Source organism: Plecotus auritus (genome assembly GCF_963455305.1).
Source record: "Plecotus auritus genome assembly, chromosome: 1".
NCBI classification, from domain to species: domain Eukaryota; kingdom Metazoa; phylum Chordata; class Mammalia; order Chiroptera; family Vespertilionidae; genus Plecotus; species Plecotus auritus.
This window is the reverse complement of record NC_137770.1, coordinates 161,257,811-161,329,899: the sequence shown is the minus strand read 5'-3', so window position 1 is coordinate 161,329,899 and position 72,089 is coordinate 161,257,811. Positions and strand designations below refer to the sequence as shown.

Below are 72,089 nucleotides of genomic sequence, written 5' to 3'. Positions count from 1 at the left end.
AATAGCATTATTTCTTTATCAAAAATCAATGGTGCTATCAAGAAATAAGGACAATTATTCAACAATTTCAATTTTTCTAAATGAAAACACTGCCAAGGAGCTAAAGACACAATTTTATTCAGATCAAGTAGAGTAAGCGGCCATAAAATTATTATTTATGTGCAACTTAATATCTGATGGGCATTTCTCAAACAAGCTGTTTCAATCCTGATAGTTCTTTATTTTCTTTAACATAGTTGTTTTGGATTGCTAATTTGAAATAGGTGTGATCATGAGAATAACCAAAAGTAGATCAATGTGACCAAAAGTTGACAAAGTGTTTCACACCCTTGAGTGATACCATGTTGAGAATGGGAGAGAAGTGTTGCAAAATGAGAGTAATGCAATCTATAATAATCCTATCTAAAAAAGAGAAAATATGCTAATTAATTGCCACTCCCTCACAAAGATGGCTGCCCACAGCCACTAAGGAGGGAATATGCTAATTGACTGCCATGACCTCAAAGATGGCAGTGCCTACAGCCACAAGATGGCAGCGCTCAGTCCACTTAGGCCTGCCAGGATGGCAGGCGCACAGCACGGCCAGGCCCGCCCCCAGGCGGGTCCGGCCACTCTGTGCTCCTGCTTCTGGAGTCCCCCATTTCCTTCAGCCCCCCAGCCACCATGGCTGGCCCAAGGCACAGGCAAGCCTCAGATGGTGGCTGCCCAGCTGCCCAGGACCACCCAAGGCTCAGGTAACCAGGGCCAGCCAAGGCTTGTGCTGCCAGCAGAGGTGTGATGGGACATCTCCTTCCCCTGATCACCAGGTCTCCTCCTGCCCCTGAGGGCTCCCAGACTGTGAGAGGGGCCAGGCTGGGCTGAGGGACCCCCCTCCACTGCATGAATTTTCATGCACCAGGCCTCTAGTAAAAGCATACTATGCTAATTAGACCAGACGTCCTTCCAGATGAAGCCGGGACTGTAAGGGAAGCACGGGTCCCCGGTGCCACAGGGAAGCTGATGCTGGCAGCTGGGTGAAGGAAGGCCTACTCTTGCACAAATTTTGTGCATTGGGCCTCTAGTGTTATAATATTTATATTCTTGCAGTAAAACCAGCAACAGACCTATCTCAAGAGAGTTATCACCCCAATTCTAATTTCTTCACATCAAGAACAAATTGAATCTCTTTGGTATCCAAAGTCTCATAGATAAATAAAGCTTCTTCTAGATTCTTAGGCTCTTTTGCATGAGTCCCCAAGAAATGTTTAGCTCATTCATATTCTATTCTAAAATAGAAAAGCAGATTTATAAGAGGCAAAAACTTAGGAAAACCATAAATGAGAAAACAAAAAAAAAATTATGTACCTTAAAATGTGAAATCTATTCATTTCTATTTATAAAAAATAAAAGCATTTTAAAATTTTTTGTTTATCTATTTTAGAAAGAGGGGGAAGAGAGAAACATCAGTTTGTTGTCCCACTTATTGGTGTATTTATGTATTGGTTGATTCATTTTTTCTTATTTAATCCTCACCTGAGAACATGCTTAGAGAGAGGAAGGGATAAAGAAAGAATCATCAATGTGTGAAAGAAACATAAATCGGTTGCCCTTCTTATGTGCCCTGACCAAGAATTGAACCAGCAACCTTTGGTGCACAGGATTATGCTCAACCAACTGAGCCACTCCAGCCTGGGCATTGGTTGACTATCATATGTGCCCTGACAGGGATCGAACCCATAAGCTTGGCTTATCTGGACAATGCTCTAATCAACTGAACTACCCAACCAAGGCATATAAAAACATTTAAAAGCATTGTTCCCAAAGATAGCACTACTGTACTTTCCAAATGTTTTATTTTTAATGTCAAAATTTATCACATAGGTAAAAAAGCTAATTTAAAAAATTAAAGCATACTTTGTACTAATCTGCTTTTTTAAATTTATTTCAGAGATGAAGGGAAAGGGAGAGAGAAATGGAAACATCAATGATGAGAGAGATTCATTGATCATCTGCCTCCTGCATAGCCCACACTGGCGATGGAGCCCGCAACCCACACCCGGGCATTAAATTGAACTGTGACCTTGTAGTTCACAAGTCAATGCTCAACCACTGAGCCATGCTGGTTGGGCACTTATCTGCTTTATTAAAAAGGACTATGAACATAGAAACCTATTTCTCTATTCAGAATATACGTTTTTTTAAAAAGTAAATTTTCTCATGTTGCCTCTTGATTTCACCAATTTATCTAGAACAGCTAGAAAAGAGCTATCACTCCAAGTTTTCACTTGATAATATACTCATTTGTGAACTTTTGACAACTATAATAGCATTATTACAGCTGATCCTTGATTTTCATACATTACTTTTTTACAACCCACCTTAAATTTGTCACTTTAATGCTTCAATTGTCTTTCCAAAAGTGAGTTTGGATTGTGTTTATTAGGTCATAAGATAACAGCATTACTAATGGTTCATTTTTGCCAGTGTCACGTTTGTCTATATAATGTTTTTGCCAACATTTGAGTATTTAGTCATATTTTGCCATTATAAAAGTGGGTGGTAAATATAAAAATGCATTTACCAACACCAAGAAGCATAGATCACATAAACCTAATGCAGTGACTACATTGGAGCTAAAATGCTCTTAACTAGTAATCATTTTCACTTAATAATAATGGAAGCTTGCCATCTAGTGGAAAGAGTAACTACTGCCTCCCCAAACTATCATTTTAGAATGAAAAAAACAACAATATTTGCCATTCTGTGTTCTTAGTTTTCAGAAATGTACTAAAGCAAAAGAAGAGTGTTTCTGGTGCCCTGGGAGTACTGAAGCATAGATAATTTACTCAGAATAACCTGATAGTAAGGGAAAGAGAATTAAGAAGCTGGGAAGTCAGGGACTTCTGAAACACCTTTTAAACTTTTCCATTATATAGATGTCCCATAACCTTAACTACTCCAGAGCATTTCTTCTACTACCTTGGTTTAATCAAAACCTGGCCACCCTGGGGAGCCTGCTTTCTCTAAGCCTCCAAATGGCTATTATTTATTCACTCTCATCCCAGATACTTCAGGGTAAAAGGTGAGCACTTTGGTCCCATCAACACTTTCGGACCATTGCTGCACTCCCTTTCTATCAAGCTCTATTCTATTTGACTACAGCCTTACCCATCGGCCTTCATTGTGCTACCTAAGTCCTCATTCACTAAAGACTTCTCTCTCTCTCTCGGTTCAGTCTTCTTCTCCATTCCAAGACCTACCTTCATGCACACCCAAATGGACACATATCCAAACTCTGAGCTAGCTCCACAACTATGTATCTCTCCCAACCTCTAATCTTCACTAAACCACCTCAAATTCAACAGGTATGAAATTGATCTCATGATCTACATCCTTCCCAGCCTTAGGCCATCTCCAGTTTTTATTTAGTAAATGACATAAGTAGAGTTGCACAAGGCAGAAATCTAAAATATTGTATTTTTAGATTCAATGATCTGTTCTCTCAACCAAAGCATCACAAAGGCATTTGATTTCATTAGAACAGTATCTCTTGACCCAGCCATGTTTCTTAATTTCTCCATTTCACCACACTAACCCGAGCATCTATTATACTGTGGTTAGATGACCACAGTACCTACGAACTGATCTCACTGAATCTACTCTTACATATTCTTTTACCCTAATCTGTATTGGACCCTGGAGTCAAAATGAGCTTTCTTTTGCTTATTCAGTATTGTAAGCATATGCACACTGATAGGCACAAGCAAATAACAGCACATGTTGAATATATGTCAGAATGAGAAAACAATAAAGACTCAATAATCAGTATAACCCATTCTACTAACTTATGGTTTTGCAAATAAAGAATAATTGAATATTTATAATCACTGATATAAACTGTTCTTAGTCTATGGCCAAAATAAAATAAAGACCCAGTCTATGACCTCAGGTTCTCTAACAACATATTTAAATCATGGCTGCCCCCTGGCCAGTGTAGTAAGTGGTTTGGCCTGTGCACCAAAAGGTTGTGGGTTCAATTCCTGGTCAAGGCTGGTCAAGGGCACATACCTGGGTTCCATATGATCAAAAACAATAGCTACCAACCAAGAATTCTCTATGCAGTAAAACATGTGCGAAGAGTAGAAGAAACAAAAACATTTTAAACGGAGAATCATTACCTAGCAGTTCTCACTGATGAAAATTCTAAATGTTGTGCGCTACCAATAGAAGAAAAATTGTCTCATATGGAAGTTCTGAGATGTAAGAAGAAAATAGAAGAAGGAAAGAGTTAACTTTTTAGGTAAATTTAAATGAACACTGATTCATCATGAAGAGTTTTAAACATGTCTAGTTTTTAAAAAAAATACAAGACAGAATTAGCCCTGGCTGGTGTGGTTCAGTTGGTTGAAGCATTGTCCTGTATTCCAAAAGGTTGCAAATTCAATTCTAAAGTCAGGGCAGCAATGGGAGGTAATCAATCAATGTTCTCTCACACATTCATATTTCTATCATCTATCTATCCATCTATCTATCTGTCTATCTATCTATCTATCTATCTATCTATCTATCTATCTATCTTTCTATCTCTCTTCTCCTTCCCCTCGTTCTAAAATCAATAAGTATATCCTTGGGTGAGGATTAAATATATATAAATAAATAAAATTTAAAACGGCAGAATTCAAATACGATGCAATAATACACATAAGTTTGGAGAAGAGTAAAGGGAGTTAAAGTATTTAAAATTCATTGTATTGTCATTATCATGAACAGAGAGGAAAAAGTAGCAATGTATATAACAAACCAATACAACAACGAAAATATCATAACCAAGTTCAGTTAACTGAGAAATGCAAGGTTGCTTTAAAAAGAGCAACTAATATAATTCATATTAACAAATTTTTCAATGTATTTTAGAGAGATAAGAAGGAGGGATAAAAAGAGAGAAAGAGTAAGAAATATATATTTGTTTTCCACTTATTTATGCATTCACTGGTTGATTCTTGCTGTTCCCTGACCAGGGATCAAACCCACAACCCTGGTGTATAAGAATGACACTCTAACCAACTGAGATACCTGGCCAAGGCCCACATTAACAAAAATTTTTTAAAAATTAAATAGCTGCAAAACAAGCATTGAGTAAAATTCAACATTCATTCATGATAAGAGTCAAATAACTAGTATTAGAAGGGAACTTCCTTAGTATAATTGTAGCAGACGGACCTCATAATATTGGCCTTTTGGTATTCTCACCTTTTATAAATTCTTTCCCTTGAGTGTGGACAGGTACTGTTACTTGCCTCTAGCCATTAGAATATGACAAACATAAAGGAATTTTGCAAATGTAATTAATTCAGTTCAGTTTCAGTTCATTAAAAGGGAGATTATTCTGATGAGCCTGATTTAGTCAGGTGACTACTTTTTTTTTGTCTAAAGTTTTACATATGTCTTTTTTTTCCCCACTTCACCCCTTCTTCCCCAGTCATTCCCACCCTTGGTAAGCCCCAACCACCCTAGTGTCTCTGTCCATTGGTTATGCTAATATGCATGCATACAAGTCCTTTGGTTGCTTTCTAACACCCCTCCCCACCTACTTCCCTACCATTTGTCTCTGGATCTATTCATGTTCATCAAATTATGTTGATCATTATATGCCACAAATGAGTGAGATCATGGAATATTTATCTTTCTCCAAATGGCTTATTTTGATCAGCATAATGCTCTCCAGTTCCATCCATGCTGTTGCATATGGTAAAAGTTCCTTCTTTTTTATAGCAGTTTAGTATTCCATTGTGTAGATGTACCACGGTTTTTTAATCCACTCATTAGCTGATGGGCACTTGGGTTGTTTCCAAATCTTAGCTATGGTAAATTGTGCTGCTATGAACATAGGGGTGCATATATCCTTGCTGATTGGTATTTCTGGTTTCTTGGGATATATTCCTAGAAGTGGGATTACTGGGTCAAATGGGAGCTCCATTTTTAACTTTTTGAGGAAACTCCATACTATCTTGCACAGTGGCTGCAGCAGTCTGCATTTCCACTAGCAGTGCACGAGGGTTCTTTTTTCTCCACATCCTTGATAGCACTTGTTTGTTGATTTGTTGCTGATAGCCATTCTGACAGGTGTGAGATCATATCCCATTGTTGTTTTGATTTGCATCTCTCAGATGATTAGTGACTTTGATCATGATTTCATATGTCTTTCCGCCTTCTGTATGTCCTCTTTTAAAAAGTGTCTATTTAGGTCCTTTGCCCATTTTTTGATTGTATTGTTTATCTTCCTTTTGTTAAGTTGTATGAGTTCTCCATAAATTTTGGAGATTAAACCTTATCTAAAATATCATATGTTCTCCCATGCAGTGGGTTTTCTTGTTGTTTCGTTGATGGTTTCTTTTGCTTTGCAGAAGCTTCTTTATTTTGATGTAGTCCCATTTGTTTATTTTATCCTTAGTCTCTATTGCCCTAGGAGCTGTGTCTATAAAGATATTGCTATGACATATGTCTGCTATTTTGGTGCCTGAGGAGTCTTGTAGGATTTTAATGGTTTCCAGTCTTATATTTAAGTCCTTCAGCCATTTTGAGTTTGTTTTTGTGCACGGTTTAATTTGGTGATCTAGTTTCCTTTTTTTGCATGTATCTGATGGAATTTCATAGCACCATTTATTGAAGAGACTGTCTTGACTCCATTGTATGCTCTTGCCTCCTTTGTCAAATATTAATTGAGCATCATGGCTTGGGTCTATTTCAGGGTTGTCTGTTCTGTTCCATTGGTCTGTATATCTGTTCTTCTGCCAGTACCAGGTAGTACCAGTGGCTTTATAATATAACTTGATATCTGGTATTGGGATCCCTCCAACTTTGTTCTTCTTTCTCAGGATTGCTGTAGCTATTCGGGGTCTTTTTATATTACAGATAATTTTTTTGAGAGTTTATTCTAGATCTTTAAAGCATTCCGTGGTATTTTAATGGAGATTGCATTGAATCTGTAGATTGCTTTGTGTAGTATGGACATTTTAATGATGTTGATTCTACCAATCCATGAACATGGTATGTTCTTCCATTTGTTTATGTCTTCATCTATCTCTGTTTTCAATGTCCTGTAGTTTTCTGAGTACAGATCTTTCACCTTCTTTGTTAAATTTGTTCCGAAGTATCTTAATTTTTTTTTGTGCAATGGTAAATGGGATTTTTTTTTTTTTCGTTTCTCTTTCTGTGAGTTCATTATTGGCATATAAGAAGGTCATAAATTTCTGGGTGTTAATTTTGTATCCTGCTACATTGCCAAATTCATTTATTGGATATAGTAGTTTTTTGATGGAGTCTTTGGGGTTTTCTATGCATAGTATCATGTCATCTGAAAATAAGGACAGTGTTACTTCTTCTTTTCCAATTTGGATGCCTTTTCTTTCTTCTTCTTATCTAATCGCTATGGCTAGCACTTCTAGTACTATATAGAACAGGAGTGGTGAAAGTGGGAATCCCTGTCTTGTTCCTGTTTGCAGAAGAAATGAGTTTAGCTTTTGCCCATTGATTATGATGTTGGCTCTAGGTTTGTCATATAAGGCTCTTATTATGTTGAGGTATGATCCCTGTATTCCCACTTTGCTGAGAGTTTTGTTTTTTTTTAACTTTTAATAACTATGATTTTGTTTTATTGAAAAAAACATTTTCTATTAATTCTACAGAAAATTTTACTAAAAATTAAATATTAGTCCAAATCCTGCTATATTTCATATGCATTTGAAAATATGCAAATCAATATTTTAACTGGGAGAGAATTATACTTGCTTCTACATATATTAATTCAGGCAACATAAAATGCAGGGTTAGCTTTTAATTTTGGTGCAAAATATATTTATTGTTTTTCAGAGAAACTTTTAAGATAGCTTTATCATCATAGAATGTAAGTATACATATAAGTGGAATCAAATTTTTAATAATTAGGTATAAGACTCTTACAAGCACAAACAGTATTTTTGCAAAATACAGAAAAAGTATCTACTCCAGGTAGACAAAATGCCATGGAATCATAGCTTAGCAGGTGGAAGTAATTTTGTACAAATTGGAAAAAGGCTCTCTAAGTGGATGCATCCCATTGCCAGAGTATACAATTCATACCATGGAGCAAAGACTTTACTGTGTATTCTATTGGCTTGTCAGCTAGATACTCTTTTTGTACAGCAGAAAATATGTACAACCATACATCGTAGTACTTCTAAGGATAACTAATAAACCTTATTTAAAAATTGAATGAAAAGCAATTTGTATTCTCTATATGGTTATGCAAATTTGGATCACTTAACTAAATCAGCTATATGAAAACTTTTTTCCACAGTTAAAGGAGCTCCTTTATTCATGGTTGGATTGTTGGAGTCTTTTTTTTTAAGTTTTATTTTATTGTTTAATGTATTACATATAGTATTACATATGTCTTCTTTTTCCCCCCATGGCCTACCCCTGGCCACCTCCACCCACCGGCACATGCCCTCTTCAGTGGGAAGGCAGGGGAGAGTTGGGGGTGGGGGTAGAAATCACCCAAAGGACCTGTACGCATGCATACAAGCACAACCAATGGACACAGACACTAGTGGGATGAGGGCATATGAAACCTATTTCATCTCATGACACTCATAAACTAATTACTAAAATTCTGCATCACACCAAGAAATATATTTTTTGCCTATCTAACAAAAAATAGGTATAATTTTTATTCATTCACACTGCACAGCTATTGTGTTGGCTGTTGTCATTTTTTTTAATTTTATTTTTTTAATTGTTTGAAGTATTACAAATAGTAGTACATATGTCTCCTCTTTTTTTCCCCACTGACCTCCCCCTGGGCTCCCCTACCCCCCAGTACATGCCTTTACCTGCCCCGCCCCCCCCACCCGCAGTGACTTGTATCCATTGGTCATGCTTATATGCATGCATACAAGTCTTTCGGTTGCTCTCCCACAGCCCCACCCCCCACAACCTCCCCTTCCTTCCCACCATAGTTTGACAGTCTGTTCAATGCATCTTTGCCTCTGTATCTATTTTTTCACCATATCTTTCCTTTAAAAAATCTTTCCTCTGCAGACTAGAAATAAACATATAATAACAAAAAATGTTTCAGTCTCAATTTCAATGTCCAACAGTTCTGAGTCCCCCTTTTAATGTCAAACAGTTCCTTAAGTGTACATGTCAGCAATGATATCTGGATGGTGGGCACATGGTGGCAATGCAGGTCCGACCCTCTCTGGTTTGGTCCTAGGCAACCTGCTGTGATGCACAGCTGCTGACTGCTAGCTTGGCAAGGTGTCCTCAGCACCTTCCATCTCTGGACTATTTCTCCTCTTGTCTTCGTGGTTGGAGCAGAACTGCCAATTCCTCTCTGTTGCAGGAATCCACATGGTCTTGGAGTTGTTTTCTGAAAATATATAAACATATTCTCGACCAAAAGTTAATAAAGGAATCTTTTCTATATAATTGATTTGGGATCCTTTTTATTTTTGCCCAAACGATTTCCCTTTGTCTTATTTAGACTCCATGTGTGTTTTTCATGGGTGTCTTGCTGTTAGCATTACAAATGAAAATTAATTTTGTAAAGTAAACATTTCCTAGATGTAATTTACTTATAGGATATTTTTCCTTACATGATATTACCCTACTATCCACCCTTTTTTTGATTAATGGAGGCTTTTGTGAATTTTATAATGCAGTCTTGATAACTTTAAATTTTAATATTTTGCACAAAAATATGAATGCTTTAGGTTCTTTGCATGTTCAGGAATTTTACAATGAGATGAGCTACCCATAGAAATTGTAGTTACCACTTTAGGAAAAGCTTTTTGTCCAGTACAATTAAATTTTCTTGAATATTCACTTATTTCAATTAGCCTATTTAAATTAATCTGAAGACTTGATTATTATTTTACTATCAAATTTAATACTCTACCAACAATCTTAGTTTACCCTATAAATATTAGTTGAAAGGACTATTTGCATTCTTGAGTAGGCCCTGAGCATTCCTGGTGCTAGGCTGGATTTAGATATAGGGCAGCTGCTGTTGTCCAAGTCTCTGTCTGTTACCTGGGTCCCAATCTGAGCTGGGCCAAGTCACTGTCTGTCACCCGTGTCCCGATCTGAGCTGGGCATGGGAAGCAAAGCAGCCATGGGGGCAGGAAACCTCCCTCAGATGGGGTGAGGGTTCAGGCCCCTGCAAGGTTGGGGGGGTGAGGGTCTATGCCCCACCTCTTTTGACCCCCAAGTTCTCTCCTGATGGCCCCTCTGCGACTGTGCCTGTCTTAGGTCATTCCTCCCCTGAGGAATCTTACCGGTCCCTGGCTAACCAGTCATCCTCCGGGGCCAAGCAGGGTGATGTGAGGTTCAGTTCTGTCTCCTTGGTAGCCTATGCCCCCCGTGGCCTCCACGCCCAGCACCTGCCTTGGGATCCCCTGGCCTGCTGGCTGGGCCCCAGCACTGATCACTTATCTCAGGGAACTCAGGTTCCATCAAGTAGCATGGACCAACAAGGTAACACTAAGACAGGAAGACAATGAAAGTTCTCAGAAAGAAACTCAAAATAGCGGACGATTTTTCTATGAATGAGAAAGAAATCAAAACAGCAGTCATGAAGAAACTCAGTGAGATACAGAACACTCAAAAAGCAGTCCAATGAGCTCAGAAATAAAATTAATGAACAAAAGCAGCACTTTAACCAAAGAAATGAAAACTATACCAAGAAACAAACAAATTCTGGAGCTAAAGAACTCAATAAATGAGATGAAGAATCCTATCTAATAAAAGAGTAATGTGCAAGTTAACCATCAGTCCACTGCACCCAGTAGCCATGTCTACCAACCACACCCACCAGCCAATCAGGAGCGAGTATGCAAATTAACACAACCAAGATGGCTGCAGCCACAGAGAGAGCAGGAGGGTGGCTTGGGTTTCCCTGCCCATAGAGGAAGCCAAGCTTTCCACACACCCTGGCCGGCCCACTCCAGGCTACAAAGTTTCAATTATAGAAGGTAAATAAATCCCAACAGAAATTGCTGCCCCATGGAGTGAGCAGAAGGCTTACTTCTGCTCCAGGCTACAAAGTTTCAATTGTAGAAGATAAATAAATCCCAGATACTAGGGCCTCTGCTTGGGTCACCGAGGGCATGGCCAGCCTGCAAACCACCACAGACCCCTCGCCCATGATACCCCATGCACCAAGGGAATCCCCACCCTAATCTGGGACACCCTTCAGGGCAAACCAGCTGGCCCCCACCCGTGCACCAGGCCTCTATCCTATCTAATAAAAGAGTAATATGCAGATTGACCATCACTCGAACACACAAGATGGCTGCACCTATGTAGTCAAACATCCTGCCTGCATGTGGACACAAGATGGCCACCACAAGATGGCCAGCAGGGGAGGGCAGTTGAGAGGGAACAGGCCCGCAAGGGAGAACAGTTTGGGGCAATCAAGCCTGCAGGGGAGGGCAGTTTGGGGCCATCAATCCTGCAGGGGAGTGCAGTTAGGGGTGACCAGGCCTGCAGGGGAGGGCAGTTAGGGGCAAGCAGGCTGGCAGGGGAGCAGTTAGGCATCAATCAGGCTGGCTCGGGAGTGGTTAGGGTGTGATCATACTGGCAGGAAAAAGCGGTTAGGGGCAATCAGGAAGGCAGGCAGGAGCGTAGTTGGGAGCCTGCAGACATGGATTGTAAGAGCGATGTCCAACTGCCCATTTAGGCCCAATCCCACCAGGATCAGGCCTAAACCAGTAGTCGGACATTCCTCATGGGGTCCCAGATTGAAGAGGGTACAGGCTGGGCTGAAGGACACCCTCCCACCCGGTGCATGAATTTTGTGCGCCAGGCCTCTAGTAGATATGTAATTAGAGGCAATATCAAGACTGCCTATCACTGCCATCTTGGTCATCAGTCATTCAAGGGCTGGCAAGATATGCAGACATAAGGGAACTTCATTTAAAAATGCAAATATAAAACAATCTATATTTAAAAACGGTTAATATGCAAAGGCTCCCCTGGGAAGTTCCACTGGGAGACCAGGAGTTTGATCACTAGCTATGAAGGGTCAGTAACCACCAGCGGCATGGAACAAAGGAAGGCCCTGGCCAGCAGCTGGCAGCTGGTAAAGGGAGGCCCAGGCCGCACCTGGCAGCACAATATTCCTGATTGCCAGCCAAGCCTAGGGACCCTACCCATGCATGCATGAATTTCATGCACACGGCCTCTAGTGAAGTATAAATTAAAGTATTTCTTTAATTTAACTTTTTAGAAAATGTACAACTGCTCAGCAAGACATTTTATAAAAACTGAAATAAAAGGCAGTAAGTAAAATAGCAATTAAGAATGTTCTCTCACAAAAAAAGATAACAAAACTTTTCACTTAAAATGAGAAATTAATCCTTTTGGTAGTATAAGTTTATTGAATTCATAAAAATGATTCTCAAAGTAGGAATCAGTGAGTATTCTTTACATACAAAACTGTTTAGGATTTTCAACACAAGTGTCCCCCAGAAGGGCCTCTTATTAGGAGTGCTTAGTGGTCTGTCTTGCTGTTTCTGAAACAAGGAGAAGTTCGGTGCTGATTTCTCTTAGCTGCTTCTTAGAACTGTGAAGATTGTAAACAACAAATGCTTAGTATTGTATTTTCCCCTAAGAGACTTGCATTCATTAAGTAGCCACAAGTAGTAAAGGGAATTTCCAATAACATCGCATTTTAGCAATGAAAATGTATCAAAGCAGATTTACTATATTCAAGTATAGGTTCTAAATTATTCTTAAAAAGTACTCATGTTTCTAAGAAGTTGGGGGTGGGGTTCCTAACTGAGGAGTACTCCAAAGTGGGGAGGCTATCAGTGATGTAACTGGTTCTCAGGTAATACTCCCTGCCTTCTGGGAGGGCTGTACTTACAAGACCCCCTTCCACAGGGCCTCCATGCTTGCCCCACCTTGCCCATCACCACACTGTCATCTCTGTGCATGCAAGGTGCTCTTTAGCTAATCTCTTCCCCTTCCTTTCTCCATTCCTCCCCTCCCCTCTGTTCCATGTCTGCATGCCTCTGGTACTATTTTGTTCATCCGTTTATCTTGTTCCTTAGATTGCACACATTATTAAGTAGGTTCTATGATATTTGTCTTTCTCTGACTTGCTTATTTTGCTTAGCAAAAAATCTTTCTTTTATTAGTACTCACACATTCTGATAACTCAAAGAATAATAAAGTCAATTTAAGTTCTTAAAATTGGACAATATAACTTAATTGTATAATTTTTAATCCTGACTTTTATTTTTTCCCTAGCAGTCTTGTTTTTCATCATCTGATCTTAAAATTAAAATGATCCTCTCGTTAGAATCATTCTGTAAGATCAACTCAGTAATGGTAAGGATGGAAACTAAAATACTGAAAGGAGAAACGTGCCATCTTCCTTCCTGAAATCTACAGAACAAGCTGCTATTAAGAGAAGAAGGGGAAACACATACATTGCCTGTATCCAAAGTGTAATTTGCAGTAAAATGGAATAAAGCATATTAAAGGCCAATAAACTAACCTGGAAAGATTGCCTGACTTGTTCTAATCTGTATGCTAAATAAGGATTTGCACATTCTCCAATCCTCTCTAGACGCTCTTCTTCTTCCTGGTGTTTTGCCCTACTGATTTCCATTTCTCTTCTGACTCTTATTGCTTCTTGTTTCCACCACGCTACTCTAGCCGTCATTTTGTCACAATTCTTTTGAAGTTCTTGGAATTCTATCTCCTGCTGAACTGTATTTTCTTCCGGACAATTGGTACATTGTGAAGATGCTAAAAGCTCATCAGTCTGCATGAATAAAAGAATATAGTTTGGTTATGAAGGTGTGGACACCTGAGTGAGATTTTTTAAATTTAAATTCCTTATAGTTTAACAGCATGAATTTTTGAAACAAATACAATTGCAATAAAATGTTATCTGCACTGTGGTAGAGTCTTAAAATGTGGAACCATGAGTTACTCAGAATCAAGGCCAAAGTTAAAATGACCAGGAATCCCAAAAATATATTCACTGTCCTTGTCTTTGCCACACAACGACTGCACTTGATTTTAGACTCTTTTTTTTTTCTATGACTTTTTTATGTCTCTCCTTCACAAAGTGACTGTAAATTGCCGCTTAATAGAAAGTCCCATTTCTCTTCTCCCATCTTTACAATTCATAATCTTTAAGAAAGTTTTAGAGATATCAAATTGAGGTATTCAGAACTGAGTCACCAAGTGTTTCCCAAAATAGCACTTTCAAAATGAGAATATTAATGAATCTTTTATATTTGGATTCTAATGTCATAAGTCTTTTACTGAACTACAAATTTTTGATGCTAATTTGAATTGCATTCCAAGATGAAATGATTCCATGGTTTACTGAAAAATTGCATCTCTCCCTGTAAAACTTTAGCAAGATGAGCCTTACAGTTTTCAGAATCAACAAAACGGGGGCAGGGGCTTGATTCAATAGTGCTATCTTGAAATTCTTTGTTACATCCCACAACATAAGGGAGCATACTAAACAAAAACAACAACATCATCATCAACAGCAAACTTGCTGGAATGTCAGTAATAATGACTTGGGAAGAACTACTTCCCTTCAGATACAATGATTGTTTGGTAAGACAAGGTGAGTGATGCTGAGTTTTTGAAGCACTTCTCCAGATTCTTTGGCACTTGTCCATGAATAGGTGCTGGCCTCAGTGCTAACTGGGTTCTGCTTAATAGGATATGGTGACTGCTGTTTGACTGCTATTTCTGGGTGCCATCTGACTCTCTCCCTAGGGGAGCTCACCCTGAGAACCCAGCCACCATGTTTGAAGAAAGAAGCAGCCCAGGCCACATGGTCAGTCCTCATACAGGTGTCCAGCTCAGGCTGCCCCAGTGACCGTCCCAGCCAAAGTATTCTGCAACTGTCTAACCGGAGAGTGAACAAGCATCAAGATGATTCCACTTCCCAGCTTTAAGTCATCCCAACTGGTGGGAAGCAGGAAAGCAATGAGGTGACCTTACTGCAGATTTGTGAACTAAGTAAATGCTATTTTAAGGTAGGAGGTTTGGAAATGGTTTATTAAACAGCAATAAATAACTGGCACAGATACTGATGGAAAAATAGAGTGCTGACACTAAAAAAGAAACACACACTTCTTGGAGTGTCTTTGAACAGGAGGTAGGTGGAACCTGGCATAATGTAGTGAAGCATGAAAATGAACACCAAGAGGGCCTCTAAGAAACGCTGAGTGGAGGCGTCATGGCTTTGAGGAGGCTGAGAGCAAGGGTTCCTGGGCAAGTGAATAAAGTGACACTTAAAGGACGATGGCAGGGATTCTCGCTAGGAAGCAGCTGAAATTGAAATCGATGAGAAAGATAAGCTAAAGAAAGACAATCCTATATATTAAGAGGTAATAGGCAAATTAACCCTTATGCCCTCACAAGATGGCTGCCTTTGACCAGGCTGGCAGGGAGATTAGTGAGGGATGACCAAAGGACTGAACAAGCAGGCTCAATAGGGCGACCAGGCTGGCGAAGGTCGGGGGGGCATGAGAGGCGACCAGGCTGGTGGGAGGACAGTTGGGGGTGACCAGGGACGTGGGGGCAACCTGGCGGACAAATGGTGGAAATTAGGGGTAAGCAGGCCAGCAGATGTGGTTAGTTGGGGGCGTCCTGGCATGAAGGCAGGTGAGCGATTAGGAGCCAGGGGTCCAGGAATGTGAGAGGGGTATCCAACTGCCAGTTTAGTCCCGATCCCTGGGATGGCAAGGGGTCCCAAATGTTGCAGGCTGGGCTGAGGGGACCTCCCCCCATGCATGAATTTCATGCACTGAGCCTCTGGTTAAATATAAAAGAACCTGGATTTGTGGGTTTCAAATATCCATGTCCCATATATAACTTCTCCCACGTGTCCATTTGTCAAATAATGCTAAATTAAAGAAATGGCTTCTGGGCTAACATCAATTCCAGTGTGTTCCAGGAAAACATGGTCTAAAGATGAAGCCACGACATATAAAAATACTTAAGACCTCAGAAACATTTATGTGGTGCCTCCAATTCTGTTAAGGATTTTCAGAATGTAAGAATTTTAAAGGCACTGTCCTACAACACCTCCAGGAAGCCCCAGGTGAAGAGCTTATCTGAAAACAATTTGTAAGATAGCTCTTCTAATGCCATGAACCCCAGTGAAATTCATAGGACACTCAAATTTCAATGAGAATTGTATTAGCAAAAACACTGCCTGCTAGCTCCGGAGGGGAGACCAAGACAGTGCACAATAAAAAGAGACCTATGGGGCTTAGATGTTCTGCAGCAGTGGTCGGCAAACTCATTAGTCAACAGAGACAAATATCAACAGTACAATGATTGAAATTTCTTTTGAGAGCCAAATTTTTTAAGTTAACATTCTCCTAATGACACTTCTTCAAAACAGACTCGCCCAGGCCATGGTATTTTGTGGAAGAGCCACACTCAAGGGGCCAAAGAGCCGCATGTGGCTTGCGAGTTGCAGTTTGCCAACCAGGGTTCTACAGGGAGAAAGCAGGCAGATACAAGAGCTGCAAGCATAGGTCATTTCTTATGCAGAGGACAGAGCAAAGACTCAGAGGGCACAAGCAAGGTCCACAGAAAAGCATTCCATGGCTAGGAATAAGTTTTCGTTTCCTCTGAGAGGAAACAGAGAATACGGTGAAATAATTTTAAATCTCAGTGGAAAAACCAGTACAGCATCCTTCGGCAACATTTAAATGCCAGTTCTATTCTGGCTTACTTCAAGCTTGTTTGTATTTTATACCACAATGTTTCTCTACAGAAAACAAGTTAGCTTTAAAATGTTGAGATTTCATATTGAGGCATGTATTTCTTCTTTTAATATTTTTTAATCCTCTCCCAAGGATAGTTTTCCATTGGTTTGTTTTAGAGAGAGTGGACAAGAGAGGGAAAGAAACATCAGTGGCCAGGGAAAAGCCTGGAACCCAGGTATGTGTCCTTGATCAGAATCAAACCCTTCTCTATCCACTGAGCCAAACCAGCTAGGGCTCAAATTGAGACAATTCTAAAGAGGAATGGTGACAGTCCAGATTTTAATCTTCTCCTTCCCAGGCACTGAGTCTATGAAGTATGAGTAAAACACAATGAAGAAAATGTCAAAGTCAGCAGATCCTGTTACCAGGATTTCATGGAATGGAAGTGAAGTGGGAGGCACTGGGTTAGAGGTTAAAGGTGTGAATGGAGAAAAAAAAAGTATGGGTGTTATCCCATCATGATACAGTGTAAGCAAAACATAAGCTGGCCACAGGCTTTATCAAGGTACAAAACATCTCCAAATAAAATCCCACAAAAAACAATCCACTACACTGGCTTTTTTATTACTACATAAAACAAGTGTTAATATGCAAGGTGACTGGGAAAGAGTACTCATAAAATGTGATTGGGTACTGGCATAAGGACAGACTTACCCATCAATGAAGTAGAAGGGAGACTTCCAGCATTAACCCACACCTTTATGGCCAAGTGCTTTTTGTCAAGAGTGCCAAACAAATGAGATAAGAATAGTCTTTTCAACAATTTGTATTGAGACAACTGGATATCCACATGCAAATGAATAAAATAAGACCTGTACCTCGTACCATACATCAAAATTAACACAAAATGTAAACTCTTACAGGAAAACATACGTGTATATCTTCATGACTGAAATTGAGTATTTTTTAGATGTGAAAGTATAAAGACAAAGAAAGATTAAGTGAACTTCATCAAAGTAAAAAACTTCTGTGCTTTAAAAGACAGCATCAGGAAAATGAAAAGATGAGCTACTGATTGGGAGAAATATTTGAAAATTCTTTATCTCATTAAGGAGTTTGTATCTCTAGGGTTAAGAACTCTTAAAATTCAATGATAAAAAGACAATTCACATCCTCCCCAGCACTTGTCCTTTGTTGATTTGTTGATGATACCCTTCTGACAGGTGTGAGATGGTACCTCATTATGGTTTTGATTTCCATTTCTCAGATGATTAATGACTTTGAGCATGTTTTTATATGTCTATTGGCCTGCTGTATGTCCTCTTTCTAAAAGTGTCTATTTATGTTCTTTGCCCATTTTTTGCCTGGATTGTTTATCTTGCTTTTCTTGTGTGAGTTCCTGGTAAATTTTGGAGATTAAACCCTTATCTGAAATATTTTTGGCAAATATGTTCTCCCATGCCATGGGCTTTCTTGTTGTTTTGTTGATGATTTCTTTGCTGTGCAGAAGCTTTTTATTTTGATGCAGTCCCATTGGTTAATTTTCTCCTTAGTGTCCAGTGCCCTAGGAGCTGTATCAGTAAAGGTATTGATTGCTATGACATATGTCTGAGATTTTGCTGCCTATGGAGTCTTCTAAGATTTCAATTGTTTTCTGTCTTACATTTAGGTCCTTTAACCATTTTGAGCTTGTTTTTGTGTATGCTGTAAGCTTGTGATCTAGTTTCATTTTTTTTTTTGCATGTATCTGACTAAATTTCCCAGCACCATTTATTGAGGAGACTGTCTTGACTAAAAGGAGCTCTCCTGCACTACTGGTGGGAATGCAGTCTGGTGCAGCCACTGTGGAAAACAGTATGGCGTTGCCTCAAAAAGCTAAAAATGGAATTTCCATTTGCCCCAGTACTCCCACTTCTAGGAATATATTCCAAGAAACCAGAAAAACCAATCAGAAAGGATATATGCACCCCTATGTTCACAGCAGCACAATTTACAATAGCTAAGATTTGAAAACAGCCTAAGTGCCAATCAGCAGATGAATGGATTAAAAATTGTGGTACATCTACACCGCGGAATACTACACTGCTATAAAAAAGATGGAACTTTTACCATCTGCCACAGCATGGATGTATCTGGAGAGCATTATGCTAAGCGAAATAAGCCAGTCAGAGAAAGATAAATATGACATGATCTCACTCATATGTTGAGTATAATAATCAACATTTACTGATGAAAAAAATAGATCCATAAACAAGGGGAAGAAAAGAAGGGGTTAGAGATCAACCAAAGGACTTGTATGCATGCACATTAGCATAAACAATGGACACAGACACTGGGGCAGTGGAGGCCGACCCTTGGGGGTGTGAGTGGCCGGGGTTAAGAATGGTAGATCTGGAGATAAAGGAGACATATGTAAAACTTTAAACAATAATTTTTTAAAAAAGATAATCCAATTAAAATGGCCAAAGAAATTGAGTAGACAGATATTCAAAGAAAATATACAAATGATTATTAAGCATGTGAAAAGATGATCAACATCGTTAGTCAATAGAAAACTGAAAATGAAAACCAACACTAAGATGCCACTTCATACCCACTGGGATGGCTACAATCAAAAGACAGCTGGTGGCAGGGGGGCAAGAATGTGGAGAAACTGGAACCCTCATGCACTGTCAATGAAAATGCAAAATGGTGCAACCACTGTGGAAAACAGTCCGGCAGTTTCCTGGAAGGTAAAAGATATGATCTAGCAAATCCATTTATTACTATAGCCCCAAGAGAATGAAAACATATGTGCACATAAAAATTTGGACATGAATGTTCATTGCAGTATTCTCAAAAACTCCTAGAAGGGGAAATAACCCAAAGGTTCATCAAATGATGAATAGATTTTAAAATATGTGGTCACTTCATACAATGAAATGTTGTTCAGCAATAAACAGAAATGAAGTACCAGTGATACATCTACAAAACAGCAGTACCTTGGAAACATTATGCTTCCTAAAATAGCAGTCCTGAGGGAGCACCTATTGTGTGATTCCACTAATATGAAATGTGCAGAACAGACAAATCTAGGGAGACTGAGAGGACAGTAGTGGTTCCCTAGGGCTAGGAATAGTGGGGAAGTGGAAGCTGGCACAGGGTGGTTGCTAAAGTGCACAGGGTTAAATTTTAGGGGCATGAAAATGTCCTCAATGTGATTGTGATGATGAATAACCAATGAAAAAAGACAACAGGTGCATGGTGACATGAGTGGAGAGTTTCTGGGGATAATGGTGGAATAAGGTCACATATGTAACAGCTTAACCAATAAAGAAATAAAAAAAAACCTCTTTGAATATAGAAAAAGCCACTGAATTGTACACTTTAAATGAATGAACTTCATGGTACGTTCATTATGTCTTAATAAAGCTGCTTCCTAAAATTTTGTGATTTGGTGCTGGTGCCAGGGTTTAAGACATAGAGAGGTAAGCAGTAGGCCCTTTTTATGGAAAAGTGATAAAGAAAAAAAGCTGTCTTTTTCTCTGATGACAAGTCTATAAAATTAACAGAAAAAATCTATATTTCACTGTTCAAGCACTGAATGATATCTATTTCCCCAAATTAGGTGATTTTGGGGTCCCAAAAACTGATTTATTATTACCTCCTGTATTAACCTTCCAGTCTCCATTGCCATTTCTGTTGGACTTGGATTTACAATTCTGGGGAAACTGTGCTCTTCATTGAAATTCCTTTTTGGCATGTTTAAGGGTTCCTGAAATCTGCAGAAATGTACAAAAGAAAAATGTCAAAATCTTCAAGAGTAAATCCTATCTAATAAAAAGGTAATATGCAAATTGGCTGTACCTCTGCTACACCCACCAGCCACAACCACCAGCCATGCCCACCAGCCAATCAGGAGAAAATATACAAATAAACCCAACCAAGATGACTACAGCCTCAGAGAGCAGGAGGGAGGCTTGGATTTCCCTGTCAATGGAGGAAGCCAAGCTTTCCTCCTGCCCTTGCTGGCCCAGGCCTCCACTCAAGGCTACAAAGTTTCAGTGATAGAAGATACATAAATCCAAACAGAAATGGCAGCAGCCACGGAGCTGGAAAGAGCAGGAGGCTTGGGTTGCCCCCGGCAATGGGTGAAGCCAAGCTTTCCAAACACCCTGGCAGGCCCAGGCCTCAGCTTAAGGCTACAAAGTTTCAATTATAGAAGATACATAAATCCCAACAAAAATGGCTGCCGCCATGGAGCAAGCAGAAGGCCTGGCCCTGCTCCAGGCTACAAACTTTCAGTTGTAGAAGATAAATAAACCCCAGATACCAGGACCTCCGCTTGGTTCATCAGGGGCCGTGGCCAGCCTGCAAACCACCACAGGCCCGTCACCCAGGCCGCCCCACACCCCAAGGGAACCCCCATCTTGACCCAGGACACCCTTTAGGGCAAACCAGCTGGCCCCCACCCATGTACCAGGCCTCTATCCTATCTAATAAAAGAGTAATATGCAGATTGACCATCACTCCAACACACAAGATGGCTGCCCCCATGTGGTCAAAGATCCTGCCCCCATGTGGATACAAGTTGGCCACCACAAGATGGCCAGCAGGCGAGAGCAGTTGGAAGGGACAAGGCCTGCACGGGAGGGCAGTTGTGGGAGCCAACACAAGATGGCCAGCAGGGGAGGGCAGTGGGTAGGGACCAGGCCTGCTAGGGAGGGCAGTTGTGGGTGATCAGGCCAGCAAGGGAGGGTAGTTGGGAGGGACCAAGCCTGCAAAAGAGGGCAGTTGGGGGTGATCAAGCCTGCAGGGGAGGGAAGTTAGGGGTGACCAAGCCGGCAGAGGAGGGAAGTTGGGGGTGACCTGGCCTGCAGAGGAGGGCAGTTAGGGGAAAACAGGCTGGAAGGGGAGCAGTTAGGCATCAATCAGGCTGGCAGGGTAGTGGTTAGGGAGTGATCAGGCTGGCAGGCAGAAGAGGTTACGGGCAATCAGAAAGGCAGGCAGGCGAGCAGTTGGGAGTCAGCAGTCTGGATTGTGAGAGGGATGTCCGACTGCCCATTTAATCTCGATCCTATTGGGCTTAAACGGGACGTCAGATATCCCTCGAGGGGTCCCAGATTGGAGAGTGAGCAGGCTGGACTGAGAGACACCCACTCTGTGCACGAATTTCATGCACCGGGCCTATAGTATTCAATAATGATTTAAACAGATATTATGTTTCTTCATATAAAGTAAACGAATCTATAAATTATGATCCTCCTTTGTTGTCTCAAACTAATTTTTTTGAAAACATACTAGCTAAATTATATATCCTATATAATAAAAGCCAGAATGACCGGTCGCTATGATGCACACTGACCACCAGGGGCAAGACGCTTAACACAGGACCTGCCCCCTGGTGGTCAGTACGCTCCTACATGGGGAGCACCACTCAGCCAGAAGCCAGGCTCATGCTGGTGAGCGCAACAGCAGTGGCACGAGCCTCTCCCACCTCCGCTGCAGGTGGGCAGTAAGGAGCAAAGGGTCCCGGATTGCAAAAACCCCAGAATGCGATAGGGATGTCTGACTGCCAGCTTAGGTGGACATCCCCCGAGGGGTCCCGAACTGTGAGAGGGCATAGGCCAGGCTGAGGGAAACCCCTCTCCCCCAATAGTGTATGAATATCACACACCGGGCCTCTATTGTATATGTGTGTGTGTGTGTGTGTATATGTGTGTGCGTGTGTGTGTGTATATATATATATATATATATATATATATATATATGTATGTATATATATATATATATATATATATATATATATATATATATATAAATTAGGCTGGGACACTATAACAGTCACTACCAGCTTAGGAGGAGGGGCCGGGCATGGGCCTGGAACCAGAGAGAAAAACATACAGGGTGGCCCGCTCCCGCCCCGGAGCTGGAGAAAACAACATGCAGAGGGCCCAGAGCAGAGACACAATCCCACAGGGGGGCTGGCCCCCAGCAGCCCCACGGCTGCCTAGCTGGGCTGCTGGGACAGGACAAGCCAAGCTGCCTGGGGATCCCGGGGCGAAAAGGCTAAGCTAAGCCTTCTGGTGGTCCTTGGGCTAACAGGCTAAGCCAAGCCTTCCGGCATTCCCGGAACAAACAGGCCACGCCAAGCTGCCCAATGATCCTGTGGTGAAGAGACCAAGCTGCCCGTGATCCCTGGTGAAGAAGCCACTCCTCTGACCAGCCTGCGTTATGGACCTGTTTGGGTGCGTGTCGCAGAGTCTGAGGCCTGTAGCCTTCAGCCACGGGAAGTCTCCCTCTCCCCAGAGTTAGGAGCACCAGCCTGGTCCTGACTGTGGGGATGAGTTCCTGCAGGCTGAGGTTTATTCCCCACACATTAGCTGTAGGAGACCAGTGCCTTTGTTATTGCTGTATGTCCAGGTTTTAATTGGACAAATGCCAGGCAGTCCCAGGTACCAGCTTAGAAAAATCTTGCAGGAGGATAATTCTTTCTGGGTTTCCCCAAATTCCCTCAACCACTACTCACCCCTCTGTAAAGGTGCAGAACAAGTGAGGCCCTTTAAATAAAAATCAGAGATCTCCAGCAACGGTGGGCCTCTCTCATCACGGTCATTTGGACTAGATGACATTTGAGTATTTATCGAGGCATCATGACAGAGAGGCACAAGCTCAAGTCATGATCTCTGCCCTTGTAAAACTCACAATCTTATTAGAGTAAGTGGATGATAAAAGCGAAGTAATAACATCAGAATGTAAGGCAACAATACAAAGAGGAACAGAGGCAATTGATAGGGTGATTTTCCAATAATTAGTACAAAGTGTATGGGCTGTGAATTAAATTAAAAAAAAAAATGTAGGGCCCTGACCGGTTTGGCTCAGTGCATAGAGCATGGGCCTGTGGACTGAGGGGTACCAGGTTCGATTACAGTCAGGGCCATGTGCCTTGGTTGTGGGCACATCCCCAGTGGGAGTTGTGTAGGAGGCAGCTGATCGATGTTTCTAACTCTCTATCCCTCTCCCTTCCTCTCTGTAAAAAATCAATAAAATATATTATAAAATAAATAAATAAAAATAATAAAAAAATATGTGTGGAATTAGCTGCTTCATGAATATGGGATCCCTTCCTTTAAAGGAAGCTGAGTTCCATGTGAATTGTCTACTATGCTATGATATCTGAGGCACAGGACAAGGGAGGCCCTAAGTGTACTATTCTTTGATATTTGAGTCATTCTTTATTGTTCAATGCGATTTATTTTTATATGCTTCAGTTTTGTAATAATTAAATTACTAGGATAATACATCTTGCTACAAAATATTACTAGAAGTTCAAAAGATCAGGTGGCATTTATTGTTATTTTCTATAAATGAACACAATATCTTGTATGCTAAAGTGAGAGGCACTATAGAATTATTCAGATGGGGAGACCTACAGGCTTGATTACAATGAGGCTTACTATCACAACTCAAATTTATTGCTTAAACAAAAGGCCGGAATCCAACTAAAAACTGAATCAAATATAAGTCCTTGAAGGGCAAATGTAAATTTGATAAGTTCTGCTATTACAAGAAAACAAGAAAAAATTCAGATGAAAGAATGTGAAGAATATTGCATCCATTCTAAGGTGCTGGTAAAGAAAAAACAATGGTATACTATGAAAATACTTACTAGAGATTGTAAAGAGATTTGTTTAAAGAGGTTTTCCTAGAGTAGGTGGTATTTCAATTATTTTTTTTTAAATGTGAAGAGGTTAGCTAGATAAGAAAAACGTGTTGGGGTCCCGATATGCAGAGGGTGCAGTTGGGGCTGAGGGTCCACCCCCATGCACAAATTTGTGCACTGGGCCTCTAGTAATCCTTTGCAATAAAAGAGTAATATGAAATTAACTGTCACTCCAAAACACAAGATGGCCGCCCCCATGTGGTCAAAGATGGCTGTCCCCATGTGGACATAAGATGTGGCCACTAGATGGCTGGCAGGGGAGGGCAGTTAGGGGCAACCAGGTCAGCAGGGGAGGGCAGTTAGGGGCAAGGGGGCTGGCCAGGGAGCAGTTAGGTGTTGACCAGGCTGGCAGGGGAGTGATTAGGGGGTGATCAGACTGGAAGGTGAACGTGGTTAGGGGCAATCAGGCAGGCAGGCAGGCAAGAGATTGGGAGCCAGCAGTCCTGGATTGTGAGGCGGATGTCTGACTGCCACGGGGCCTAAACAGGCAGTCGGACATCCCTCGAGGGGTCCCAGATTGGAGAGGCAGGCTGGGCTGAGGGAAACACACACACACACACACACACACACACACACACACACACACGCACGAAATTCTTGCACCTGGTCCCTAGTGTTAATATAAAACATGAACCTATTATCAAATATCAACTAAAAACCAGAGATAAGTATCCAAGGTGAAGAAGAAAAGCATGATGATATGTGAATGTTTTGAAAAGACACAAACATACCTTTTGGTACCTAATGACAACAGTCTACAAGAATAAAGAAAAGGATCAATATCAAGGAGATCATTCAAAATAGAAGGAGAAGCAGGAAGGAAAACTCTTTGAAGTGGAAGGGAAAATGGGGAAGGAAAAAGGGTTTAGAAGAAGAGAAATCAGAGAGATAATAACAGTCTCCTCAAGTCTGCTTTACGAAGAGATCTTTGCTAGCACAATGGTAACAAAATGAAAGGGATATGAAACAATGTAGAGAAAGACAGTTAGGTGAGAGGAAAAAGCACTGATGATGAGAATAAGAGAACAAACTTAAGAACTCAGCCAGTAAACAGAAAGGAAGCCATGTGGGGGCTTCCCAGACATGGGAAAGATGCCATTGTGTTTCTATGAGTGGTAAAAACAGGATTACCCAACTTCTTCTTTAAGTCATACGGACATTGTTTTTTTATGTATGATATCTTTTATAACTAAAAAAGGACAAAGAAACATAAGCCGAATCAAGATATTAGCTCATTTGAATGCTGAAGGGACACACACTATGAAAAGAAGGAAAGATCAGCAGACAGAGAAGATATTTTGCAGAAATAAACATTCAAGGTAGACATGAAACTTGCAGTTGACAGGATATGCAAAAGGCAACGTCATTATGGTTTTAGGAATCATTAAAGTGTAAGTACAATATCATGGCCCTCAAAACAGTTTCACATTGTGCTGTGAGTTTCTGCAGTCAATTTTTAAATAGGATAATATGTTTATATATGAAAATTACAGCTAGGAAATAAAATTTTATTTTGGTTTTAATTAAGTAAAATGACCGATAAACCTTAATTCATGCTAGAAATGATCTGAGATATAATTTTACCTGGTCATCGATTTTTCTAAATCACTCTTTTGCTTAATTACTTCATGCAAGCTCTGTTGCAGAGATATGACTAAATCACTGTATTTCTTTGATTTTTCCTTTTGGTGCTGAATCTGAAAAAAAAAATTAAAGAAAATCATTTTTAGAAATCTACAGATTTACTTTTCTTTCTTAAAAATATGATTTCTCCTGGGTTCATGAATAATATGTGTGAATAAGGATATGAAATGTAGTAGACAAGTTTATAAACTAGATGCCAATCGGTACAGACTTCCAGAACAGTGACTTCTTACAGCACCTTAAATTGACTTTACATTTTCACCACTTTCTTTCTGGAACTAAAATTGCCAAAATTTGTTAAAATAGAGGTTTGACATATAAAATACTAAGTGCTAAAATACTTTTTAAGGATACATTGACCTTTTAGTTTCTAAAGGTGCCTTAGATACATTTTCACCAATAGTTCAAGATATTCCAGGTTCTCTTAAGTCACATCTTACTAAGGTAATCTTTGAAAAATTCCCATGCACTTCCCATTACCTTATGATGATAATCTTACTTGAGAATGAGATAGACTCTCATTCTCTGTAAGCTTTCTTCCATAGGTTTCAATTTCTCCTTTTCTATTAAACACTTTTCCCTTTAAATAAAGTGTCTTCTCTATCATACCTAATAATAGATAGCCATGTAAATTGACTATACCTCTGCTATGCCACCAGCCAATCAGGAGTGATATGCAAATTAACCCAACAAAGGTGGAAGTTAATTAGCATACACAGGCACTGAGTGACAGGGGGCAGGACGCTTGCATCTCTGCCATGTCAATGACACAGTAGTTCTGCCTCACCCCCAGTCTCTCAGGGCCTCTGGGCAGCGTGGGAAGGCGGAGCTGGAGCAGAAAGAGGCAGCTCCCAGAGCAGAAAGAGGCAGCTCTCAGAGCAGAAAGAGGCGGCTATGGGGCCTGAGCGAAAAGGGGCTGGGCCAGAGTGGAAAGGTGGTGCAGGCAGCCTGGGAAAGGAAGCCCATTTTAGCATGAATCTTCATGCATTAGGCTTCTAGTATTATATAACAAACATAAATTTTACTTGATTTGTGAAGCTTTTTATATCATTCTATTGTCCCCTTTCATTAAGCTCTAGCATTCTTTACTACAAGGTCTCAGCCACATATTCATATTTCAACCACTCACTCTTTTCTTTTACATCAGAATCTGAATTTCAATCCTATAATTGCCCCTAAAATTTTGAGGGCCATCTTTTTTGCTGTAGTCCTCTAATGCTTTACTTCTCAGCAGCAACTGATAACAATGACCACATATACACTCTCCCTCTGGTCCTGTAACTGCAATGCTTTTCTATACAGTAACCATGATGTCCAGTCCCCAACTCTTTCAATCCCTTTTTTATTTATCTTTATTTTTGCTTGTTTTGAGGGTAAGGGATTGGTAGCATGGTTATTTGGTTCTTTATTTTCACCTGTTGAAAGACATGGACTAGAACTACATTGAAGTTGAGGGTAAGAAGTAACTAATTTAAGAAACTCTATCCCTTGTTTTATAATCTGATGGTCTTTGAATATTTAAGTTAATAATTTAAATCTGATGTTTTGAATATTTAAGTTAAAGATATGGCTAGAAATTATGCACTTGTCATATGAACATAAGTATATAATCAATACAACAGAAATGATGAGGTCTTTCTAAATGACAGAAAGATAATAGCATCAATCTAAGAATCCCTAAATTACAGAAAGCTGATAAGTTCAAAACTGATAATATCAAACACCAGATAGATGTAGAAGAGGAATGCTCTGAAAAAATGAATTAGGGGAGCTGCAGTCTAGCAGCAGATAGAGACAGTGGTCACCTAAGAGGATCCTTTTTCAACCTTTTAGTATAGAGACTGGAGCCCTGGTGAATGAAAATTCATGCACTTGAGGGTGGGCATCCCACAGCCCGGCCTGCCCCCTCTCACAGTCCAGGAGCCCTCAGGGGCGGGAGGTGACCCAGCAATCAGGGGAAGGCAACACCCCATCACACCACCGCTGCTGCCACTGCTGGCAACGCAAACCTCGGCCAACCCTGGTTACCTGAGCCTCGGGCATCCCTGGGGGGCTGCGCAGCCTCCATCCGAGGCATGCCTGTGCCTGAGGCCAGCCCTGGGCAGCTGGGAGGCTAAGGGGACTGGAGGACTCTGGAGGCAGGCATGCGGAGCAGCTAGGCTCACCTGGGTGCGGGCCCGGCCTTTCCATGTGCCTGCCATCCCAGCGGGACTGAGGGGACTGGGAACTACCATCTTGTGGCTGTGGGCACCGCCATCTTGGAGGGCGTGGTAGTAAATTAGCATATTCCCTCCTTATTGTCTGTGGGTGATACCATCGTTGAGGCTGGGGCAGTCAATTACCATATTCCCTTCTTATTAGCTGTGGGCACCACCATTTTTGAGACAGCATGAGGGTCACTTAGCACATTCCTCTTTGTTAGATAAGATTATCTAACAGAAACAGAAGACAGAATATTATATTGATCATCCATAGTACATCATCCAGGTTCACAATTTTCTTCTTTATTTTCTATGTCACTTCTCTCTTTTTTTTCCCCATCCACATGTATTCCTTCTATGGCCTCTTCCATTGCCATACAATCCCTCATATTACAGAAATCCACACAATGTTGTCAATGTTCATGGGTTTTCTCTAGTTTTTTTTTTTCTTTTTCACTCCATCCCTATACAACACCCCAACACCACTACCACCACCAGCAGACAAGCACCATATGATTTCACTCATATGTGGCATTTAATGATCAAACTGAGCTACCAAGCAAATTAGAGACAGAATTATAGAGAGCAGTCTATTTTTTGAAATCCTCTCAGAGATCCATAAACCTCAACACTTCAAACCAAATTCCCTAATCAACATTTCCAAACTTGACCTCTTTACTGAGGTCATCTGTGCTTTTTATTTCTTTCTCCCTTCTTGCTTTCATGGACAATATCCTCAACCACACACTCATAAACCATGAGCAACACGGATCACCTTTGTAGATAGCTGATATTGTACATTTTATGTTCATTCTTACTGGTGATATTTTGAGTGTAATAGTGTTATGTTTTGAATTTGAGGGCGACTTTACCCTTAGGATGTTGACCAGCATTCTCTGTTTTGTTTTTCTCTTAAATTGCAAATGTTTCCCACAAGCGATAGATTATCAATTATTGGCCTTTAAAAATATTAATAGTTTCCTATTCCATAGAGACCTGACCTATGGAAGACTCCTGAAGTTCTTTTTAATGGCTTATTCAACTATATTGTCAACTATATTGAAAAATCTAGAGCTATCTTCTTGCTAATTTAGACCCCTCACCTCCTCATTGTGTTGATCAAATATCTGGGTTTGAATCCCAAGACCACTAGTTATCTAAAAACATTTAATTTTATCCTAACAATAGTTAAGCTGAAATATTTTCAATTTATATAAAGACAGGCACCCTCATCTACACTAATAAAAATGGAACATGCAAATTGACCATGCCTCTGCTATGCCCACCAGCCAATCAGGAGCGAGTATGAAAATTAACCCAAAAATGATGATCGTTAATTTGCATATGCAGGTGAGTCGCAAAGAATGAAGACAGTGTGGAAGGAAGCCAAGTGCTGCAGAAGGGAGTGAAGTGGCAGAGAATGGAGTGAGGCAGGGTAGAAGGGAGGGAACGAGGCAGTGAAAACGGGAGGGAGTGAGGCAGCAGAGACGGGAGCGAAGCCCACCTTGGCAGGGTTTGCTCCCTTCTCTGCTTTGCTCCGGCCACAGGAAGCCCTATTCTTGCAGGAATCTTCCTGCAAGGGGCCTCTAGTATTAAATAATAGACTCCACAGACAAATTTATACTTAGAAAGACAAGATAATTCCTCATGAAGAAAATCAAAACAATATAAAATTAGGGGCTAACTTGTTCTGCACAGACAAGATGACAAGTGCTGAAAAAATGAGTTCAATGACAGCTCAAACAGTCAGAGTACACTTCATGTAGAAGGGGAGATTGGGAGCCAGGTCTGAACAGATTAAGGATTAGGCACCAGGAACAGAAACTGAAAATACAGAATGGACAACATGAGGAAAGGTGGAGAGATGCTGAAATCAGCTCAGTTATCTCACAGGATTAAAATCCAATGGCAGGAAAAGGAAAACCTATGTTCACACAATGATTTGTACACTCATGATTATAACAGAATTATTAATAGCCAAAAAGTGAAAACAACACAAAGGTCAAATAACTGATGAATGGATAAGTGGTTGAGCAGCACAATGAAATATTGTTCAGCAATACAAATAAATAAAATATTAATATATGTTGTAATGTGGATGAACCTTTAAAATGTGACATTAAGTGAAAGAAGCCAATCACAAAAGACCGCAATTTGTGTGATTCCATATATATATATATAAAATATCCAGAATAAGCAAATCAATAGAAACAGAAATTAGGCTGATTGTTGCCCAGTGCTGGGCAAGATGAAAAGCTGGTAGCAACTGCTAAGAGGTGTAAAGTTTGTGTTTGGAGTGATAAAAATATTCTATAATTGATTGAAGTGACAGATGCACAACTTTATAAATATGTTTTAAAATATTGAATTGTGTAACTTTAATTGGCAAATTATATGCTATCCTTTATAATAAAGAGGTAAAAGGCAAACTAACCCTCATGCCCTCACAAGATAGCTGCCTACAACCAGGCCCCCAGGGGGTTGGTGAGGGACAACCAAATGACTGAACAGCAGGCTGTGTGGGGTGATCAGGCCGGCAGGGGGGCAGTTTGGGGCAATTAGGCTTTTGGGGGGGGGGGGGAAGTGAGAGGCGGCTAGGCCAGCGGGGATGCACTTAGGGGCAATCAGACTGGCAGAAGGGGGCAGTTGGTGGTGACTGGGCCAGCAGGGAGGGCAGTAAGGATCTACCTGGCTGGCAGGGAGGGAGCAGTTGGGGGAAACCTGGCTGATAGTGAGGAGCAGTTAGGGACAAACAGGCCGGCAGGGCCAGGGGGCATTTAGGGGCAGTCAGGCTGGCATGCAGAGGTAGTTAACGGTGATCATGTCTATAGCGGGGGTGGGGGAGGAGGGCAGTTAGGGATGACCAGGCAGGCAGACAGGTGAGTGTTTAGGAGTCGGCAGTCCAGGATTATGAGAGGGATGTCTTACTGTGGTTTAGGCCCAATACCCAAGGGGTCCCGGGTTGGAGAGAGTGCAGGCCGGGCTGATGGGACCCCCCACATACACGAATTTGATGCACTGGGCCTCTACTGTGAATTATATCAATACAGTTTTTTTTTTTTTTAATTCCATTAGTGGATCTAGATTTACTTTCCTTAATTGTCTGTTGTGGGTGTACATATTACAATGATATGAATATTTCCATGCTTTCATTTCCAAGTGAGTGAGAATGAAGGATATGCCTACTTCAATTGGTTACTATCATGACCTTCCTCTACAAGTTATTCTGAAATCTATGAAATATCCATTCACCAAAGTAAAGATAATTCATAAAAAAATTGTATGGAACATTTCATTCAGCACTATCCTCTATTTGATCTGGCTGCCTCATCATGATAATGGAGATATCACTGAAAATATTGTGTTGTAAGGGAAGAAAAGCCTTTTGCCTTCTATGAAGAATGACGCATAGTTTTCAACATTCCTAAGGGCAGATACTGTAAGAAAAAACACAAAATACAAAAGGCAGAATAAAAGCCAGGGTTTGAAAAATAAGTGCACTATAAAGATAATGAAATTATAATAAATTAATCACAATGAAAATACAAAAGAAAGCTGCCCGTGAAAAGTAGTATCTTTGTATTATTGAACCAGCTATAGATTAACTGATGACATGCTAAATTTCATACATACTTCACTTCTGCTTTCATCTAATTCCTTCTGCAACTCTTGTATTTTATATTGTGAATCCATAAGGTGATGTGATTCAATCTTCAGTAAAGCCTCTGTCGAAGATAGTTTTCTTTGGGCATCAGCCATTTCTCCTTGAAGTTGTCTCACAACTGCCTAGTAAGTAAGATATTTCTGTTACTGATTTTATAAATCACATTATTATTAAATTATGTTAATGACAGATAAATTCACATACAGGATGGGGCAAAAGAAGGTTTACGGTTGTGAGTAGGATACTTACTACTTATTACTCTCCATACAAAACAACTATACACCTACTCTTGGCCCACCCTGGATGTATTTTGTTAGAGTCATATATTATTAACATAATAAGTAACTGTAAAAGTATCACTTTCTAACTCAATTCACCTTCTTTTCCTCATATGGACATGCTCCTGTTTGCTTTATCAGGTTAAAGTCACAGAAAATGTAATCCTCCTGCTAATCAGTATTAGGTTACTTAGACAGTGGACTCAGCCCCACTATCAACCCCTCCCCCTTCTCTCATGAATCTCAAAGCTTTAGAATCTACTGACATCTCAATGAAAAATGGGTATGTAAGTGGATCAAGTGGGACTAAATTCAATATTATGGAACTTTTTTTTTTTTTTTATTTCCTTTTTTTAACCACTGGTTTCAATTAACGTCAGAGCTCCTGGAACATTCAATTCCCTTGCTCAAATCCTCCCAAAAGGTTCCTATCTTAAAAGAAAAGTGAAGTCATTCCAAGGGTCTTCAAGGCCCTAGTTAACCTGGCCTTCACCTCCCTCCCTGCTACACATAAACCCTGCCACCACTCAGTAGTCTGAAATGGAGATCCAATGCCAAATGAGTAAATCACAGAGAGCTACAATGCTCTCTGTCTGAACAAACAGCTCCAAATGATAGTAATTAGGCCTTAACATGAGAAATATGAACAAATTATTTGTAAAAATATTCTAAGAAAATGGTAAATAGTATTTGAAAGTGTAAATCAGGTATACATTTGCTAAAACTCATCACATTTGTCCGAAATTATGATTGAATGAAAAGTAGATGCCTTTACAAGATCAGGAGGTCCTATGAATATATTATTTGAGACTGAAATATTTCCAAATTTAATTCAAATTAGCATCAATAAAAGTAACTTTATGTCAATCTAAATGTATAAGGATCCAGTGAAGGAAAGGTACTACGGGGTACAACATCTACAATTCAGTTCATCTGGGAAATCTGAATTTAATTGTCAAGATAACTCAATTAAATCTTAATTTAAAAATACTAATTTGAGGTAAGAGCATTTCCATTTATATGCTCCCTAACAATATTAAAATTCAGGGACAGAGATACTAAAATTATTATTCAATCAATATAAGACTTAAGCATTATCAATCTACATCTATTAGCAATCTGGAATTTAACCTCTTAACATTTCATGGGCAACACAATGTCTTTACTCAAACAAAGCACATCTCAGTCTAATGTTCATTTGATGAATACAATGTCTGCTTTTAAAATAATAGAACAAACAGCTTTATAATCTATACATTTTTTATATTCACCTGGATTCAACCGTAGCCATCATCAAATATTGCTCTGAATTTTCTTTGAGGAAATTTGAAAATATTTATCGGTCTGGATACTTACATCTCTTTCTGCTTTATAATTTTCATAGTGATGTATGCTTTCTTTTAAAAGATGCCATTCGTTGATTATTTCCTTATATGTTTCGTTCAGCATAAGACCTTTCTTTTCACTGGTGGCTTGAAATATTTTTATGGTATCTGCAAACTGATCTTGGATTTTAATGACTCTCTTTCTTTTCCTGTCAGCTTTGTTGTGAGCCTGACCCAGTTGCTGTAGAAGCAACATAATTTCACTATGCAGGTGAGATAGCCTCTCCTGGAAAGATTCCTGCTTTCTAGTGTCTTCATTCACTTTACCTTGTTTCTTATGATGCACATGTTCAATTTCCTTCATTTGACTCTGTGTTTGGCTTCGGTCTCCTTCTCCACCTTCTAAAACCAATGTCCTTACTCTAAGAGTATCTCTTATGTGATGAAGCTCAATTTCTAGGTGATTGAATTTACTTTCCAATTTAGAAAGTTGTTGAGAATGAATCTCAATGTTATGTTTTAGGTTAGACATATCAGAGTTCTTTTTGTCCTGGGAACAAAACCATTCTTCTTTTTCTTTCTTGAAAGCAACTTGTAGATCTCCTTTTGAAGTCTGACAATGCTCATGATCCTGTGTAACAGTAGCCGGTCTAGAACTATATGAGTCACATTCTGCTTCCAGTCTTCCTCTGTTTTGTTGTTCATCCCCCAGTTTAGGGCTTGACATTGTAATCTCAGCTCTCAGAACTTCAAGCTGCTCATTGTGTTGAAATAGTGTTTCTGTTAATGTCTTTTGAAGATGGTCATTCTTTTCTTTGAAGATCACAATGTCCTCAAAATATTTTTTTTCCATTTCCTGCATCTGATTTTTGACTGTGTCTAGTTCCAGTGTTAGCTTGGCAATTTCATCCTTCAACATGTGATTTTCATGTAACTGACGTTTTTGCTTTTCATAACTATCAGAAACCTAAGTAAACCAAAGGAGACTTTTAGCTAACTCATTGAAATGATATATCATGATAGACTGTGAAATTAATGAAACCTTTATGTTTACAATAAAAAGGTTCAATAGGTGGATATACCTCATAAAAAATAAATAGAATTGGACACAAAACTCTAACTTTATACAAGCCTACATTCTGCAAATTTCAAAAATAGAATATAAGTTGATGGATTTTTTTAAAGTGAAAAGCAAACCACAAGTTTCTGTTTAAGAGTCTCAGAATTGGAAAGGGCTTTTTCTGAATCACGACAAACCCAGAATACATTAAGGAAAAGATTAATAACTCCAACTACACTTAAAAATTGAGGTTATAGATTGTATATATAGCTACCTCACATTGAGGGTATTAACCCTGCTTCTATTTGGAGAGACTAAATTTCCTAAAATATTTTTCAAAGATTATCTCATAGATATTCTACTTTTTTAGTACTTTCAGTAATAAATACTAACTTTACTAATAACTGCTCATCTAGTCACTGTCCTAAGCTCTTGTACACCCATTTATGAACTCATTCAGTTATCACAATCTGGAATGGAGAGGTTAAAAACATAAGCAACTTCTGAATTTTCTCCAGGTCTCCAGACTCAAAAGTTGTTGCTCTTGCCCCAATCCACAGTTCTTCTCCACTGTGAATATGGAAACACAAAAGATGCCTTATATTTCAAAAAAGTAATGGTAAGATAAAATTTATAGAGCTCTTCTTAGAAAATCATGAGATTATGTTGCTGCAATAACTTTCATTTCTTGTTCACAATGTTTAGTGTAATAAATGCGAAATGGGTAGAAATGCACTGAATTACTTTACTAGGAATAACAATAAATTGTCACTAAGTATATGTTACATCATGGCATTCTCTTCAAAATCTCTTGTGTTAAAATGAGATAGTACTACGAACAAATTGTTACTTTTCTCAAAGGTAGAATGACATGTAGCATATTACCCTAGAACCAGCTCTTCTTTTCCTCCTTACCACCAGTGGAAATGAAAACCAACCTCTCTATTAATATATCAAGGAAATGTAATGAATGCCAAAATCTGGAGCATCTGTTGTTCGTAGTAATCCCTTTGAGATCATGGAAAACACAACAATTTCTATCAAAAATATTAAAAGCCTCCCCTGAGGATGAAGGCATTTTGAATGTCACTACTTGACTGGGAGAGACAAATGGATTTGAATTAAGAATATCATTTTATCCAATGGACCCAAAATGCCACCCCTAACACACACACACATACACACACACACACAGATATGTATTTAAATTATCTATAGTTCCAATATGTACCATAGTGGATTTCACATATCTGCACAAATACACACATTTGTACATGACTATGTAAACTACCTCATATTTCACTTTCTAATGAGCTCTTTCTAGCCCCTTTGGATTGCAAGGGTGTTTGGTCAGAATTCCATAGTTCCGGTTTTATTTTTTAAATACAATAATTATTGTAATATACTGGCATTCTGTTCTTGAGAAAGTTGCCTCTGAGTGTAATTTTGCTCTTCAGCAACCAAGGGACACATTTTGTTTAGTTTTTTATCCCATACCATTAACAAAAATTTCAAAGCTTAAGAACAGCTCCTTAAAAAATTGTTAAAAAGCAGCCTTTTAAAGCATAAGTGTCTTTTGCCTTCATAAAAACCTCAAATTTTAACTTAAGTGATAGCCAATTTTGTCATAGAGCAAAAATGCAGTATTGTGAAATAAAATTTGTTTATGAACATTTGAATAATTCCATCACAGTCTCAAGGCAATTTAGCCTGCATGTTAACCTTTCTAAAGGCCAAAATTAACATTGATGTGAATGTTTAAACTCAATTTATGGTCCTTTTCTTCATTTAGAAAACTTATACAGAGCATCAACTACATGCCAAGGATAGTAATAAATTAATAATTTTAGACATAAATGTCACAGTTCATATTTTGAATGAGATACCATTTTGCGTTTGTTTTAAATGTAATACTGTACATTAAATCAAAGGGATACAATTATTCAGAAAATACTGTTAGATATAAGACATTTTTTCCAAAGGTAAATTTACCTCATTCTCTCTTACAGGCTTCAGGGCCATGACTTGTGTTCCTATGGTGTTTTCAACGTTGGGGTTCATTTCAACTGCTTTCATGGACTGCCCTTCTTCTTTCCTTAACTGCGTCGTATTTTTTTTATGTAACAGATCAGCTTTTCGTCTCTTCTCTTTTTCTTCTTGTAATGTTAATCTGTAGCTAAACACAATCAAAGCTGTGATCAACATGAAATGAACTGTTATCCTATATAATAATGAGGTAATATGAAAACTGACAATCACTCTAGCACACAAGATGGCCGCCCCCATGTGGACACAAGATGGTTGCCACAAGATGGCGAGCAGGGGAGGGCAGTTGTGGGCTATCAGACCTGCATGGGAGGGCAGTTGGGGTAATGAGGCCTGCAGTGGAAGACACTTTGGAGGGACCCTGGTCTGCAGGGGAAAGCAGCTGGGGGTGATCAGGTCTGCATGGGAGGACAGTTGCGAGGGACAAGGCCTGCAGGGGAGGGCAGTAGTGTGGGAATAGGCCTGCAGGGGAGGACAGTTAGGGGCAACCAGGCTAGCAGGGGAGGGCAGTTAGGGGCAATTGGGTCATCAGGGGAGCAGTTAGGCGTCGATCAGGCTGACGGGGGAGTGGTTAGGGGGTGATCATGCTGGCAGGCAGAACCAGTTAGACCAATCAGGCAGGCCGGCAGGCAAGTGGTTGGGAGCCAGAAGTCCTGGATTGTGAGAGGGATGTCCGACTGCACATTTAGGCCCGACATTTTGGAAGAAGCTCAATTACACTTTGAAAAAGATGTGCCAATTTCATCTACAGTAGTGCATGAGAATGCTTTTTCCTCCAATGGTTAAATACTGGTTTTCTTTTTTAAATACAATAATTATCATTATAAGTTCAAAAAAATGTTATCTAATTGTTTGTGGATTTGCATTTTCTGATTACAAAGCAAGATTCACTCTAGCATAAATATAAAATTTGTTAATCAAGAATATTAGCTCAAATTGGAATTTGTTTTATAGGAAAATAATTACCTACTGTTAAATACTGCTATAGGCTTACCTATCAGAATCTTCATTCTGCACAATAGGAAACTGGTGCTTCTCACTTTGTTCACTGTTGCTTCTCTGTCTCACACCAACACTGTCAGTGTCATCATTAGCCACATCAGACATATTTCCTGACACTTCCTTCTTACTACTTTTCTGTTCCTTCTTTTCTTCAACCTTTGATATAAGTTTGATATGAAGGATGTCGTTACTACTTTACACATTAAGAAGACTATGTTTTCACTACTCTTCTCTTTGGCTTTATCATTTAGCTTTGCTATTACATTATTCATTAAAAAGACTATGTTTTAATTAATTTTATCATTTGGTTGCTGGATATCAGTTTGTTCACTGTTACTTTGCAGACTCAGTCCATCAGTGTCAGTGTTATCATGAGCACCATCATACATGTTTCCTGACACTTCCCTTTTACTACATTTCTGTTCCTTCTTTTCTTCAACCTTTGGTGAAAGATTTATATGAAGGATATTGTTATTACCTTATTCATTTAAAAGACTGTGGCATTACCTCTAAAAATAGGAAGAAGACAGGGATGGCCACTTTCACCACTCCTGTTCAACACAGTACTGGAAAGTGCTAACCATAGCGATCAGACAAGAAGAAATAAATGGCATCCAAATTGTAAACGAAAATGTGAAACTGTCATTCACAGATGACATGATATTACATATAAAAAACCCTAAAGACTCCACCAAAAAAACTACTAGATTTAAAAAATAAATTCAGTAATATAGCAGGATTCAAAATTAACACCTAGAAATCTATGGCATTTTTATATAACAATAATGAACTCACAGAAAGAGATTCTAAAAAACAAAACAAAACAAAACAAAAAAACATATCCTTGACCATGGAAACAAAAAAAAATTAAGTTACCTAAGAATAAACTTAACTAAGAAGGTAAAAGACCTGTATTCAGAAAACTATGGGACATTGAAAAAAGAGATAGAGGAAGATATAAACAAGTGATAGAATATACCCTGTTCATGGATTGGTAGAATCAACATCATTAAAATGTCCATACTACCCAAAGCAATCTATAGATTCAACGCAATCCCCATTAAAATACCAATGGCAGCCCTAGCTGGTTTGGCTCAGTGGATAGAGCATCAACATGCAGAACGAAGGGCCCCAGGTTTGATTCTGGTCAAGGGCAAATGCTCTAGTTGTGGACTCAATCCTCAGTAGGGGGCGTGCAGGACGCAGCCAATCAATGATTCTCTCTCATCATTGATGTTTCTATGACTCCCTCCATTAGCCTTCCTCCCTGAAAACAATAAAAATACCGAAAATACCAACAGCGTATTTCACAGACCTAGAACAAACACTCCAAAAATTAATATGGAATAAAAAAGGACCCTGGAATAACCGCAGCAATCCTGAGAACGAACAAAGTTAGAGGGATCACAATACCAGATATCAAACTGTATTACAAAGCCACTGTTCTAAAAACTGCCTAGTACTGGCAAAAGAACAGACATAGAGACCAATGGAATAGAGTAGAGAACCCAGATATCGACCCAAACCACTATGCTCAATTAATATTTGACCAAGGAGGCAAGAGCATACAATGGAGTCCAAACAGTCTCTTCAGTAAATGGAGTTGGGAAAATTGGACAGATACATGCAAAAAAATGAAACTAGATCACCAAATTACACCATACACAAAAACAAACTCAAAATGCATAGAAGACTTACATGTAAGACGGGAAGTCATAAAAATCCTAAAGAATCCATAGGCAGCAAAATAGCAGACATATCTCCTCGCAATATGTTTACTGATACAACTACTAAGACAATGGTAATTGAGTAGAAAATAAACAAATGGGACTACATCAAAATAAAAAGCTTTTGCACAGCAAAAGAAACAATCAACAAAACAACAAGAAAGCCCACTATATGGGAGAACATCTTGCCAATGATATTTCCGATAAGAGTTTGATCTTCAAAAGTTACAGAAAAATCATACAACTTAATAAAAGGAAGATAAACAATCCAATCAAAAAATGAGCAAAGGACCTAAAAGACACGTATCAAGAGTGGACATAGAGAAGGACAAGAGGAATATGAAAATATGCTCAAAGTCACTAATCATCCAAGAGATGCAAGTCAAAACAACAATGAGGTACCATCTCACACCTGCCCCACCCCCTGCTCAGGGCCCCAAGGAGGACTCTGGAGTCTGTGTTCCTGTCCCTGGTGCCCACAGGACCCAGACACCTGAAATAATACCCCCAAGACTCTACACTGACCCCTTTCCTCATGGGCCCAACACCCTCCTCGTCCAGGTCACGGGAGGACTTGCAGGGCCCTGGCGGCCATGATGCCTGAGAGGAGAAAGGCACTGACCTCAGGACCTTCCCCTCCAGGAGGCCACAGAACCCGACCCCTCCCCCCAAACCCCCAAACCCTCCACCCCCCACCCCTACCAAGCCCGGGGTTCCTCCTCACCCTCTCCTATGTTAATTAAAGTCCTGGGAGGGCTGCTCTCTGGACCTACCAGTTCAGTCTCCACAAGCAAGAAAGGGTGTGATGGAGGAAAACGGCCGCCTCTCCTTCCTTCTCCTCCCAGAATGCTGGCAGCAAGGCGCATGCTCAGCAACAGACAAGACTGAAGTGCGCATGCCCGGCACTGGGCTTGGTCCCCATTGGGCTTGCACAGTAACTTGGGCCATAAAGTGAGACTTGTCGTTTTCTTTTCTTTTTTTTTTTTTTAATTTCTTAACTTTTTATAGAATTGGCCAAATTAAAATAGAATAAGTTAACAAGTGTCTTTTTAGAAAAAATGTTTTGTACAAAAATACTGTCAAAATTTCCTAAAAAGCTTGCAAAACTGAATATAACTATTAGCACAGTGTCAAAAATGTTGAAGAGGGAAACAAATAAAAATCTGTGGTCCTGCAGCCTGGCCTGCATGCGCCTTCGACAGGGAGGTCTGGGAGACCATGGAGGAGGAGGAGGCGAGGCTCTAGGAAGGCCAGGGCCCCAGCCCTGCCATTCACAGGAAAGGTTGGCAGAAGCCCGAAGTCCTTGTTCCTGTGTAGGCAGCAAGTGCCCAGGGAGGGGACCGCTCCTGAGGGCAGGAAGCTGTGGCTTAAAAGGGAGGCCCTTGCAGGCCCATCCCTCCTTCCCATGGTCCCCAGCCTCCCAGAGAACTTCTCCTCAGCTCCCGCCATGTCCCACTGCCTGGGCGAGGCATCAGGCTGCAGCCCTGGGCTCTGCTGCAGCTGACCAGGCTGTGCTGCTGGGCCGGCCTGGCCCTCAGGCATCCCGCAGCCGCCACCCTGCAGCAGGGGCTCCCACCACCTTCCTGGTGACACTACAGCCAGGCAGCAGCTGACCGCCAGCACAACCCGACTTCTCAGGATGGTGGAGAGCTTCTTCCACCGCGTGCCAGCATCGTGGAGGACAAGCTGGTGGAGGACCTCAAGACCCAGGAGAGGGAGGAGCAGAAGCACAAGTGGGTGAGCGGCATCCTGCGGATCAAGTCCTGCAACCATGTGCTGCGCCTGTCCTTCCCCATCTGGCTCCATGATGGCTCCTGGGAGGTCACCGAGGGCTACCAGGTCCAGCCCCGCCAGCACCGCACGTTCTGCCAGGGAGGGAGGTATTCATTCCAGCACTGATGTGAGTGGAGATGAAGTGAAAGCTTTGGCTTCTCTGACTACATATAAGTGTGCAGTGGTTCATGTGCCATTTGGGGGTGCCAAAGCTGGTGTTATGATCAACCCCAAGAACTATACCGATGATGAGTTGGGAAAGATCACAAGGAGGTTTACCATGGAACTGGCAAAGAAGGACTTTATTGGTCTGGGCATTGGCGTGCCTGCCCCAGACATGAACCCGGAGAGCGAGAGATGTCCTGGATTGAAGACACCTGTGCTCGCACCATCAGGCACTAGGATACTAATGCCCATGCCTGTCACTGGCAAGCCCGTCAGTCCAGGGATGGATTTCTGCTACTGGCTGGGGAGTTTTCCATGGAATCAAAAACTTCATCAATGAAGCTTCTTACATGAGCATTTTAGAAATGACACCAGGGCTTGGAGAGAAAACATTTGTTGGTTAGGGATTTGGTAATGTGGGCCTTCACTCTATGAGGAATTTGCAACACTTTGGTGCTAAATGTGTTGGTGTTGGTGAATCTGATGGGAGTCTCTGGAATCCAGATGGTATTGACCCAAAGGAACTGGAAGACTTCAAATTGCAGCATGGATCAATCGTGGATTTCCCTAAGGCAGAGCTTTATGAAGGAAGCATCTTAGATGCCAACTGTGACATACTGATCCCTGCTGCCAGTGAGAAGCAGCTGACCAAGTCCAGGGCACCAAGAATCAAAGCCAATATCCTCACTGAAGGTGCCAATGGGCCAACAACTCTAGAAGCCAATAAGATTTTCCTGGATAAGAACATCATGGTTATTCCAGATCTCTACCTGAATGCTGGGGTAGAGGGGGCGCTTACTGTATCTTTCTTTGAGTGGCTGAAGAAACAAAATCATGTCAGCTATGTCCGTTTGACCTTCATATATGAAAGGGATTCTAACTACCACTTGCTCATGTTGGTTCAGGAGAGTTTGAAAAGGAAATTTGGAAAGCATGGTGGAACTATTCCTGTAGTACCCACATCAGAGTTCCAAGACAGGATATCGGGGGCATCTGAGAAAGACATTGTGCACTCTGGCTCAGCCTACACCATGGAGCTCTGGGGCCAGGGAAATCATGCACACAGCCATGAAATATAACCTGGGATTGGACCTGAGAACAGCTGCCTATGTCAATGCCATTGAGAAAGTCTTCAAGGTGTACAATGAAGCCGGTTTGACCTTCACACAGATGGATTGCCGCTGACTTCTTTACTACTCTCTTCACCTCTTCATCTGTAGACCAGCACAAGTTTACATGTAACCACAGATCTTTCTCTCATTGCTTATTAGACAATGGACAACATTCTCATGGGTTGATCCAAATGAGCCCCTTAAGAAAAAAGAAATTAAAGTTAGGGGATCATGTGCAAGAGAAAAAGTAGATGCCAGAGAGCCATTTGGGTGTATCAGCAAAAGAACTCAATTCTATAGATTACAAACAAAAATAAATGCTATTACTCTTTATGCGTTTTATTCTCCTAGAATAAAATAAGTACATGCTGCTGTAATAAAATTCCCTTTAATCACTTACTAAGCCTAACTTTCACTAAGCAGAGAAAAACTATAAGCACAATGAATGAAAAAGCTAGTATTTTTATAACATAAAACAGTATCATTTATAGTTTATCAGTAGTATGCTGTCCAACAAAACAAAAAGCCCAATGGAGAGTCAGTTATCTTCTTTCCTATCACTGCAAAGCAAATGATGGAGCCTATTTCTGTTGTGTGAGACTGTCAGAATTTATTAACCACACTGATGGCATATAGTCCAAAGAATACAGTAACCTCCTTATGTTAATTAATTGCTCTTCTTTTTTCAAAGTCTATTGTGTTGACTGCTTGAACAAAAACTCAAGTAGAGTGTCCCAGGGAAAGAAAAAAAAAAAAAAAAAAAAAGTTGGGCTCCCTCTTTGGAGTCTGGCTGGCAGCTATGAGCATTGCCAATAATGGCCAAACTCACACTGTCTTTGTGTCCCCTTCCAGAGGCCTCCCCTTCCACACAGATTCCACAGCGGCCTGGGCCTTCTGAATAGTAGTGTCCCAATGAAGTGCCAGATATTATTTATGTAAGAATGAGATTTATCTTTTTTTAAACAATAACATCCTTTCAGTAATTTGAAGTACTTTGTAACTCTATGACTTAACCTGGTGATAAAATCAGTTATTAAAAGTCTACATTTTCAAAAATAAAATCTGGGAAATGTTTGCCACTGAGGACATTCCACACACCCTACTATTGTCTGTACATATGACGGAGGGGCAGCCAACTTGAAAGAGATCAGTATGACTTTTCCTGATCCAGAAGGGCTTGGGCCACATCTACTTAACCTTCCAGTTTAGCATATTTTAAAAATTAGTCTGTACTCAAATGCATAGTTAAAAAAAGTGTGCAGAGTTTGTGCATCTGCCCTTCAAAGTTCATGCAACCAACTAATGCGATTTTTCCTTTCACTCATAAATTTGAATGCAGTTCAGTCATTTGGAACCATCTACAAAATCCACAAGACTAAGCAGTTTGCCAAGATTAACATCTAACAGTTGAGCACTGAAGAATGTGAGGAAATCAGGAATGAAAACAAACAACAAAAAAGACCACGTTAGCTAGATATTTCAACTACACAAGGGAGGTGAATGTGAAGGCTATAAAAAGGAAACAAAAACGGGGGTGGGGGGGGGAAGTGGCAGCAATTTTTTAAACTAACTTGTACAAGTTTATAGTTTAGTTTGTTTCCAAGTTCTCAAACCTTTCAAGGTTTCAAAAGTGAGATACTGTGTCTAATGGAATGTGTTTTAATTCACACCAAAGAAGTTGAAGGGTTTGATTCTTTTCACTGAATTTCCATCTAGTCAACAGCTTACTCTACTAGGTCATTGTTTGCACACAAAGTCCATCATGAAATCAAATTCGTTTTGCCTCAGCCAGAGTTCAGACAGCTCCTTGATGCCGTCCAAACCCATTTCTATCACTAAGGTCATAAGCACTTCCTCGTCCATGAAATCAATGTCTATGACTTGGGCAGCAGCATTGCAGCAGGGACATGGGCCACAGAGGTGCACTTGTTGCTGCTGCTACTGGCACAACAGCCCAAGATACCACTGGAGCCACCCAGGGTGCTGCTGCCACCCTAGCAGGGGATGCTGCTGCTGCTGCCATGTTGCTGTGTTTGCAGGTGCAATCTCAGAAGAGCTGGTTTGTCCGGTTCCTCTGGTGGCCTGCAGCAGAGTGCAAATCCAGCATGTCCTGGTTGTGGGGGTAGGGGTGATGGGTGAAATACTGGTTGCTGAGCTTCTGCAGCTGCATGCTGGCCTGCAAGGAGCCTCTGGGCTGGCCATGGGGCGAGGGGGCATGAGCTGGGAGTTGTTAAACCTAGCCACAATAGAACTTTCCCTATCAATAATTACTTTAAATGTAAAAGGTTAAACTCCCCAATCAAAAGACAGAGTGACTGAGTAAATTAAAACAAACATTAAACAATACCAAGGCTTAACTGCATGCTGTCTATATGAGTCTCTCATTAGATTTCAGAGCACAGAGCACCCATGGGCTGAAGGTGAAGGGAGAGGAAAAGTGTGCAAATAGTAACCAAATGAGAGCACTGTACTTATATCAGGTAAAATACACTTTAAGAGACAAAGAGGAGCTTTATAAAACAATAAAAGGGTCAGTCAACTAGTAAGGTATTTTAATTGTAAATACATACTGGTCTAACATCAGAACACCTAAATATATAGAGCAAATGTTGGCAGAATTGGGGGGACACATAGACAATATCTGGATCTGGAACAAGACCGGAAAGCCCACTCTTGCTAATTCTATTCAGCATAGTAATGTAAGTCTTAGCCAGAGCAGTTAGTCAAGAAAAAGAAATAAACCAAAGTACTTGTATGCATGCATATAAGTATAACCAATGGACACAAGACACTGTGGGGGGTGCGTGGGATGAGGGCATGTGACAGTGGGTAGAGGAGCCTGGGGGAAGGTAAATGGGGGGAAAAAGGAGATATATGTACTACTATATGTAATACTTTAAACAATAAAAATATGTTATTTAAAAAAAATAAAAGGCATCAAAATCAACATACAAAAATAATTTGTGTCTTTATCCACTGACAGCAAACTATCTGAAAATGGAATTAGGAAACCAATCCCATTTATAATAGTACCCAAAAGAATAAACTGCTTAGGAATAAACTTAACTAAGCAGGTGGAAATCCTACATACTAAAAACTACAAGATGATGAAAAAAATTGAAGACACAAATAAATGGAAAGCTATCCCACATTTATGAATTGGAAGAATTGGAATGTATGTCTACATAAATACTTGAACATGGATGTTTATAGAAGCACTGTTCATAAAAGGCAAAAAGTAGAAAAAAGCCAAATGTTTATCAGCTCATGAATGGATAAACAAAATTTGGTATATTCATACAAAGGAATATTTAGCCATAAAAAGGAATGAAGTACGGATAAGTGAAGTACAACAGGTTTGGGCCTTAAAAACATGCTAAGTAACAGAAGGTAGTCACAAAATGCTACAAAGTGTATGAATATATTTACATAAAATTACCAGAATAGACAAATAGATAGAGACAGGAAGTAATTGCCGGGGGCTGGATGGAGAGAGTAACGGGAAGGTGTTCCTAATGAGTGTGAATTTCTTTGGGATGATGAAAATGATCCAAAGTTGTACAGTGGCAACAAATCTATGAATATACTAAAAGTTGTTGAAGTGTATAATTAAAAGGAGGTAATTTTATGGTATGTGACTTATACCTTATTAAAACTGTTAAAAATAGCAATTGTATGTTTTTCTTCTCTCTCCAAATTTCTCTTTATAAATAAAACCTGTTTGTTTTGCAAAAGAGTGAAAGGAGATGTGTGCAATGAGGGGACTTCATGCTTCTTCTGGGATTTAGCACCTCAGCTCCTACAAAGGTAGTGATAATGGCCTTGGAGATGGAGAGGCAGCAGATAGAGTCCTGACCAGGACTAGTCACTGCTTGAATTTGGGGAATTTGGATGGGCCTCCCTTTCTTCATTGGTAGGATGCTTTCTCTCCAGGTTAGGTTACTTTGTGCATTAAGTCAGTGCTTTTCCAATTTTAATAGCTATAAAGTACCTGCGGAACGTGTTAGAAATGAAGATTTAGAGGCTCCACCCACAAAGTATTGCTTTTAATTTGATTTGGCTCTTCTATCTATGCATGTCAGTTAATCTCCATGGGAGTGGTTAACTCATCAGGAGTTGAAAATTTAAAAATACACCCCAAATCTTTTCATTACAGAGTGAGGTAGAAGAGGGTAATGAAGAGGGAATAATTACAGATAATTTAAAAAGTTCAGTCTGGTGGGCCAGGATAAAAGTAGACAGCTAAGAAAAAATAATAAAATTATGAAGCACAAATAATCATCTAATGACCAATTTAGTAACCAAAAAAAATTATAAGATATTTTGGAGTGACGATGTTTATTTTCTTTTACCTTTTTGTCCTACCACAGGTGTTTTTTGAAGTTTTTCTCCAAGTTTACATATCTACGTCACTAATGTATTCCACTTAAAGCTACATCTTTTTTGCATTGATAGATAATTTTTAGCATTGGATATTTGGTTTGGAATCAACTTCATAATCTCAGATAGAGTGAATTAATTTAGGAATGTAAATTTAATGGTTGTGTAAATCTATAGATCACAAAGAGACTATAAACCCAGAGGCAGGGGGTTAAAGGCAGCAACATGGGGGAGCCAGCTCCGGGCTCACAAGATTTAATTGTGAGCATCTTGTCCCCATATTGGTAGCTTGAAATTAGCCATGGGGGCAGGAGGGAGTATTTGCACCATAGAAATTGGCAAATACTACAAATCAAGACTCTTCTTTAATCAGTTGTTAAACATTTATCACATGTTATAAGTCAACAGTTAGCTTCCTCACCTCTAACTCCTAGACCTTAGAAAAGCAATAAGTTCTGTGGACTAACTCTGCTTATGGGATTGGTCATTTGCTCCTGAATAAGTGGACCTTTATTTTAATGTTCTTCTAGGTTGCCAAGAGTAAGGTGGCAGATGTCATCGAGAGAGCAGTTGATGTAGACTATCAACTTATTGATCTGGCTTATATGTACCTAAATGAAGAAGAGATTGGGAGGGCCATCTGGAACAAAATTGTCAATGGCACTGTGAAGAGAGATGACATATTCTGAACTTTGATGGTGCTCTGTAGAGTTTCAGATGTACCTGAGGGAAGCTCATTCTTAGCTGAATAGTTTCTTGGCAAATTTCTCCTCTCATTGTTTAAATGTTGATTCACTCTCAGACCTTGGAAGACTTATTAGGAACTAGTGGCCCGGTGCACAAAATTCGTGCATGGCGGAGGGGATGTTCATCAGCCTGGCCTGCAACCTCTCCAATCTGAGACCCCTCAAAGGATGTCCTACTGCCGGTTTACATGGATTGGGCCTAAACCAGCAGCCTGACATCCTTCTTGCAATCTGGGACTGCTGGTTCCTAACCGCTCATCTGCCTGCCTGCCTGCCTGCCTGATTGCCCCTAATGATTCTGCCTGCTTGCCTGCTCGCCCCCAACTGCCTTCTGCCACCGGCCTGCTTGCCCCCAAATGTCCCCCTGCCAGCCTTTTCATCCCCCATAGCCCCCCCACTGCCCTGCTTGCCCCCACCTTCCCTCCCTACTGGCCTGCTCAACCCCAACTGCCCCCTGCTGGCCTGCTCACTCCAAACTGCCACCCCGCTGTACTGATTACCTCCAACTGACCCCCACTGATGGCCTGCTTGCCCCCAACCTGCCCCCCTGCTGGTCTTCTTACCCCCAAAGGCTCCGCCCCCCCACCAGCCTGATCACCCACAACTGCCCTCCCCTCTTGACCTCTAACCACCTCTACCCCTGCCCTGCCACCATAACTTTGTCCTGAAGAATGTCCAGAAGGTCTCCTGGAAGGTCTCCCAGTCTAATGAGCATATTACTTTTTATCAGTATAGATAGAGGCCTGGTGCATGGGTGGGGGCCAGGTGGTTAGCCTTGATGGGTGTCTGGGATCAGGGTGGGAGTTCCCTTGGGGTGTGGAGCAGCCTGGGCGAGGGGCCTGTGGTGGTTTGCAGGTTGGCCACGCGCCTGTGGGGTGAGGGTCCCTGCTTGGGGGGCGTGGCCAGACTAGGGGAGGGGCTGAGGGCTGTTTTCAAGCTGGGCACACCCACTTAAGAGTTTGGGTCCCCACAGGGGTGCCTGGCCAGCCTGGGTGAGGGGCTGATGGATGTTTGCAGAATGGCCATGCTCCCCCCGGCGACCCATGCTCCCAGCCCCTTGTTTTTTTTCCTTTTTGTTTTTTTTCAGTGCCTCCTAGAGTTGAGGCCAGGGCAGGCTGGACGCAGGTATCTTGGATTTATTTATCTTCTATAATTGAAACTTTGTAGCATTGAGCAGATGCCAGGGCTGGCCAGGTCTGGCCAGGGCAGGTGGGAAGCTTGGCTTCCTCCATTGCCAGGGGCAACCCATGCCTCCTGCTTGCTCCAGCTCCATGGCTGCCACCATCTTTGTTGTGTTAATTTGCATACTCGCTCTGATTGGCTGGTGGGTATAGCAGAGGTACGGTCAATTTGCATGTTTCTCTTTTATTAGTGTAGATTGGCAAACACCAATGACAAAGTAAGAATCTTAAAAGCGGCCAGAGAGAGACAGAAAGTTACCTACAAAGGATTCCCCATCAGAATAGTGACTGATTTCTCAATGGAAACACATCAGGCCAGAAAGGAATGGAATGAAATATACAAAGTCATGCAAAGGAAGGGTCTGAATCCAAGAATACTGTACCCAGCAAAGCTATCAATCAAAATTGAGGGTGAAATCAGGAGCTTCAGAGACAAAAAAGGACTAAGGGAGTTCATTACGACCAAACCAGCAATGCAAGAAATGCTAAAGGGTCTGCTGTAAAAAGAAGAAATAGGAAGCAAAGAAGGAACACAGGGCTAAAGAATAAAAATGGCAACAAACAAGTACCTATCAATAATAAGTTTAAATGTAAATGGATTAAATGCCCCATCAAAACTCATAGGGCAATTGAGTGGATTAAAAAAACATGACCCATATATCGGCTATCTACAAGAAACCCACTTCAGAAAAAAAGATGCACCCAGACTGATGGTGAAGGGATGGAAAATGTTTTTTCAGGTGAATGGAAATGAAAAAAAAGCTGGGGTAGCAATACTTATATCTGACAAATTAGATCTCAAAGTGAAGGAAATAAAAAGAGATAAGGAAGGCCACTTCATAATACTGAAGGGAGCATTCCAACAAGAAGAAATAACTCTGGTAAATATATATGAACTCAATACAGGAGCACTCAAATACATAAAAAAAAAAACCTTCTGGAGAATAGCAAGGGAGAGATTGACAGTAATACAATCATAGTAGGGGACTTTTTTTTAATTTAATGAATCTTTATTGTTCAGATTATTACAATTGTTTCTCCTTCCCCCCCCCCCATAGCTCCCCTACACCCGGTTCTCACCCCACTCTTTGCCCTTACCTCCCCCAACACCGTCCTCATCCATAGGTGTACGATTTTTGTCCAGTCTCTTCCTGCACCCCCCATACCCTTTTCCCCCTGAGAATTATCAGTCCACTCCCTTTCTATGCCCCTGATTCTATTATTTTCATCAGTTTATTCTGTTGCTCAGATGTTTAATTCACTTGATTTTTAGGTTCACTTGTTGATAGATATGTATTTGTTGTTCACAATTTTTATCTTTACCTTTTTCTTCTTCCTCTCCTTAAAGAATACCTTTCAGCATTTCATATAATACTGGTTTGGTGGTGATGAACTCCTTTAGCTTTTTCTTATCTGAGAAGCTCTTTATCTGACCTTCCATTCTGAATTATAGCTTTGCTGGGTAGGGTAGTCTTGGTTGTAGGTTCCTGCTATTCATCATTTTGAATATTTCTTGCCACTCCCGTATGGCCTGCATAGTTTCTGTTGAGAAATCAGCTGACAGTCATATGGGTGTTCCTTGTAGGTAACTAACTGTTTTTCTCTTGCTGCTTTTAATATTCTCTCTTTGTCGTTTGCTCTTGGCATTTTAATTATGATGTGTCTTGGTGTATTCCTCTTTGGATTCCTTTTGTTTGGGGTTCTCTGTGCTTCCTGGACTTGTAAGTCTATTTCTTTCACCAGGTCGGGGAAGTTTTCTGTCATTATTTCTTCCAATAGGTTTTCAGTATTTTGCCCTCTCTCTTCTTATGGCACCCCCATCATTCTGATGTTGGTATGCTTGAAGTTGTCCCAGAGGCTTCTTACACTATCTTCAACATTTTGCATTCTTTTTACAATTTTTTTTTTTTTTTTTTTTTTTTTTTTGCTTTTCCAGTTGAGTGTTTTTTGCTTCTTTGTATTTCAAATCTTTGACTTGATTCTTGCGTTCCGCTAGTCTGCTGTTGGGTCTCCGTATAATATTTTTTATTTCAGTCAGTGTATGTTTAATTTCTAGCTGGTCCTTTTCATATCTTCGAGGGTCTTGTTATATTTATCGGCCATTTGTAGGATATTCTTGAAGAGTCTTATAACCGTGGTTTTGAATTCTATATCCAGTCATTTGTTTTTCTCCATTTCTTTCGTTTGTGATCTGTTTCTTCGTCTCTCCACTTTTCACTGCTCCCCTGAGTTGGTAGAGTAGCTTTGTGTGCTAGGTTTCCTATATGGCCCAGTGGGTCGGCCTCCCCAGTTAATCTGAGGTGGACACTCTTGGTGCACCCCTTAGTGGACTGTGTGTACAGCCTTGTTGTAGTTAAGTCTTGATTGTTGTTGGTATCACTGGGAGGAATTGACCTGCAGGCCAGTTGGCTGTGAGGATCAGCTGTGCCTATGCTGGGAGAAGTTCGGTGCTGGAGACAGCCTTATAGGATAAGCCTTGCCAGATGGCAAAACTCTCTGTGCTCAGCTTGGAAGGGGTGGAGTCTCAGGGCGGGGCAGCCAGTCTTGGCTTCCTGTCGACCCTGCCCTTGCGTGCCAGTCTCCAGACCTCTGCCTTCCATGATTCCTGAGTTTCCACCCTACAGTCCAGATAGCCCCCGTAAGACCATGGGTCCCCAGGGGCTCGCCCAGAACTGCGGTTCAGTGCAGTTGGAGCTGGGGTTCAGTGCTGTCAGGGGCTTCCCACTCCCTTCTGCTAGGGAATGCCTGTGGTAACCTCCACAATCAGTCTTTGTGCATACTAGCGCCTCCAGACCCCTGCTGCCGGGGCTCCCCTGAGTCTCCGAGTCTCCGTGTGCCTTTCTCTCTACCTGACAGTCCAAACTCCCCCTGTATGAGCCTGGCTCCACAGGGTTTCGCCCGGAAATGAGGTTCAGTGGAGTTGGAACTGGGGTTCAGTGCAGTTGGGGGATTCTTTACCCCTCCCGCCAGAGAAAGCCAGCCAGACACTCTGCCGCCCTTCCTCTCTGCGCGCGCGTGTCTCCGTACCTCAGCTCTTTGCAGCTCCTTCTCCGTAAGCTTTCATCCTTCCTTCTAGTTGTAGAATTTCCGCTCAGCCAGCTTTCCTGTGGTTCAGGATGGTGTCCGTTCTATCTTTTACTTGTAGTTTTGAAATTGTTGTGCGGGGCAGCAGTTTAGGTGCTTACCTATGCCGCCACCTTGGTTTCTCCTTCAGTAGGGGACTTTTATACCCCATTAAGAACACTGGACAAGTCCTCTAAACAAGAAGTCAGCAAAGAAATATCAATGCTAAATTACTCACTAGACCAGATGGAATTAATTGACAACTTCAGAGCATTTCACAACAAAGCCACTCAATACACATCTTCTCAAGTGGACAAGGGTCATTTTCAAACATAGACCATATACTGGATCACAGGCAAAGTCTCTTCAAATTCAAGAAGATAAAAACCATATCAAGCATCTTCTCAGATCACAATGGCATAAAACTAGAAATCAACTACAATAAACAATCCAAAAAAAATCAAACACATGGAGACTAAATAGGATGCTATTAAACAATGACTGGGGTACCAGAGAGATCAAAGAAGAAATAAAAAACATCATGGCAACAAACAACAATGAAAATACAACAATCCAAAATCTATGGGACACAGCGAAAGCAGTCTTGAGAGGGAAGTTCATAGCTCTACAAGCCTACTGCAAAAAACCAGAAACTATGGTAACAAATTACCTAACCCTACAACACAAAGAGTTAGAAAGAGAGCAACAAGAAAAGACCAGGGTAAGCAGAACGAAGGAATTAATAAAAATCAGAGTGGAGATAAATGACATAGAGACCAAAAACAAAAAACAACAAAAAACAACAACAACAACAACAACAACAACAAAATAATACAAAAGATCAACAAAACCAAGAGCTGGTTCTTTGAAAGGATAAGCAAGATTGATGAACCTCTAGCCAGGCTTACCAAGAAGCAAAGAGAAAGGACCCAAATAAACAAAATCAGAAGTGGAAGAGGAGAAATAACAACAGACCCCAGAGATATACAAAGAATGGCTTAAAATACTATGAATAACTCTATTCCAACAAACTGGACCACCTGGAGGAAATGGACATATTCCTAGAAAAATACAACTTTCCAAAACTCAATCAGGAAGAATCTAAACATCTCAATAGGCTAATAACTATGGAAGAAATTGAAGCAGTCATCAAAAAGCTTCCAGCAAATAAAAGCCTGAGGCCATATGGCTTTAAAAGGGAGTTTTACCAAGCATTCAAGCAAGAACTAAAACCTATCCTCCTCAGACTATTCCAGAAAATTCAAGAGGAAGGATCACTTCCAAGCTCATTCTATGAAGCCAGCAGCACCCTAATACCAAAACGAAATAAAGAAAACACAATGAAAGAGAATTACAGGCCAAGATCCCTCATGAACATAGATGCCAAAATCCTCAACAAAATTCTACCAAATCGGATCCAGCAGTACATCAGAAAGATCATACACCATGACCAAGTAGGATTTATCCCAGGGATGCAAGGATGGTATAATATCCCCAAATCAATAAACGTGATACATCACGTAAACAAATTGAGAGATAAAAACCACATAGTCATATCAATTGATGCAGAAAAAGCATTTGACAAAATCCAACACCCATTTTTGATAAAAACTATTAGCAAGTTGGCAATAGAAGGATCGTACCTCAACATAATAAAAGTCATATATGACAAACCCACAGCCAACATCATTCTCAATGGGCAAAAACTAAAACCATTTCCCCTAAGAACAGGAACAAGACAGGGATGCCCACTCTCACCACACCTGTTTGACATAGAACTGGAAGTATTAGCCATTGTGATTAGACAAGAAGAAATAAAAAGCATCTAAATTGGAAAAGAATAAGTGAAACTGTCCTTATTTGCAGATGGCATGATATTGTACAGAAAAAAACTGAAAGATTCCATCAAAAAACTATTAGACTTAATAAATGAATTTGGCAATGCAGCAGGATACAAAAATAACGCCAAGAAATCGACAGCATTTGTATACACCAATAGTAACTTACAGAAAGAGAGACTAAAAAAGCAATCCCATTTACCATCACACACAAAAAAATTAAGATACCAAGGAATAAACTTAACTAAGAAGGTAAAAGACCTATATGCGGAAAACTATAGGACACTTAAAAAGCAGAGGAAATCACAAACTATGGTGGGGTCCCTCTTTTCCACGTCCAGCACGGAAAGAGAATGATCTGGTTTTTCGAGTAGAGGGGCTGGGGATTGAGAAATAAAAGCAAGAGATAAGACACAAAAATGGAAGGAAAAAGCTGGGGCTGTGTGGGACCACCGTCCTCTTCTGAGGGAGAGACAGAAACCCAGCAAGTAAGCAGCATGTTTATTTTTAGACCCCAAATACCAAACTCAAGATAAAGGAGCTTGGCTGGGCCCAAGTGGTATTCATTCCCCATGCTAGACTGGATGTAGATATCAAAACACAATCCCTGACACCTGGGTAAAGATAAAAGTCAATGCTGAGAACACATCTGCCTTTTTGGTAAGATGTGTATCCAAGAGGCCGCTCTGCCTTGGCTTCAGCTGACAATTATTAAGGAAGAATGCTCGTGTGCTTTCCAAGGGGGCCCTCTACAATAAACAGATGGAAGAACATACCATGTTCATGGATTGGTAGAATCAACATCATTAAAATGTCCATACCACCCAAAGCAATCTATAGATTCAATGCACTTCCAATTAAAATACCAATGGCATATTTCAGAGACCTAGAAAGAACTCTCCAAAAATTCAACTGGAATAATAAAAGACCCTGAGTAGCCACAGCAATCCTGAGAAAAAAGAACCAAGTAGGTAGGACCTCAATACCAGATTTCAAGCTATATTTCAAAGGCACTTTTCTCAAAACAGCCTGGTACTGGCACAAGAACAGACATATAGACCAATGGAATAGAATATAAAACCCAGATGATGACCCAAACCACTATACTCAATTAATATTTGACAAGGGAGGCATGAACACACAATGGAGTCAAGACAGTCTCTTCAATAAATTATGGTGGGAAAATGGGACAGATAGATGCAAAAAACTGAAACTAGACCACCAACTTACACCATACACAAAAATAAACTCAAAATGGATCAAGGACTTAAACATAAGACAGGAAACCATAAAAATACTAGAGGAATCCACAGGCAGAGAAATCTCACACATATGCCGAAGCAATTTCTTCACTGATACCACTCCTGGGGCAATGGAAACTAAAGAGAAAATAAACAAATGGGACTACATCAAAATAAAAAGCTTCTGCACAGCAAAAGAAACCATAAACAAAACAACAAGAAAGCCCACTGTATAGAAGGACATATTTGTCAATGTTATCACTGATAAAGATTTAATCAACAACATTTACAGGGAACTCATACAACATAACAAAAGGAAGATAAACGATCCAACAAAAAAAAAAAAAATGGGCAATGGACCTAAATAGATACTTTTTGAAAGAAGACAGAAGGAAGGCCAATAGACATATGAAAACATGCTCAAAGTCACTACTTATCCGAGAGATGCAAATCAAAACAACAATGAGGTACCATCTCACACCTGTCAGAATGGCTATCATCAACAAATCAACAAATGACAAGTGCTGGAGAGGATGTGGAGAAAAAGGAACCCTCCTGCACTGCTGGTGGGAATGTAGACAGGTGCAGCCACTATGGAGTACAGTATGGGGTTTTTTATCTCCTCAAAAAATCTAAAAATGGAGCTCCCATTTGACCCAGTAATTTCACTTCTAGGAATATATCCCAAGAAACTAGAAACACCAATCAGAAAGGATATATGCACCCCTATGTTCATAGCAGCACAATTCACCATAGCTAAGATTTGGAAACAGCCTAAATGCCCATCAGCAGATGAGTGGATTAGAAAACTATGGTACACCTACACAATGGAATACTATGCTGCTATAAAAAAGAAGGAATTCTTACCATTTGCAGCAGCATGGATGGAACTGGAGAGCATTATGCTAAGTGAAATAAGCCAGGCAATGAAAGAAAAATTCCACATGATCTCACTCGTTTACGGAAAATAAAGAACATTATAACCAAATGAACAAAAAGTTAGATACAAAGGTAGTAAAGCATCAAACAGACTGTCCAATTACAGTGGGAAGGCTGGGGAGTATTGGAGAGGGTGGGAAAGAGATCAACCGAAGGACTTGTATGCATGCATATAAGCACAACCAATGGACACCAGACGCTGTGGCGGGGGGGTGGATGGGGTGGGATGAGGGCATGCGACAGGGGGCAGGGAGGCTGGGGGAAGTTCAATGGCAAAAAAAAAGGAGATATATGTACTACTATGTGTAATACTTTAAACAATAACATAAAATTAAAAAAAGAGAACCTTATGTACTTAAAGACAATGCAACATCAACTTTAAATTGCAAGGATTTATAATTAGAAGGATTTTTCTCATAACTGGTCATTGTCAAACTGTGTCCCATAGGAATCAAAGTTTCCCCTGGGGGCACCTGTAGGATTGTATAGCTTCAGAGTCTCCATCCCCATTTAGTTAGGCTGCTCTATTTGTCTCTGCTTTATATAATATAGATTCATGCAAAAAAAGTTTCACATTTTAGTTCTAGTTTAAACAGAAACTTTTAAATTATGAAAATCACTGATTTAATCCAAATCCTTATTTTACTTAAAAGGCAATGAATATTCAGAGAGATTGTAGATTGCCAGAGTTCACAAAACCAATTAGCTACAGGCCAAAGTGGGCTCTAAGTCTCCTCACTGAACCTAAGGTTCTATGCCAGCTACTTCTTCTTCATATTCAGGAAAAATGCATAGATTTTAAACTATAACTCAGAGAAAATGAATATGTAAAACTCTGTCATGCAGCTCCTTAATGTTTAGGCATGAGATCCAAAATGGTAATGTTCTAAGTAAATGATGTTTTAAAGTAATGAATAAATATCAAGGGGCAGAAATTATTAACACAACACCCATTCATGGAAGTGAATATACTCAAATAATAAAGCACAACATTTCCTTTAAGCACAGGACAAGAAACTTGGAGAAAATCTTCAGTTAAACCAAGCAAGCTGAAATTGAGGAAAGTCTTCCTTAGAGGAACATTCATTTCCCCCCAAATCAATCAAGAAGTTAATTATCCATGTTGTGAATTATCTGTAGCAAAATTTAAAACACAAAATTGATTTTCTTTTCCAATCAGCATACTTCTGTCCAACCTCTTTTGACCTCATTTGGTATGTACAAAGGACATAAACTTAATTCCAATTATGATTTAAACCCATCAGAAATTATAGGAGTACCTTCAGTTCTTTGTCCTCCAGTCTCCACAGGAGGACTCAGACTCTCTCTACCTTCCTCCTGAGAGAAGAGATGTACCAGATGGGTGAATTTGAGAGAAGTAACGAAGAATAATTGTCTGGTATTAAACCTCTTCTTGGAAAAGATGTGTCTGCCCACAGGTACATGAATTACTGTCCGTGGGCATCTCAGCAGGGACAGGTGTAAAGCATTTGTTTTCTCTGATTACAACTGTGAGCAGAAGTGATAAGTGTTCGAATGACCAATGTGGCCACATATCTGAACCTTGTCCTCCAGTTGGTTGTGATGTGTTAGTAACCAAGTTTGTAAGTTCATCTCCATCTGCCTGACTCCTATGTTCTAATATAGGAATGGAAAGAGGGCTGTCATTGGCCACCTACCCCACCACAGCTCCAAGAAGAAAGATGACTATACAACACTTACCTTACGGGCATGTTTTCTTCTTCCTTGAATTTATACACAATGTACCTTGACCAAATCAAGTCCCACTCTAATCAGCAGAAAAGTTACATTTTATTTATTTATTTTAATTAATTTTTTTCATGACTAACCTAAGTTATTTATTTAAGCTATCTCCTGCCATAAGCGAAGAGATGGAATATCAGTATACTCCATAGTCATTTTACACTAGGAGAGAAGTCAGCTTAAGGTCTCATACACTGTTCTGTGTGCAGAGTGTGGTCCAAACCAGTGCTGTGGTCCCCACTGGGTAGTGGTCCAGGTTCTCTTTATTCATCTTCATAGCCAGTTGGCAGCTGATTCAGATGAGGATTACGGAATAGAATATGGTTACCGTCTCTACAGGGAAAGGGCTTGGTCCTAATTCGGAGATGGGGATAGGCGATGACCTCGGGTCTAAAGTGCTCTCCCTGGTGCGACGTCAGATACATGAGAGCAGAGCCCTCCTCGCCGTGGGTGCCACTTGACATAGGTCACGCCAGCTGTGGCCTCAACAGACCCATAAGCGCAGAGACCTGGGACTCAGCTGCAGTCGTCACTTTGACCAAGGGAAAAGTTACATTTTAGAAAGAATTATGCTGAAGCCACTACCATCAAAAGCAAAACAAATACACGTAGATGTTCATTCATTCAACACTAACTTATTGAAAGGCTACCATTAAATTATATCTGAAATTACAGGTTGGAAAACAATGTTGCATTCCCTTTTTGAGACCAATTTGATAAACACACATACAAAACACATACACGTATACGTTTTCAAATTTAATATATTTTCAGTAACTGTTGATACTTTTAAGTTAAATTTTGATAGCATTCTTATTTTAAATGTTATAGAAATAAATGTAATATCAAATGAAATAAAATCAAGTACATTTGCCATTACAAGCATTGTATTTCATTATCTAATTCTGAATACATTAATGTATGAAGAAAATACACTGGGCAATTTGTACATTTTTTTTTATTGTTTAAAGTATTGCAAATAGTAGTGCATATGTCTCCTTTTTTTCCCCCATTGACCTCCCCCCGGCCTCTCCTACCCCCCAGTACACGCCTCTACCTCCCTCCCCACAGTGTCTTGTATCCATTGGTTATGCTTATATGCATGCGTACAAGTCCTTTGGTTGATCTCTTACAGCCCCCACCCAACAAACTCCCCTGACTTCCCACTGTAGTTTGACAGTCTATTCAATGCTTCTTTGCCTCTGTATCTATTGTTTCCCCATTTCTTTCCTTTAAAAAATCTTGCCTCTGCAGACTAGAAATAAACATGTAATAACAAATAATGTTTGAGTCTCAATTTCAATGTCCAACAGTTCTGAGTCCCCGTTTCAATGTCAAACAGTTCCTTATGTGTACATGTCAGCAATGATATCTGGATGGTGGGCACATGGTGGCAATGCAGGTCCGACCCTCTCTGGTTTGGTCCTAGGCAACCTGCTGCGATGCACAGCTGCTGACTGCTAGCTTGGCAAGGCATCGTCAGCGTCTTCCTTCTCTGGACTGTTTCTCCTCTTATCTTCGTGGTTGGAGCAGAACTGTCAATTCCTCTCTGTTGCAGGAATCCACATGGTCTTGGAGTTGTTTTCTGAAAATATACAAACATATTCTCAACCAAAAGTTAATAAAGGAATCTTTTCTATATAACTGATTTGGGATCCTTTTTATTTTTGCCCAAACGATTTCCCTTTGTCTTATTTAGACACCATGTGTGTTTTTCATGGGTGTCTTACTGTTAGCATTACAAATGAAAATTAATTTTGTAAAGTAAACATTTCCTAGATGTAATTTACTTATAGGATATTTTTCCTTACATGGTATTACCCTACTATCCACCCATTTTTTGATTAATGGAGGCTTTTGTAAATTTTATAATGCAGTCTTGATAATTTTAAATTTTAATTTTTTGCACAAAAATATCACTGCTCTAGGTTCTTTGCATGTTCAGGAATTTTACCATGAGATGAACTACCCATTCAAAGTTTAGTTACCACTTTAGGAACAGCTTTTTGTCCAGTACAATTAAATTTTCTTAAATATTCACTTATTTCAATTAGCCTATTTAAATTAATCTGAAGACTTGATTGTTATTTTAGTGTCAAATTGAATACTCTACCAACAATCTTAGTTTACCCTGTAAATATTAGTGGAAAGGATTATTTGCATTCTTGAGAAGGCCCTGAGCATTCCTGGTGCTAGGCTGGATTTAGATACAGGGCAGCTGCTGTCGGCCAAATCTCTGTCTGTTACCTGGGTCCCAATCTGAGCTGGGCCAAGACACTGTCTGTCACCTGTGTCCCGATCTGAGCTGGGTGGGGGAAGCAAAGCAGCCATGGGGGCAGTAGACCTCCCTCAGATGGGATGAGGGTTCAGGCCCCTGCAAGGTTGGGGGGGTGAGGGTCTGTGCCCCACCTCTCTTGACCCCCAACTTCCCTCCTGATGGCCCCTCTGCGACTGTGCCTGTGTTAGGTTGCTCCTTCCCTGAGGAATCTTACCGGTCCCTGGCTAACCAGTCATCCTCCGGGGCCAAGCAGGGTGATGTGAGGTTCAGTTCAGTCTCCTTGGTAGCCTATGCCCCAGTGGCCTCCACGCCCAGCACCTGCCTTGGGATCCCCTGGCCTGCTGGCTGGGCCCCAACACTGATCACATATCTCGGGGAACTCAGGTTTCTTCTCCAGGGAGGGCCCAGCTCACATGATGGGCGAGAGACAGATCCATGGTACCAGCCACCAAGAGGCTTCAAGCTCAGCATGAACAGAAAGCTCAGGCAACAGCTGAGGGCAATTGGATTGTGAGAAGAGGGTCCTTCTTGGTACAAAAGGCAAGAGGGGCCAATACAGTATGCTCAAGTGCCTTCCCAGTGCCTAAATTCCTTCTGAAAGGGATTAAATCCTTTCATGTCCTTTTTTTTATACTGCTGACAAACATTCAAAGAATTAGTTTGTAAGTTTGTTTGGGATAATTGAGCAATATGCTGTTGTAAAATATGTAAGATTATAATGACATTGTAGAATAATATCATGTAAGGATATTCTTTGCTCTAGGCCATGGCAATTCAATTTCAAACTGACTCAATTTCTTTTTGTAACTTTATATAAACTATGTCAGGGAGGCAAAAACACAAATTACTTACTTTAGTTCAAGAGGCCAAATATATTGACTTTCAATTACAATCCTTATGACTTTTGAAGGAAACTTCTCTTTGTGTCCTTCCAAAATAATTTTTGGGCTAGAGAGTGTAAATATTAAAAACATGTATTTTGCTGCAACAAAAATTAGGACAAATTTGTTCACCAAGGGGCTGAAAAGTTAAGCAGAGAGAAAATGAATGACAAAAAAATAGGAAGAAGTTGAGTAATTATCTGTATCCTTCAAAAGACAAAATGACTCTGGGACAATTGTCTAAGAGAGCAAAGTGAAGTGCAGACATGAGCAATTAGCGCAACTTAAATTTACAAGTTTAATAAACTCATCTCTGCCTCATGAGAAACTAGCAGAGACACTGTGATAGCTTGAACAGAGGTAAAATTAAGAGAAGAAAGGCACTGCATTGGTGATGTAAAGTTGAGGCCTGTATTTAGTCAGTATGATATCTGACCCAACATTCTGTTGTGACACAATATTCTGTGTGCCACTTACAAAGTTAAAGTCTTATAAATATGAACTGTTTTAGCTTGCATGTATTTGTATACAGAGTTGCTAAACTATTGAATACACATTTAAGAAATGGGAAAAATAATTAAATAAATCATTAGAATCCTGATATTTTCAAATAGTGACACAAATGGACCAAAAGTCCAAAAACAATGAATGTAAAATTGACTGTCCCTACTTAAACTCAGATTTAAAGAACAATGATTGAGGAACTGTCAGTGCAGGAATTGAAAAAGAATTGAACATAACATCTTTTGAAACCAGAGAAATTTCATGTGGCATAAAATTGCCTGGAGTAAATTTTCAAGTTTTCAGTTGTTAGAAAAAACTTCTACGTACAAGAAAACCTAACTATCCCAGGCCAGGTGGCTCAGTTGGTTAGAGCATCAAAAGGCTGCCTCTGTGATTCCCTGCAGGGTACATACTTAGGTTGTGAAGTCCATCAGTTGTCTGGAAGCAACCGATCCATGTTCCTCTCTCCCTTCCTCTCTCTCTAAAAAGAAATTAAAAAAACATATCCTCAGGTGAGGATTAAAAAGGACGACCAAGGAAATCTAACAAGTAATATATAACTATTTGAGCTAATTTTAACTTTTATGTTTTATAATCTCATTAAATAACACAATTACATAGAACTGAAATTACTTCTGATATATATGAGAAACACCCCAGAATGTGAACACTAAAGGTAAAAATCATCAAAACAGATATGCAGTTTTCTATACCGCTCAATAGAATCAAGTGGGCAAGACTAACCTTCATGTAATGGTGAGAGAAGCAACACATCTAAATATTCTGAAAGTGGAGAAAACTGAAAGCACAGATTAGAGTCATACTTTATTATAATTATTGTCCTTAAAGTTGGACAAACAAGGAAGGAATAGTTCAAAATGTTAAAATCTTTCAAATAAAGTGGATTAAAAAACAAATTCAACTTTATGGCATATTTAATATTTTACTCTCCAGAATCATAGCTTAAAGACCCTTAGAAGTTGCTGTATTGTAATGCCCCCTCCCAGATCTCACCCTATTTTTGCATTTTAGACAGCATGTTACCACGTCTCATGATACTACTTTATGTTTTCCTAGTAGCAGTAAATAAATTCCCTGAAACTCCAAAAGGCATCTGTGGCCTATCTCTGTATCTTGATAAAAGAGTACTTTTTTTACTCCCTGTTGTTAAGTCTACGATAATTTGGCTGATAGATGCCCCATAAGGAAACTATGCGTATCTTAGAACCAACATTAACTTTACAATAAACTATTTTTTTTTCAATTTATCTAGAAATATTGGTGGAAAAAAATGAGCCCACACTAATTTCCTCCCAAAATATTAAAGAAAAAATTTCTACAAAAATCATCTTGCAAAGCTTTTGAATTTTCACACACTTTTAAATTCATCTTGTAAAATGAGACAATATCTGATTTTCCTGGTGAGAACTAATAAGAATATTTCAGGTTTGCATCATGCTTACCAATTTGTGGAAGTATTTGACATTCTTTCCCCACCCCATTTTTTTGTTTGTTTTTTGTTTCCAGTCATCCAGTTTCACAACTTTGAAGCACAAAGACCTTATTTGGCCAAAGGGTGGTCTAAAAATCCTTAGTTTTGCTCTTTTATGATGTATTCCAATGAAGCCAAATGGGAAAAAAGGTTGAAGCTTCATTTAGCACAGGCCTATGCTGTTTTTCTCTGCATTAAAACCCTAAAAGCACCATCAAAACTCTAAGCCAACATGCACTGATTTGGAAAGTGTATATTAATGAGTGATAGCATCATGACCAAGGAAGACACCCCTTTCTTTCCCCCCTGAAATCTACAAGTGTGGACACCCAGAACCCAACCGAGGTTCTTGTGCTCCACACACTAAAAGGTCCACGCACCATTACCTTGGAAGGTGGTCTTCTTGGAATGTGTAGGAGAGGAAGGAAGGGGTTGGAGGGGACAGGGCAGACCAGGGACAGAACCATCACTGCAGCAAGGCTGAACCTACAGCCCCAGCAAACACAGTAGTGATTGAGGAGTCAGGGTACAGACCTCATAACACAGACCAGGGGCGGAGGGCAACAGCTCAGAAGCATTCCTATCCCACTCCCATCCCCACCCCCAATCCAAAAATGCAGGTTCCTCCCCCGATGCACCACCGCAGACCAGTAGCAGGAACAGAACCAAGTCTCCAGGCCCCAAGCAACAGCACAGTGCGGCTTAGTGGTCATAGGAAATGAGGCAGCAGCCCCTTGGCCTCACAAATGGGCTTCCCTCAACTGGTCCCATCTCCTGCCATGGTTGTTGTACCCTAAGACCCAGAGAAGCCAGATCCAGCACCAACATCCACTACCCTGGTTGCCCCTCAACCACTCCCATGTCCAAGGCTAAACCTCCCACACCTTGAGTCACAACCCTGCCCTCCTCAAGATTAGCTAGTATAGGTAAGAGAAAACAAAAACTGCCCTATACTAGAAAACAAAAACTACCATCTACTAGAAAAGTAAAGAAAGACCTCAAATTGGCAACCTGCTGAATTGTGGAAAGCAAATTGTTCCTAAATAAGGAAAGTGTTCACTACTTCAAATATACTGGCAGAGGAACAACTCATCAAGTAGGATGGACCAACAAGTTAACACTAACACAGGAAGACAATGAAAGTTCTCAGAAAGAAACTCAAAGTAGCAGACGATTTTTCTATAAATGAGAAAGAAATCAAAACAGCAGTCATGAAGAAACTCAGTGAGATACAGAACACTCAAAAGGCAGTTCAATGAGCTCAGATATAAAATTAATGAACAAAAGCAGCACTTTACCAAAGAAATGAAAACTATACCAAGAACCAAACAAATTCTGGAGCTAAAGAACTCAATAAAGGACATGAAGAATCCTATCTAATAAAAGAGTAATATGCAAGTTAACCATCAGTCCACTACACCCACAAGCCATGTCCACCAACCACACACACCAGTCAATCAGGAGCGAGCATGCAAATTAACACAACCAAGATGGCTGCGGCCACAGAGAGAGCAGGAGGGTGGCTTAGGTTTCCCCATCGATAGAGGAAGCCAAGCTTTCCACACACCCTGGCCGGCCCACTCCGGGCTACAAACTTTCAATTATAGAAGGTAAATAAATCCCAACGGAAATGGCTGCCGCCAAGGAGTGAGCAGAAGGCTTGCTTCTGCTCCTGGCTACAAAGTTTCAATTGTAGAAGATAAATAAATCCCAGATACTAGGGCCTCCACTTGGGTCACCGAGGGCATGGCAGCCTGAAAACCACCACAGATCCCTCACCCAGGCTCCCCCACGCACCAAGGGAATCCCCATCCTAATCTGGGACACCCTTCAGGGCAAACTAGCTGGCCCCCACCAGTGCACCAGGCCTCTATCCTATCTAATAAAAGAGTAATATGCAGATTGACCATCACTCGAACACACAAGATGGCTGCCCCGATGTGGTCAAAGATACTGCCTCCATGTGGACACAGATGGCCACCAAAAGATGGCCAGCAGGGGAGGGCAGTTGAGAGGGACCAGGCCTGCAAGGGAGAACAGTTTGGGGCAATCAAGCCTGCAGGGGAGGGCAGGTAGGGGTGACCAGGCCAGCAGAGGAGGGAAGTTGGGGGTGACCCGGCCTACAGGAAAGGGGATTTAGGGGTGACCCAGACCTGCAGTGGAAGCCAGTTAGGGGTGACCAGGCCTGCAGGGGAGGGTAGTTAGGGGCAAGCAGGCTGGCAGGGGAGCAGTTAGGCATCAATCAGGCTGGCTCGGGAGTGGTTATGGGGTGATCATGCTGGCAGGCAGAAGCGGTTAGGGGCAATCAGGAAGGCAGGCAGGCGAGCAGTTGGGCACCCTCAGTCCTGGATTCTGAGAGGGATGTCGACTGCCCGTTTAGGCCCAATCCTGGTGGGATTGTGCCTAAACGGGCAGTCGGACATTCCTCATGGGGTCCCAGATTGAAGAGGGTGCAGGCTGGGCTGAGGGACACCCTCCCCCCTGGTGCATGAATTTCGTGCACCAGGCCTCTAGTAGATATGTAATTAGAGGCAATTTCAAGACTGCCTATCACTGCCATCTTGGTCATCAGTCATTCAAGGGCTGGCAAGATATGCAGACATAAGGGAAACTTCATTTAAAAATGCAAATATAAAACAATCTATATATAAAAATGGCTAATATGCAAAGGCTCCCCTGGAGAGTTCCACTGGGAGACCAGGAGATTGATCACTAGCTATGAAGGGGCAGTAACCACCAGCAGCATGGAAAAAGGAAGGCCCTGGCCAGCAGCTGGCAGCTGGAAAAGGGAGGCCCAGGCCACACCTGGCAGCCCAATATTCCTGATTGCCAGCCAAGCCTAGGGACCCTACACATGCATGCATGAATTTCATGCACAGGGCCTCTAGTAAATTATATATTAAAGTATTTCTTTAATTTAACTTTTTAGAAAATGTACAACTGCTCAGCAAGACATTTTATAAAAACTGAAATAAACTGCAGTAAGTAAAATAGCAATTAAGAATGTTCTCTCACAAAAAAAGATAACAAAACTTTTCACTTAAAATGAGAAATTAATCCTTTTGGTAGTATAAGTTTATTGAATTCATAAAAATGATTCTCAAAGTAGGAATCAGGGAGTTTTCTTTGCATACAAAACTGTTTAGGATTTTCAACACAAGTGTCCCCCAGAAGGGCCTCTTATTAGGAGTGCTTAGTGGTCTGTCTTGCTGTTTCTGAAACAAGGAGAAGTTCGGTGCTGGTTTCTCTAAGCCTCTTCTTAGAACTGTGAAGATTGTAAACAACAAATGCTTAGTATTTTATTTTCCCCTAAGAGACTTGCATTCATTAAGTAGCCACAAGTAGTAAAGGGAATTTCCCATTACATCGCATTTTAGCAATGAAAATGTATCAAAGCAGATTTACTATATTCAAGTATAGGTTCTAAATTATTCTTAAAAAGTACTCATGTTTCTAAGAAGTTGGGGGTGGGGTTCCTAACTGAGGAGTACTCCAAAGTGGGGAGGCTATCAGTGATGTAAATGGTTCTCAGGTAATACTCCCTGCCTTCTGGGAGGGCTGTACTTACAAGACCCCCTTCCACAGGGCCACCATGCTTGCCCCACCTTGCCCATCACCACACTGTCGTCTGTGTGCATGCATAGGTGCTCTTTAGCTAATCTCTTCCCCTTCCTTTCTCCATTCCTCCTCTCCCCTCTGTTCCATGTCTGCATGCCTCTGGTTCTATTTTGTTCATCCGTTTATCGTGTTCCTTAGATTGCACACATTATTAAGTAGGTTCTATGATATTTGTCTTTCTCTGACTTGCTTATTTTGCTTAGCAAAAAATCTTTCTTTTATTAGTACACACACATTCTGATAACTCAAAGACTAATAAAGTCAATTTAAGATCTTAAAATTGGACAATATAACTTAATAATTGTATAATTTTTTAATCGTGACTTTTATTTTTTCCCTAGCAGTCTTGTTTTTCATCATCTGATCTTAAAATTAAAATGCTCCTCTCGTTAGAATCATTCTGTAAGATCAACTCAGTAATGGTAATGATGGAAACTAAAATACTGAAAGGAGAAACATGCCATCTTCCTTCCTGAATTCTACAGAACAAGCTGCTATTAAGGGAAGAAGGGGAAACACATACATTGCCTGTATCCAAAGTGTAATTTGCAGTAAAATGAAATAAAGCGTATTAAAGGTCAATAATTAACCTGGAAAGATTGCCTGACTTGTTCTAATCTGTATGCTAAATAAGGATTTGCACATTCTCCAATCCTCTCTAGACGCTCTTCTTCTTCCTGGTATTTTTCCCTACTGATTTCCATTTCTCTTCTGACTCTTATTGCTTCTTGATGCCAATACGCTAATCTAGCCGTCATTTTGTCACAAGTCTTTTGAAGTTCTTGGAATTCTATCTCCTGCTGAACTGTATTTTCTTCAGGACAATGCGTACATTGTGAAGATGGTGTAAGATCTTCAGTCTGCATGAATAAAAGAATATAGTTTGGTTAAGAAGGTGTGGACACCTGAGTGAGATTTTTTTTAAATTTAAATTCCTTATAGTTTAACAGCATGAAATTCTGAAACAAATCCAGTTGCAATAAAATGTTATCTGCACTGTGGTAGAGTCTTAAAATGTGATACCATGAGTTACTCAGAATCAAGGCCAAAGTTAAAATGACCAGGAATCCCAAAAATATATTCACTGTCCTTGTCTTTGCCACACAACGCCTGCACTTGATTTTAGACACTTTTTTTTTTTCTATGACTTTTTTATGTCTCTCCTTCACAAAGTGACTGTAAATTCCCGCTTAATAGAAAGTCCCATTCCTCTTCTCCCATCTTTACAATTCATAATCTTTAAGAAAGTTTTAGAGATATCAAATTGAGGTATTCAGGACTGAGTCACCAAGTGTTTCCCAAAATAGCACTTTCAAAATGAGAATATTAATGAGTCTTTTATATTTGGATTCTAATGTCATAAGTCTTTTACTGAACTACAAACTTTTGATGCTAATTTGAATTGCATTCCAAGATGAAATGATTCCATGGTTTACTGAAAAATTGCAACTCTCCCCGTAAAACTTTAGCAAGATGACCCTTACAGTTTTCAGAATCAACAAAACGGGGGCAGGGGCTTGATTTAATAGTGCTATCTTGAAATTCTTTGTTACATCCCACAACATAAGGGAGCATACTAAACAAAAACAACAACATCATCATCAACAGCAAACATGCTGGAATGTCAGTAATAATGACTTGGGAAGAACTACTTCCCTTCAGATACAATGATTGTTTGGTAAGACAAGGTGAGTGATCCTGAGTTTTTGAAGCACTTCTCCAGATTCTTTGGCACTTGTCCATGAATAGGTGCTGGCCTCAGTGCTAACTGGGTTCTGGTGAAGAGGATATGGTGACTGCTGTGTGACTGCTATTTCTGGGTGCCATCTGACTCTCTCCCTAGGGGAGCTCACCCTGAGAACCCAGCCACCATGTTTGAAGAAAGAATCAGCCCAGGCCACATGGTCAGTCCTCATACAGGTGTCCAGCTCAGGCTGCCCCAGTGACCGTCCCAGCCAAAGTCTTCTGCAACTGTCTAACCGGAGAGTGAACAAGCATCAAGATGATTCCACTTCCCAGCTTTAAGTCATCCCAACTGGTGGGAAGCAGGAAAGCAATGAGGTGACCTTACTGCAGATTTGTGAACTAAGTAAATGCTATTTTAAGGTAGGAGGTTTGGAAATGGTTTATTAAACAGCAATAAATAACTGGCACAGATACTGATAGAAAAATAGAGTGCTGACACTAAAAAAGAAACACACACTTCTTGGAGTGTCTTTGAACAGGAGATAGGTGGAACCTGACATAATGTAGTGAAGCATGAAAATGAACACCAAGAGGGCCTCTAAGAAACGCTGAGTGGAGGCGTCAAGGCTTTGAAGAGGCTGAGAGCAAGGGTTCCTGGGCAAGTGAATAAAGTGACACTTAAAGGACGATGGCAGGGATTCTCGCTAGGAAGCAGCTGAAATTGAAATCGATGAGAAAGATAAGCTAAGAAAGACAATCCTATATAATAAGAGGTAATAGGCAAATTAAGCCTTATGCCCTCACAAGATGGCTGCCTATGACCAGGCTGGCAGGGAGATTAGTGAGGGATGACCAAACGACTGAACAAGCAGGCTCAGTAGGGCGACCAGGCTGGTGGAGGTCTGGGGGGCATGAGGGGCAACCAGCCTGGTGGGAGGACAGTTGGGGGTGACCAGGGACGTGGGGGCAACCTGGTTGACAAATGGGGGAAATTAGGAGTAAGCAGGCCAGCAGATGTGGGTAGTTGGGGGCGACCTGGCATGAAGGCAGGTGAGCGATTAGGAGCCAGGGGTCCAGGATTGTGAGAGGGGTATCCAACTGCCAGTTTAGTCCCGATCCCTGGGATCGCAAGGGGTCCTGGATGTTGAAGGCTGGGCTGAGGGGACATCCCCCCATGCATGAATTTCGTGCACTGGGCCTCTAGTTAAATATAAAAGAACCTGGATTTATGGTTTTCAAATATCCATGTCCCGTATATAAGTTCTCCCAAGTGTCCTTTTGTCAAATAATCCTAAAATAAAGAAATGGCTTCTGGGCTAACATCAATTCCAGTGTGTTCCAGGAAAACATGGTCTAAAGATGAAGACACGACATATAAAAATACTTAAGACCTCAGAAACATTTATGTGGTGCCTCCAATTCTGATAAGGATTTTCAGAATGTAAGAATTTTAAAGGCACTGTCCTACAACACCTCCAGGATGCCCCAGGTGAAGAGCTTATCTGAAACAATTTGTAAGATAGCTCTTCTAATGCCATGAACCCCAGTGAAATTCATAGGACACTCAAATTTCAATGAGAATTGTAGTAGAAAAAACACTGCCTACTAGCTCCGAAGGGGAGACCAAGACTGTACACAATAAAAAGAGACCTATGGGGCTTAGATGTTCTGCAGCAGTGGTCGGCAAACTCATTAGTCAACAGAGACAAATATCAACAGTACAACGATTGAAATTTCTTTTGAGAGCCAAATTTTTTAATTTAAAATTCTCCTAATGCCACTTCTTCAAAAGAGACTTGCCCAGGCCATGGTATTTTGTGATAGAGCCACACTCAAGGGGTCAAAGAGCTGCATGTGGCTCGCGAGTTGCAGTTTGCCAACCACGGTTCTACAGGGAGGAAGCAGGCAGATACAAGAGCTGCAAGCATAGGTCATCTCTTATGAAGAGGACAGAGCAAAGACTCAGAGGGCACAGGCAAGGTCCGCAGAGAAGCCTTCCATGGTTAGGAATAAGTTTTTGTTTCCTCTGAGAGGAAACAGAGAATACGGTGAAATAAATTTAAATCTCAGTGGAAAAACCAGTGCAGCGTCCTTAGGCAACATTTAAATGCCAGTTCTATTCTGGCTTACTTCAAGCTTGTTTGTATTTTATACCACAACTTTTCGCTACAGAAAACAAGATGGCTTTAAAATTTTGAGATTTCATATTGAGGCATGTATTTCTTCTTTTAATATTTTTTAATCCTCTCCCAAGGATAGTTTTCCATTGGTTTGTTTTAGAGAGAGTGGACGAGAGAGGGAAAGAAACATCAGTGGCCAAGGAAAAGCCTGGAACCCAGGTATGTGTCCTTGATCAGTATCAAACCCTGCTCTATCCACTGAGCCAAACCAGCTAGGGCTCAAATTGAGATATTTCTAAAGAGGAATGGTGACAGTCCAGATTTTAATCTTCTCCTTCCCCAGGCACTGAGTCTATGAAGTACAAGCAAAACACAATGAAGAAAATGTCAAAGTCAGCAGATCCTGTTACTGGGAATTCATGGAATGGAAGTGAAGTGGGAGGCACTGGGTTAGAGGTTAAAGGTGTGAATGGAGGAAAAAAAGGAATGGGTGTTATCCCATCATGTTACAGTGTCAGCAAAACATAAGCTGGCCACAGGCTTTATCAAGATACAAAACATCTCCAAAAAAAACCCCACAAAAAACAATCCACTACACTGGCTTTTTTATTACTACATAAAACAAGTGTTAATATGCAAGGTGACTGGGAAAGAGTACTCATAAAATGTGATTGGGTACTGTCATAAGGACAGACTTACCCATCAATGAAGTAGACGGGAGACTTCCAGCATTAACCCACACCTTTATGGCCAAGTGCTTTTTGTCAAGAGTGTCAAAACAAATGAGATATGAATAGACTTTTCAATAATTTGTATTGAGACAACTGGATATCCACATGCAAATGAATAAAATAAGACCTGTACCTCGTACCATGCATCAAAATTAACTCAAAATGTAAACTCTTACAGGAAAACATAAGTGTATATCTTCATGACTGAAATTGAGTATTTTTTAGATGTGAAAGTATAAAGACAAAGAAAGATTAAGTGAATTTCATCAAAGTAAAAAACTTCTGTGCTTTAAAAGACAGCATCAGAAAATGAAAAGATGAGCTACTGATTGGGAGAAATATTTGAAAATTCTTTATCTAATAAGGGGTTTGTATCTCTAGGGTTAAGAACTCTTAAAATTCAATGATAAAAAGACAATTCACATCCTCCCCAGCACTTGTCATTTGTTGATTTATTGATGATAGCCCTTCTGACAGGTGTGAGATGGTACCTCATTATGGTTTTGATTTGAATCTCTCAGATGATTAGTGACTTTGAGCATGTTTTCATATGTCTATTGGCCTGCTGTATGTCCTCTTTCTAAAAGTGTCTATTTAGGTCCTTTGCCCATTTTTGACTGGATTGTTTATCTTGCTTTTCTTGTGTGAGTTCCCGGTAAATTTTGGAGATTACACCCTTATCTGAAATATTATTGGCATATATGTTCTCCCATGCAGTGGGCTTTCTTGTGGTTTTGTTGATGGTTTCTTTGCTGTGCAGAAGCTTTTCATTCTGATGTAGTCCAATTTGTTTATTTTCTCCTTAGTGTCCATTGGCCTAAGAGCTGTATTCGTAAAGATATTGCTACAACATATGTCTGATATTTTGCTGCCTATGGAGTCTTCTTAAGATTTCAATGGTTTTCCGTCTGACATTTAAGTCCTTTAACCATTTTGAGCTTGTGTATGCTGTAAGCTGGTGATCTAGTTTTATTTATTTATTTATTTTTGCATGTATCTGACCAAATTTTCCAACACCATTTATTGAAGAGACTGTCTTGACTAAAAGGAACCCTCCTGCACTGCCGGTGGGAATGCAGACTAGTGCAGCCACTGTGGAAAACAGTATGGCATTGCCTCAAAAAGTTAAAAATGGAACTCCCATTTGCCCCAGTACTCCCAGTTCTAGGAATATATCCCAGGAAACCGGAAACACCAATCAGAAAGG

General features: G+C 40.5%; 1 pseudogene across 1 annotated transcript; it reads left to right on the top strand.

The window, feature by feature from the left end:
* The first annotated feature begins 41,009 nt into the window (after positions 1–41,009).
* Positions 41,010–42,493, top strand: LOC308241517 (glutamate dehydrogenase 1, mitochondrial-like; annotated as a pseudogene). The gene has a single exon. The product of its transcript is annotated as a glutamate dehydrogenase 1, mitochondrial-like (transcript).
* The last annotated feature ends 29,596 nt before the right edge of the window (positions 42,494–72,089 follow it).